This window comes from Impatiens glandulifera, chromosome 7 (genome assembly GCF_907164915.1).
Source record: "Impatiens glandulifera chromosome 7, dImpGla2.1, whole genome shotgun sequence".
Classification (NCBI taxonomy): domain Eukaryota; kingdom Viridiplantae; phylum Streptophyta; class Magnoliopsida; order Ericales; family Balsaminaceae; genus Impatiens; species Impatiens glandulifera.
The window spans coordinates 3,621,920-3,694,008 of record NC_061868.1 but is presented as its reverse complement, the minus strand read 5'-3'; the positions used below and the strand labels follow the sequence as shown (position 1 = coordinate 3,694,008).

Genomic DNA, 72,089 nt, shown 5'->3' with positions numbered 1-72,089 from the left:
AAGTGGAATAAGAGAATTCCAAAGTTGATACATAGGAATCCAAAGTTAATGAGGATTCCAAACCTAAAGCTGAAGGAAATAAAGACAATGATCTCGAAATTTAAGTTGAAACAACAAGGTGAAGAGTCCAGAAATCCTGAAAAATAATTATTTATATAAAATTAAAACGGGTTCATATAAAGAAAAGAAATTAAAATGAGAATATGCAATATTCATTAACCTTTTCAGTTCATCCCTTTCATTGCAAGAGGAAAGGGTAAGGGGAAGAGGAAGGACAAGGGGACGGGGAAGACAACCTGTTGAAATATCAGGTTGGTATGAAAATAAAAATCATGATTGGGATAATTAGGATTTGATACAGTTTGTAATTTTTGTTTCTTATATGTTTGATTGCTACAAGGGTCGTTTTATTGTAATCTTTTAATTATAACTAAGATTTGTCTAGTTTAATTATTGACCTCCTACTTTTTGAGATTTTTATTCTTGACCCTCTCCCTTTCCAAATAAAATCAGGTATAAAAAGATTATTATTATTGATTATTTAATAATAATAATATCTTATATACTAATAATGATTTTAAAAAATCTTTAATATGTCAAAGAAGAACATTCTTTTTACTTTATAATGACTAAATAAATATTTAGAAAATAAATATAGACAATCTACAATAAGTATGAATAAGATCTCAACATATATATATATATATATATATATATATATATATATATATATATATATATATATATATATATATATATATATATATATATATATATATATATATATATATATATATATATATATATATATATATATATATATATATATATATATATATATATATATATATATATAGTCAATTTAATTTTTGAATTTGTAATGTCAATTTTAAATTATGTATATCTAGATCCTATTCATAAAGATGTCCATGATTTTTTTAGTGACATCAACTGATTTAGAATACACATTGATTCTCTAATGGGAATAATATATTAATAAAGATTTCTAATATATAAAAACAAATGATATTTATTGTCTGAAATAGGAATATTTCTACTTTAAAATTTCAAAGAAAGTATTTAGTGTCCAAAATAGGAACATTTTTTTATTTAGAATTTCAAAGAAAATATTTGGTTAACCTTTTTTAGAAATTAAAAATAGAAATATTTAATTATTTAGAAGAAAATATATTTATACTAAATTTGGTCTTAACATATAACATGACATGAATCTAGATCCTAATATATATATACTATTTCACTAAAGAAATAGTTCAATATTAGATAATAACTTTTTTAATGGCTTTTAAGAAACAAGCAAGTAATTGGTTACCAGTTCTCTTCATAGTATTTCAATTCATATATCATGTTTTGAGCCAGGAAACAACTAAAGTATCATGGGACTTGAATCAACAAGGGATTGTAAAAACAATAGAGGTTATTAGTTATGATTTGATTTCAATCATCAATTAATTCAACATATATATATATTTTATTTTTCTCTAACAATTAATCTTAAATTTATTTACAGACGGATAATGGTGAAATAATCGACTGTATTGATATCTATAAACAACCATCGTTGGCCAATTCTCTAATAACAGATTTACAGGTATTTTATATTTCTCCTAACAAATTTAGATGATATGTTTTATAATTAGACTTTTCAAATTAGTTATGTTTAGTTAAACACATTTTGGATTTTTGTTACTATATATGATAGATGGAACCAAGTTACTATCCTTTTGGAAACAATTTCGATTCAAATTTGACAATTGAAATGCTTCAAGATTGGCACAAAGATGGAGAATGTCCGGAATCTACCATCCCCGTAAGAAGAAATAAAAATTCTGACCAGTTTTACCACAAAAAAACTTCGTCCATGTTTCAACGACGAATCTATCAAAGTCTTTTGGGAGAAACATCCCAACATGAGGTATATGTATATATAGAAATAGAACCTAACTTATAGTTTTAATGCAACTTTTTAATTGATTATCACTATCGAATAACACTTAAAATAAATTAAATTTGAGTTATGTATATAAATAACATAATTTTATATGTGTGAAAGAACTTTTAATCGAACAACTTATTTTTAATCGATCTACTTTATTCAATGCATTACAAGTTTCTATTGGCTTTTTTTACTCACTCGTGGTTCTAATATTGTATACATTTGTTATTCTATCTTCTTCCAAGTATTCTGTAGTAACTAACGAAGGATCTTCTTACTACAGAGCTAGTGGAGTGTTTAATTTATGGAATCCTAAGACGGAAGATAACGAGTTTAGCTTGTCCCAAATATGGGTTGTTACAAGTTACGATAAGTTGGATGGATGGTAAGATGTTACTATGTGATTTGTGAGATTTATTAGACCAATAAATGTAGTTTGTGACTCATTTTCCTTTTTCGTATATATTCAAGGTTAATCCAATGAATTATCATGATAAACAAACAAGACTCTTCATATATTGGACGGTAAGTTCCTTATATTTCTATCAACATTATATTAATTTATTTTAATTAATATTTTATATAATATTAGAGATCTTAAGTACTAGAGAAGAAGAGTGATTAAGAAAAAAAACAGTTCACTTTAAATTCAACCTCAAATTTACAATTAATTGTGTAAATTTCTACTATTTTAAATTAGAGGGATGGATACAAAACAACTGGTTGCTATGATCTTAATTGCAAAGGGTTTGTCCAAACAAATGGAAAGTTTTGTTGGGTTTTGCAACAGCAAAACTATGGATCTTCTTAGAAATCAAAACCTGTAGCAAATCAGATTCCAAATCGTCTATGACGATAAACAGATTACCAAGAACTGAAATAGCACAAAGCAATAAACGACAACACAATATACGTGGTTCGGTCAAAATCGACCTACGTCCACGGGAGGGATAAGTTTCACTAAATCAAACAAATGTCAATAGTAAAAACTTACATGCCCTGCTCTCAAATGAAAGAAGTGATTACACTAGGAATGATTGGACTACTCCACAATCAAAAGCTCCCCCAATCTCTCACTCTAGATCAGCCAAAGAATAAGAAGAAGAAGGAAACCAGAAAACCCTAGATCTGTAATTCACTCTCTCTCTATTTGCTCTGTTATGAGAAAATACCCAAAATTAAAGTATTTATACTCTAACCCGTTTTCATAAGAGAAAACCCTGACCCGTTTACCCGGAATTTAAAACTCGTCCGCAATGGCAAGGAACACCAACAATTCTCTCCCTTCCGAGCCATGGGAGAATGTTGCTATAAACATTCATCATCGTGACGCTTCTGTCAGAACCATTCCGGCTTTGGCACAACATATGTCATGCTTTCCTCTTGGCAAGCCCTTTGTCATCATATCTGACCCGTTCTCATCTGTGTTCACTTTCTCCAAGTATAACTCCTTCTTCTCGAGCACTTCACGGATCCAATGGTACCTTCTTTGGATGTGTTTTGAACGTGAATGGAAACTTGGATGCTTGCTCACATGTATAGCACTCTATGAGTCACTAAACACCACAAACTTGTCTTGTGCAATGCCAATTTCTTTCAACAATTCTTTCATCCATCTCATTTCTTTACAACATTCAGTAATGGCAATATATTCAGCTTCTATAGTACACAAAGAAACACATTTCTATAGACGAGACTTCCATGATACAGCTCCTCCTCTAAAAGTAAACAAATACCCAGAAGTTGATCTCATTGTGTCAATATCACCACTCATATCTAAATCAGAAAACCCTTCAACATGTGACTTTCCAGTACCATAACACAAAGCGTATTTGGAGGTCCCTCGAAGATATCTCATTAGCCACTTAACCGCTTCCCAGTGTGTCTTACCAGGATTTGAAAGAAAACGACTAAGTACTCCAACCGCATGAGCTATATCCGGTCTTGTACAGACCATTGCATACATCAGACTGTCTATTGCTGAAGCATATGGAACACTGCACATTTCTTGTCTTTCCTCTTCATCCTTGGGAGACATTGTCTTGTTTATTTTCAAGTGTGTAGCCAATGGACAAGCAACTGGCTTTGTCTTGTCCATACAGAATCGTTTTAGAATCTTCTCAATATATCTCTCTTGAGATAACCATAGCCTTTTCTTCATCCGATCACGAATGACCTGCATTCCAAGAATTTGTCTTGCTTGACCCAAGTCTTTCATCTCAAAAGACTTAGCCAAATCTTTTTTCAACTTGGCAATCTTGAGCTTGTCTCTCCCAACAATCAGCATGTCATCAACATATAGGAGAAGTATAATAAAATCATTAGAAGCAAACTTTTGCACAAAGACACAGTGATCTGTAGACGTCTTCATGTACCCATGGATAGTCATGAACGACTCAAACTTAAGATACCACTGCCTTGGTGCTTGCTTCAAACCGTACAGACTTTTGACAAGTTTGCACACCTTGCTTTCCTCACCTTTCTTATTATAACCTTCAGGTTGCTCCATATAAACATCTTCATCCAAATCACCATAGAGAAATGCAGTCTTGACATCAAGTTGTTCAACCTCAAGATCCATACAAGCAGCGAGACTTAACACCACCCGAATAGAAGTCATCTTCACTACCGGTGAGAAAATCTCATCATAATCGATTCCATGCCTCTGGCCAAAACCTTTGACAACCAGCCTAGCCTTGTATCTTGTCTTGCTATCATCACCTTCTTGCTTGATCTTGTACACCCATTTATTTTGTAATACTTTTCTGTTCTCTGGTCTTTCAACTAGATCATATGTGCCATTTTTCAGCAATGACTTCATCTCTTCATCCATGGCAGCTAGCCATTCTTTCTTATGAGCATCCTCAAGAGCCTCCTTATAGCATATAGGCTCCCCACAATCAGTTAGAAGAACATACTCTGTAGCAGGATACTTAGAACTTGATCTTTTCTCCCTAGTAGACCTCCGAAGTACCTCTGTTTGTTGATTCTGTTGATGTCCATCTTCTTGTTGAACTTCAAAATCAACCTCAACATTATCACCAATATCAGTTTCAGTATTAATATCATTTCCATGGCCTACAGCTTGACCCTGAGGAACATCATCATCACTATCTGAGTCTGAAGCTACATGTGGCCTTGTCTCCTCAACATCATGAGACAACTCAAGACCAGAAAGGTCACGTATGTATGCATCAAGCTTTTCACCATCTTCAAAATTCTCAATAGTCTGATCTTCAAGGAATACCACATCCCGGCTTCTCAAAACTTTCTTATCAACTGGATCATAACACCTGTATCCCCACTTTTCATCACCATACCCCAAAAATATGCATTGTCTGGTTTTTGCATCTAGCTTAGACCTCTCATCTTTTGGAACATGCACAAAAGATCTGCAACCAAAAACACGTAAATAGTCATAATTAACATCTTTACCTGACCAGACGCTTTCTGCACATTTATTATTCAATGGCTTGGAGGGAGAACGGTTGATCACATACACTGCAGTGCTCATGGCTTCAGCCTAGAAATGCTTAGCCAATCTGGCATGGGAGAGCATACTCCTCATCCGTTCCAACATTGTTCTGTTCATCCTCTCTGCCACACCATTTTGTTGTGGAGTCTTGGGCACAGTCTGTTCATGTCGAATATCCTGCTCTTTGCAATAATCATCAAATGAGCCTATGTACTCTCCCCCATTATCTGACCGCACCCTCATCAGTTTTCTTTCTGTCTCTCTTTCAACCAGCTTGTGAAAGACCTCAAACCTTGCTGCAACCTCATCCTTGGACTTTATAGCATAAGCCCAAACCTTCCTAGATGCATCGTCTATGAAGGTTACAAAATAGGAAGCACCGCCTGTAGATTTAATCTTCATAGGACCACAAATATCTGTATGGACCAATTCAAGGACATTCTTTTTCAGTTCAACTTTTGACTTACTGAAGGAGACTCTGTTCTGCTTACCCTTCAAGCAATGCTCACAATTTTCAAGATGAGCATTCTTAAGATTCAGCAACTCATTCCTTTTGATCAAAACATTCAGCTCCTTTTCACTAATGTGACCTAATCTTTTGTGCCACAACTCAGAGGATGACTCCATTAAAAACAGAATATGCCGCATCATAGACAATTTTCAAATTTATCTTGTATAAGGAACAACATTTCTTACCTCGTGCAATAACCAATGAACCCTTTCTTAGCTTCCATGCTCCACCACTGAAAACATTATGGTAGCCTCCATCATCGAGCTTACCTGCTGAAATCAAATTCATTCTCAAATCAGGAACATGTCTTACATCTCTCAATGTCAGGAAGCAGCCCATGTTTGTCTCAATTCTAACATCACCCAGACCAACTATCTTGGACACACCACTGTTACCCATGCGAATCTCACCATAATCACCAGCTTTGTAGGATTGGAAGTAACCTTTGTTTGGAGTTATATGGAATGAGGCACATGTGTCAACAATCCATGCTGTTTCATTTGAAGATGTGCTAAGACAGGAGTCTTGACAGTTAGAAGCATATGTCAGTTCACCATCTGAAGCATAAGCAGATGTATCTGCACTCTGTTCTTTCTTTTCTCTGGGTTTCACTGTACCCTTCGCTTTATCATTTTTAAAGTTCCAGCACTCATTTTTCCAGTGACCCATTTTTCCATAGTAATGGCAAGCACCATCCTTCTTTGGAGCTCTAGACTTGCTTCTAGACTTTCCCCTGCTCAAACCACTTCTATTATCTTTTGATCTTCCTCTATCAGCCACCAACATATTAGACTTAGAGGGTTTATCCCCCTTTCGATTCTCCTCATCAAATAAGGAACTGGTGACAAATGCCATGTTGACTTTACCATTTGGTGCTGAGTTGCTGAGAGTGATAATAAGTGTCTCCCAACTTGCAGGCAAAGATTCAAGGACTAAAAGTGCTTGCACCTCATCATCAAAGTTTATCTTCATACTACTCAGCTGATTCAAAATATTTTGAAATTCAATCAAGTGCTCAACAATTGATTTATTATCAATGTACTTCAGATTCACCAGCCTTCGTACCAGTGCTGCTTTATTCCCTGCTGACCTCCCAGCATAGAGAGCTTCAAGTTTTCTCCACACACCATACGCTGTAGTCTCATTCTCAATATGGTGCACAACATTTACACCAACCCAGGAACGAATAAAGCTGCAGGCCTTTCTATCTATCTTTTTCCAATCAGCCTCTTTTGTAGTCTCAGGTCTAACACCCTCATTTTCAATTACTTCATTCAAATCATCTGAAACTAGCAGATCACTGATCATCAGTTTCCATTGCCTGTAGTTTGTACCATTTAGACTCACCATATCAGGTCTAGATTTCCCCATTATTACTGCCTTAACAACTGACAAAAACACCAGCAAAGAAACTAGTTGATCTCTTCTATGAATTTCGCCAAATAACCAGCAGAGCACTATGCTCCAATGTTAAAACAGATAACCAATTAATACTGCTCTGATACCATTGTTGGGTTTTGCAACAGCAAAACTATGGATCTTCTTAGAAATCAAAACCTGTAGCAAATCAGATTCTAAATCGTCTATGACGATAAACAGATTACCAAGAACTGAAATAGCACAAAGCAATAAACGACAACACAATATACGTGGTTCGGTCAAAATCGACCTACGTCCACGGGAGGGATAAGTTTCACTAAATCAAACAAATGTCAATAGTAGAAATTTACATGCCCTGTTCTCAAATGAAAGAAGTGATTACACTAGGAATGATTGGACTACTCCACAATCAAAAACTTCCCCAATCTCTCACTCTGGATCAGCCAAAGAACAAGAAGAAGAAGGAAACCAGAAAACCCTAGATCTGTAATTCACTCTCTCTCTATTTGCACTGTTATGAGAAAAATACCCAAAATTAAAGTATTTATACTCTAACCCGTTTTCATAAGAGAAAACCCTGACCCGTTTACCCGGAATTTAAAACACGCCCGCAATGGCAAGGAACACCAACAAGTTTTCCTTTGGCATGCCAATGAAAGTTTCCATATATGGCGGACAATCTATGGAGGTATTGATTAACGTATTCAAGGTATGATCGATGATTTCAAACTTTTTTGAATTCGTAAGAATAATATTTTAGCATATGGATCTCATATAAAATGGTTAATTAATTGATGAGAATATGAAAATTATTGTAGGACAAAACAACAAGAGATAAATGGTTGCTTCAATTGCAAGGTTCAATAATTGGCTATTGGCCTATAGATATGTTTACGGATTTAAAGAACAATGTTAATAGTGTCGCATGGGGTGGGGAAATCGAGAATAAAAGAGCAAATGGACATCATACTACCACTCAAATGGGTAGTGGTGAATTCCCAAATAAAGGCTTTAGTAAATCATGTTTCATTCATTCCTTAAAAGTGATTGATAGTGGTTTAGTTACGAGAGATCCAGGATACTTGGTAAAAAAAATATCGAAACCAGAATGCTATGACTTAACACTTATGAAGAACCCTGGATCATCATTTGAAACAAATATCTTTTATGGAGGTCCAGGATTTTCTCCAACATGTCAATGAGTGATGAAAATAAAAATTAATAAATGAAAAGAGTTGAGATAGTTTAATTCTTTTCATTATTTTACTATCATGTCCTAAATCATTATTTATTTTAATTACTATGATGTTATAATTCTCTAAGCTTATAGTTTATCAGATTATTATCCAATTGAGCTAGTTTATGAGTTATTTTTATACTTAAACTTGATCAAGTCCTTTTCTTCATTATTTTATTTTTATTAATATAATTTTTTTTAAACTTTAATAAATAATGGAGAATAACATTGTACCCTATATACTTTTCTAGAAATAAAAAACATTATTCCAGATTTACTTCTTTCGCAATATCTGATATACTACGAAACTGAAACAATATCCTTAACCGGATGAATGTATAATTCTGGGTTTACAAAAATCAGTAGAAGTCGAACCCATTCTTCTCCCAAAATCATGTTGCCAAAAGATTTTTAGTTAATGTTGGGAAAACATGCATTCCTTATGTTTATATTTAATTTTTAATTTATAAAACTATTTCATTAATTTATATTTTTGTGAAAATTATAATGAAAACAATCAAACAAAAGCCTTATAAGTTATAACAAAAACTCTCATAAATTTTGAACTAATAATAAAATCTCACTAAATTTAAAAACAATCCATTGATAAGATCTCAAAGGGAAGCAATGGTATAAACACTCAAAAATTGATTGGGTCGACCTCAACACAGATCTTGAATTTGTTCAATATTATATTATTCCTTCCGATTTTTGAACTTTTACTTCTTTCGATATTGCTTTTAATTTTATATTAGATTTTTTTGCCTAATCTTGTTGTATTTAGCATCACTCTTAGATAAAGGTAAATGATTAGTGATTAGCATACATTAACTTGGATAAAGGTAAATAATTGTCCCAAAAAATAAACACGTATCTTCATTTGCAACAGTAAAACAATAAAAATAATAAATTGGTAATCAATTAATTTATAAGCTTAAGTGACAAAAATCGGTGTCTAAACTATTAAAAAAAACATTTTCGATTCTCATTTGAAACATCTTAAGTTCAAGTGTGATTCATGACTGTACGTTGTTTGTGTCCTAAATAAAACAAAATTATAAAGGTTGTTCGGATATTCATACTTCTATCAGCAGCTAATGAACTAAATTGCAATTAAATTTGTTCAAGTCTTTGATAGAATAAGGTTAGTTCTACTATTCTTAATGTACATATATAATGTTTTAATTCTGTTTGAAATTTTGAACATATTAAGATAAATGTTTATTTTTTAAATTAAAATATATATGATGTTTTCTTGTATTGGAACTTTTTTTTTTTAATGAAAGTATTATAAGTCACTTTATAAGAAAAAAGAGAAGAGGGAGCTAATTTTATATGTTAGAAATAATGAATGAATCATCATTGGGTAACGTATAAGTGGCTTGGGAATATAAATATTTCCACCTTGGTTAATGTCTAAGTCAAACTTGGGAAGTGGAGTAGTGGTTTGAGTAATGTAAAGGTTTCTAGGGTAGTGTAAAGGTTTCTTGTATATTGTATATAAATAGGGCTCTCCCCCTCTCATGTAATCAATATAATAATAAATAATATATTACAACTTTTCTCTACATGGTATCAGAGAGGGTACTTGTGTCATGACTCTCTTTCAGCACTATCTTTACTTTCTCATATTCCTTTTTAGCACTGTTGTGCTGTTTAGTTTGAAATTTCAGAGTATTATCTGTTTTTAACTTTTTGTTAAACGCGTCAATGACTACTTTAGGGAGTAATTTTTTTGATGGGCACTCAAACGGGAAGATGACCTCGATTCTTTTGAATGAAAAGAACTACATCACTTGGGCGCGGTCAACGACTATTTTTCTCAAAGGGAAGCTCAAATTTGGCCATATTTCTGGGACATCAACGCAACCAACCATATCAGAGAAATCCACTGAGGAAGATCAGAAAAGGGTCGAGGAATGGGAAGCCCATGACTATCAAATCATGAGTTGGCTTCTAAATTCCATGGAGCCGAGAATTTTCGAATTTTTCTTGGGCAAAAATTCAGCAAAAGAAATTTGGGATTCAGTTAAGAAAAGATATGAAAATACTCAAAATTATACTCACATATATCAATTGAAATCTGAAATCGAGTCCCTCAAAAAGGGATCGAAGTCGGTTACCGAAATTGTTGGTGAGTTAACCAGAAGACGAGAAGAACTCATGATGTACTTACCTCGGACCAACGATGAGAATACCTTGCAAGATCGACATGAACAAGAAGGGATATACCAGTTTCTTGCCTCCTTCAATTCAAATTGGGACGCCATCTGTGTTTAAATCCTCATGACGTCTACTCTTCCAGATTTCGATGATGTTGTCTCAAGGCTACAATAAGAGGAGACACGGAGAAGCACCATGGGAGGTGAGGGGCAAACAACATGTGAAAATCAAGCATTTTTGGTCACAAATCCCAAAATTTTCAACGAACCAGCAATCTCTTCTGTAAACATTGTAAGAAACAGGGTCATGCTAAGGAGTTTTGCTTCAAACTCTATCCTCATCTTCGTGCGGCAAAGAAGAATGGCGAAGAAAAAGGTAAAAATTTTAATGGGAGAAACCCAAAAGGATTTCTCGCTCAAAACAATGGAGGAGAAAACAATGATCAAATGGGCTGGAATACTAGTCCAACTACTAGACTACACAACTTTAACATATCAGCAGGGTCAAACAATTAAACAGATTTCAATAACCTTTTTGATCGATTTACCAAATTCATGCAAACACAAGAGGCTCGGTCCACATCCAAAGCGGACCCAGGTATTTTTTCAAAATATTTTACATATTTTTGCAAAAATCCTAATTATTGGGTAGTTGATTCAGAAGCCTCAGATCATATGACTAGAAATAAAAATAATTTTTTGGATTTTTCCATTAAAAATTCACAACAAAGTGTTAAAACAACTAATGATTCAAATATGCCTATCTTAGGAACTGGGTCTATTAGAGTATTTTCAAAAAATATTGATAATGTTCTTTATGTTCAACAATTATCTCCTAACTTGATATTTGTTAGCAAAATAACTAAAGATCTTAAATGTCTTGTTATTTTTCTAATGAATGTGTTGTGTATCAGGACAAGTTGACAGGAATGAAGATTGGTGAAGGACAACTTGTCAACGATATTTATATTGTTGATTTTTCTAGATGTGTTCTTTCAATTCATACACTAATTTTGAGCAAGATTTATGGCATCAAAGGCTAGGACATCCTTCTAATAAAGTTGTAAAACATCTTTTTCGAATAGATAATTTTCGTTCAAATTGTGATATTTGTCAATTATCAAAACAAACCAAACTTCTTTTTTCCATCTCTACAAATAAAACCAAATCTCCTCTCGAATTGATACATTCAGATGTATGGGGTCCTGCACCTATCGATTCGTATAATAATTTTAGATATTATGTTAGCTTCATCGACGATTTCTCAAGAATAACTTGAATTTATCTTTTAACTTCAAAGGTGGAAGTGTATGAATTTTTTTTTGAATTTAATTCATTTGTACACCTGCCCAAAATGGAGTTGCTGAACGAAAAAATAGACACCTTCTTTAGGTAACACGAGCTTTACTTTTTCAGTCTAATGTCCCTAAGAGATTTTGGTCTGATGCCTTTATCGCTGCGGTTCACCTTATAAACAGAATTCCTACCTCTGTATTGAATGGAAAATCTCCACTCAATGTCTTAAATAACAAAGAAATCTCTTATGAACATTTGCGTGTTTTCGGTTGCACATGTTTCGTTCACACTAGTCGCACCGATAAACTTAGTACAACTTCCATTAAAACTTTCTTTCTTGGATATTCAACGACTAAGAAAGGGTACAAATGTTATGATTTTGAAACTAATAAAATTTACATATCTAGAAATGTTATATTTAGAGAGCATGAGCCATTTTCAAAGAAAAAATTAATGATTATGATTCTTTTAACGATTTTATCCCTACTCTTAACCCTTTTATAGATGTAACTACAGGAAATGAAGCACTAAGGTCATGCTCATGCTCATGCTCAGGGGGAGATGAGGTACCAAGGACCAAAGATAACGTGGAATCTGATATCATCTCAGGGAAGAATTAGAGAGTTCAACCTATTCAAGAGAAAATCAGGAGTCACATGGTTCGGAAAATCCATCAGAACAAGAAAGACAACCTATTTTAGAAGAAGTTCGTGAAAACCTATCAGGACATGAAGGTGTAAGAAGATCCGTGCGTCCTAGCCGACCACCTGCAAAACTTGATGACTATATTTCTTATAAGGTATCCTACCCTATTCAACAATTTTTATCTTATGAAAAAATTTCTCCAACACATTTTAATTTTTTAACTTGTATAAATAACATTGAGCCTAAAAATTTTCAAGAAGCTGTTTCTAATCCTCTATGGCAACAAGCTATGTGTGAGGAACTAAAAGCACTTGAAAAAATCATACTTGGGATATTGTTGTTTCTCCTATAGGAAAAAGACCTATCGGCTGTAAATGAGTATATAAAATAAAATATGATAGTAATGGTAAAATAGATAGATACAAGGCACGTCTTGTAGAAAAGGGATATACTCAAACATATGGTATAGATTATGAGGAAACATTTTCCCCCGTAGCCAAAATGAACACGGTTAGAATTCTTTTATCGATTGCCACTAATAAAAATTGGAATATTTTTCAAATGGATGTAAAAAATGTTTTTCTCTAGGGTGATTTAGAGGAGGAAGTGTATTTGGATCTTCCTCCAGGTTACAAAGACAACTTGAGTTCTAAACTTATTTGTAAACTTAATAAAGCTATATATGGATTAAAACAATCTCCATGTGCTTGGTATGCTAAATTAAGTAATGCTCTTCTTCAAAATGGATTCACAAAAAGTACGACAGATTCCTCCCTATTTATTAAAAATTTCTCTCTTTTTGTTCTTATATATGTTGATGATATTATAATTACTGGGAACAATGACGGAGAAATAAATAAAGTTAAAAAGTATTTGTAAAAAACTTTTGATATCAAAGACTTAGGTATTCTTAAATATTTTCTTGGAGTAGAGATAGCCCATTCACAAAAAGGGTTATTCTTGTCTCAAAGAAAATATACTTTAGATTTATTAAATGAAACATGGAAGTTGGGATTAAAGCCAACTTATACTCCAATGGACACCACTACTAAACTTAATTCAGAAGATGGTGAGTTGTTAGTGGATATTAGCAGGTATCAAAGGTTAGTTGGCAAACTTATATATTTAACCGTCACTAGACCAGATATTACTTTTTCTATTAGTGTAGTGAGCCAGTTTATGCATGCTCCACGAACAAGTCATCTAAAAACAGTCGAATGAATACTTCGATATCTCAAGGCTACTCCAGGGCAAGGAATCTGACTTAAAAGAAATCAGTGCTTAAACATCATTGGATACTCGGATATAGACTGGGCAGGAAGTTCTGATAGAAAATCAACCACTGGATTCTGTACATTTGTTGGCAGAAATTTAGTCACTTGGCGCAACAAGAAGTAAAACGTGGTTGCAAGATCCAGCACTGAAGCAGAATACCGGGCTATGGCTACTACAGCTAGCGAACTTATTTGGATTAAGCATCTACTCCAAGATATGGGGATATCTCATAGTGAACCGATAAAAATGTATTGCGACAACCAAGCAGCACGACATATCGAATCTAATCCCGTTTTTCATGAACGAACGAAACATATTGAAGTTGACTTTCATTTTATCAGGGAGAAAGTACAATCTAGCCAAATTGAAACACCTTACGTAGTGAGTGTTAGTATTCTTGTCTTGAAATAACAGAAAATATATATATAATGGTGTTACAAATAAATAAAAATAAATAAGATATACAAAGAACGAAATCACCGATTGAGATGTTGATTCGAGGCATGTGCTTAGCACATTTCCCTTAAAACAGTTCCACCGTCTCCTGTTTGTGCTGGAGCTTATCGTAGATGACTGTCTCCCAGGGTACAACGAATCTAGTAGTGATTCAGCACCAGAATCATTACACAATGAACTTGACCAACGTACCTGAACTATCACCGGGATCAAAGCAGAATTGTGTGAAGCCACAATAAAATGATCAATGGAAGGTTTTTCTGAAAAACTAAGAAGTAGCTAGCTTCTTGTGATGTTGCAAATAAAACCAAATTAAAATTCATTTAAGGTGATTGAAGGATAAAAAGCTATGTAATTCCGTAATTGTTATATCTCTCCTTAACAACGTATTATCAATTGAGATATATAAAGATAAATTAGCCAATCAACATAATGACTAATTTTTTAACGTAGGAATAAAATCAATTAATGCAATCAATTGCATTCTCATCAATTGCATGTGAAAGGTTTCAAACGTATGCATTTATCATTGCATTTGATTGAAAATTTCTCATTTGCACATTGATATTAATACCCATTTAACTGACTCATTCAATTAATATTTAATCCAAATATATTATTTATTTTTATGCAATAAAATGCATTATGCAAATAAATTAAACCCCACTTGGATTAATGGAAAATGCTACATTTTGCTATTTTACCAATGTGGACAAATCCACTAACTCGATTTTATTCTTGGGACTCACCCATTCTCAGAATTGTTTTTGAATTCTCATTTCCATTCATATAATGGAAATAATCTACATAGTCTAAATTCCAACAATCCCCCACATGAATGGAAATTGAAAGATTAACCCGGTGAAGGTTCAACAATTGAATTCTACATAGGATAGGTAGGTGTAACCCTTTGAACCTTCCCTTGTGAAAGCATATAACTTTACTAGCTGATTAGTAGACTCGATGTCCTTGAACTATTCTGCCTTTTGTGTAAACGATTACACACTTTCACATAGAATTCTCCCTGATACATGTCAAGCTCTCATGGTTGTGTCCATTTTGGCCATGGAACACGCGCCTGGTTCTGTGAGAGGGTCTAGAATTGAGCCGTGCAATTCCTTCGAAGCGGCCCCACTTCTCCCTCACATAGGTGATCTCTTTGCTCACAAAGAATCATTAAAAGCGATATGCTTATCCTCGTCAAAATATATATTGTTTTATTATAGGATTATTCCTCAACAATAACTTTCCAAGTTAGTACAATTAGGTTGTCCCATTGAACCTAGTTCTTGGGATCTCCAGTCTGCATAGGTTGGGTTTTCCTTCATACCAACTTATAATAGGCTAATGTCTCAAAAGACTTCAAACTATCTCTCTATTCAATAATCTGATTAGTGGATCCACAATGTTAACTTTGACTTACTTAGTCAAATTTGATAACTTCATTAGAGAGTATAGTCTAATGACATTATGTCTAAGACGTGTATGTCTAGACTTGTCACTGGCTCTAAGCTTGTCCAATTTCTAATTACTATCACAATAATTAGAAATTTATGTTGGTACATTCTTAGTTAACCTTGGAACATCTTCTAATAAGAAGCATATCATTCGTACATGCTTATCATTTAATTTTTTTATGAAAATATTGTTTACTTGGCTAACTAGTAGACAAAATGTCTTTGAACTATTCTGCCTTCGTGTAAACGATTATATATTTTACATAAAAATATTTTATTTTTCGACATAAGTCAAAAATATAGATTATAACGTTTAATCTATCCATCATAAGTTTCTTAGAAGATTTCATACGTAGATTGCACTTCTAAGTGTAAACATATTCACTTTAAGATGTAAAGTCTTTCATTTAATAATATCAATATATTATTTGATAACAACATGATATTTCGTTTAGTACAATTCATATCCTTTATGGATTTAATCATTTTTATCGTAATTTTCAACGATAGAAATATCGTACAAAAGACACGTAATGAAATAATTTTCATTGTCTTCATGATATATATAATTGTCACATCCACTTTTTAATAAAAGTATGATCAAATTTTCATATCATTATTATAAAATTTGTTATAAGTCATATCAAGACTTTAAAAATTTTCTTTTTCATTTATTTCATAAAATCCTTTTGAAGACTTTGGTTCTTCAAAGTTTTATGAAAATAATGTCAAAATATGACACGTCTCTTGATTTCAAAATCCTCAAATCTAAAATATCGATTTGAACACCAACTCAGCAAATATAAACAAGGTATTTTCTTGTTATTTTATTTCTTTTTATAAAGTTGCGCAACTTTATCTTTTATAGAGAACATATTTCTCTAACAACAAATAATTTTTTACATTTATCATAATATACACAATTATTTTTGTGTTATAATCAATAAAAAATATTTGCCCCCACATTCGTGTTGGTATCTTTTTTAAATCACACACATTTGTATGATTTAAATCAATGATTTTCTAATCAAGAAATTGTCACATAGTTCTTTTACAGATTTCTTTTGTTATACTTATCATACAATGAATAAGATAACTATATCATAAATATTTAATTGAATAAAATATAATTTCTATACAAGAGATTAGAATGTTTATTCATATATAAATCATTCTTCACATAATCTCTACATAAGAAATTAAAAATATTTAATCAATTAAAATATTTATTTCAACACTTAATTTCTATAAAAGAAATTAGAATATTTAATCAAATAAATATTCACCATATCACATGATTTCTACAAAAGAAATCATAATGTTTCAAGCATCTTTGACCGAAGTCGCTTAAACATTTATTTCCGGTTGCACGTTTGCATCCCGTAATATCGGCACGTTTGCCACATTATTTCTCAAATCAAACACAATTTTTCTTGCAGTTATTAGATTTCAAAAAACATCAAATTAAACAAGTCTTTATGATGAAATTGAACCATGTATATATAATATATAATCGAATAACATAATCAAATGATATGTCATATATATTATAATTACTTCATATATCATTAAACGAATATCTTTATAAAATACATCAATAATTGACAATTTATTTTTAATCAAATATAAATAACTAATTGTTATAAATAATTATTCATGTCATCAATTCGTCCGTTTCTTAATTAATTATATGACTTTAACTTTTCATAAAAGTTTTTGTATACCAAAAGACAAATAGTTTTATGAAAAAAAATAGAATTTTGTATTAAAACAAAATGCATTTATAATTGATCTTTATTCATATATGTATACTAATGGCTATATAAACATATTATGAATGAACACGAATCATCATATTATTAATATGCATGATATATATACAAATAATCACTTAGCAACATAATCAAATAAAATATAATTATAAATATATTTCATATCTTAATTGAAGCACTTACATTGCCATATTTTGAACAATAATCGACGTGAAACGACTATGCATGCTCAAAAATAACTTTGGGTAAATTGTTCTCACCGAGACAATTTTTTTTAAAGACAATTTCGACTAACATAGTCATGTCTTTTTAAATGCATGATTATAATTAGTTCTAACACAAATAACTTATTTAATCTCAAAAAATTTAAATGCCTCAAAATAACAACATCATTTTGGCAAATTAAATTTATATAATTTCTACACAAGAAATTAGAATGGCTCCAGCACTTAAGGAATCGTTAAGTGTGCCAATTCACATTTAATAATTTCTATAGAAGAAATTAAAATTATTTCAACATCCATGATTAAAATCATATATCAGGTATCATTCATCTCACAATTTTTTTTTACACAAGAAATTGCAATGATTTCAACATCAATGACTAGAGTCAATTTAGCAAGTCTGATTTTTACCAAGAAAAATCATTGACTATCCTTCATCTTTGAATGATTCCACCATAAATGACTAGTGTCATTTAAACATCCATGATTAAAATCATATATCAGATATCATTCATCTCACAATTTTTTACATAAGAAATTGCAGTGATTTCAACATCAATGACTAGAGTCAATTTAGCAAGTCTGATTTTTACCAAGAAAAATCATTGACTATCCTTCATCTTTGAATGATTCCACCATAAATGACTAGTGTCATTTCAACATCCATGATTAAAATCATATATCAGATATCATTCATCTCACAATTTTTTACACAAGAAATTGCAGTGATTTCAACATCAATGACTAGAGTCAATTTAGCAAGTCTGATTTTTACCAAGAAAAATCATTGACTATCCTTCATCTTTGAATGATTCCACCATAAATGACTAGTGTCATTTTTTAACACATTCATCTAATAATTTCTATAGAAGAAATTTGAATGGTTTCGTCATAAATGACTAGTGTCATTTTTTAACACATTAGATTTCTACGAAAGAAACCATAAGTGACTAGATTTCTACGAAAGAAATAATTGGCTAAAATGAGATTCGAACTAGGGACCTTTCGCCTTCTTGCGCGTCTGAACTTCGAACCACTGCACCAATGCATCATTTCATTGTTATACCGCTTTTATGACTTTTTGTCTTCTTTCTAGAGATAACTTATACTTCATATTTGACTAGACTCTGTCAACAAATGAATATATGTACATTTAAAACGATAACTTATTACCATAATAAAATGTAATATATAAAACAATGTATAAATAAAGATATTAAATCTTTCTACCATATTCTTATTAATTATATTGCTTAATTAAAAAGAAGGTATATATTATAATTAATTATTTTAAAACTGAAACAATATGTTTCAATTATAATTAATTTTAACACCATAAATTTAATAAAAATTGAAAGCTAACATATTAGTTACTTTCTTATTTTCCTTCATTATTATTAACAATTTTAATAACCAAACAAATCTTCAAAATAAAACTAGAACAAATTAAATTAATTATGTTCTAATTTATTTTATATATAATATTTATATAATGAATATAAATATTAAAGTTCTTTAAGAAAAATTTTATATCAAAATATATTAGCTTATAAAATTAAGCTTTAACAACATAAGAACATATGTGTTAATAATCAACAATATTTATATGCAATAAAGACTTATCTTTATTTGTTGATTCCTTAGATGAATCTTTTTCATTTTTTTTCGAAATGAACATCATCTTTTTCGCAACACCGCGACTCGTATTTCTGAAACATCAAAGACAAAAAAAAAAATCGATGGCACAAGCTCTTAAATAGCTTAGCACAAAGAAACTGTTTTAAGATTGTTAGTATTCTTGTCTTGAAATAACAGAAAATATATATATAATGGTGTTACAAATAAATAAAAATAAATAAGATATACAAAGAACGAAATCACCGATTGAGATGTTGATTCGAGGCATGTGCTTAGCACATTTCCCTTAAAACAGTTCCACCGTCTCCTGTTTGTGCTGGAGCTTATCGTAGATGACTGTCTCCCAGGGTACAACGAATCTAGTAGTGATTCAGCACCAGAATCACTACACAACGAACTTGACCAACGTACCTGAACTATCACCGGGATCAAAGCAGAATTGTGTGAAGCCACAATTAAAATGATCAATGGAAGGTTTTTCTGAAAAACTAAGAAATAGCTAGCTTCTTGTGATGTTGCAAATAAAACCAAATTAAAATTCATTTAAGGTGATTGAAGGATAAAAAGCTATGTAATTCCGTAATTGTTATATCTTTCCTTAACAACGTATTATCAATTGAGATATATAAAGATAAATTAGCCAATCAACATAATGACTAATTTTTTAACGTAGGAATAAAATCAATTAATGCAATCAATTGCATTCTCATCAATTGCATGTGAAATGTTTCAAACGTATGCATTTATCATTGCATTTGATTGAAAATTTCTCATTTGCACATTGATATTAATACCCATTTAACTGACTCATTCAATTAATATTTAATCCAAATATATTATTTATTTTTATGCAATAAAATGTATTATGCAAATAAATTAAACCCCACTTGGATTAATGGAAAATGCTACATTTTGCTATTTTACCAATGTGGACAAATCCACTAACTCGATTTTATTCTTGGACTCACCCATTCTCAGAATTGTTTTTGAATTCTCATTTCCATTCATATAATGGAAATAATCTACATAGTCTAAATTCCAACAGTGAGTAAGAACCAGTTGACCGACATCTTCACGAAGTCTCTGGATAGAACCTCCTTCGACCACATTCTTGACAAGTTAGGAGTTTTCAATCTATTCACTCCTAACTTGAGGGGGAGTGTTGGAAATAATGAATGAGTCATCATTGGGTAACGTATAAGTGGCTTGGGGAATATAAATATTTCCACCTTGGTTAATGTCTAAGTCAAACTTGGGAAGTGGAGTAGTGGTTTGAGTAATGTAAAGATTTCTAGGGTAGTGTAAAAGTTTTTGTATATTGTATATAAATAGGGCTCTCCCCCTCTCATGTAATCAATATAATAATAAATAATATATTACAACTTTTCTCTACATTATATGAGTTTTTTTAAAAATATTATTAATATCGTTATTAAAAATAAATTAAAGCGACAAAAACATAGATAAATACTGGCATCCCTTAGGTGTTGGGAGAGATGATGATTATGTATTCAATTTTATATTATTATTTAAACATTCTAACAAAAAAATTCCAGAAAAAAGAGAAATTAGGTTGGTACTAATCTCTGGCCAGGAAAAATAAAAGGTTTCCCATTCACTATATAAGAGAATATATTGACCGAATAGTTGTTGTAGGCATGGCTAGCCATTTGTATATTCTTTAGCTATATATGGAGAATCCAAATATGCTCCATGAGTTTATAAACTTGAATAGGCTAACTAAGAATTTGACTAGAAGAAGAAGCAATGCCGGTGAGTTCAATGGGGGCAATTCTTCAATAGCTCATATCTATCCATATCGATTGTAGCGATCATAGAAACACAAGTCTCGATCCATGATGGAATCTTGCCAACAAATCCATACTTCACCTCCATTATGGTATTGTCTAATTCTTAAAATAATCATGGTAAATTAATAGGCTACACTCTAGCTTGTTCAAAATCTGGTTATTTAAATAATGAATAGTGATTATTCAAATAAACTTGTTTTCTTTAGGTTATAATGTAACAAGTGATGTTTTTGTATCAGTGAAGTTGTGCTTTATTTTTTGTGATTACATATGTTAGTAGTGATCTTCATTTTATTTTTATTGATTTTTGACTTCTTATGTCATAACTTTAACTTAGTTGTTTTTTTATAGGGTTTTACAATTCAATTTGGTTGCGATTAAATGGATTAACGAATTGAATTTTACCTTTTCAATAGAAAATAATTATAGTAACCTAATCGAATAAAAGACTTATAAGATATTTTGTTATTTTTTATTGTGATTTGAATGGTGGATTTGACATGGGTAATACAAAATTATTTCAAATAACCAAATTAAAATTTAGCAAGCTCAGATCATTTATGTTAATTCACGTCTTATTAAAAACACATCACACATAAAAGATGAACAATATAAAAGAATGGAAGAAAGTGAAAGTATTTCGAGCCGGAGAGTCCCCCAAGTTCTACAGGACGAGTTCAAGAAATACATATAGAAGATATTCATAGAGGATCTACCACATGAAGAACCACTATGTGAAATTCATATAATCAAATATCCATCGAGGAGGAGTGTAGTTGGCAATGTGATCTTATGTTAAAAATAAATATAGATAGGAGACTAATCAAGATAAATAACATACACAATTAATATAAAAAAAACCACATAATTAACACAAAATTTATGTGAAAATTCAAAACGGAAAAACTATAGGTAAAGAAGAAAACTTTTAACATTATTGACAATAGAAAAGTATAACTTAGAGATAGAAGAATAATGAAAAATATTTTGTGTGTATAAAACCTTAATTAAGATCATATATTTATAAGTCACACAACTAGCCTAGTGAACTTAAATATCAAAAAGTTATGATTTTATTTTATTTTATTTTATTTTATTTTAACACGAGCGAGATCCAGACTCCGGTTAAAACTCATTTTGGTCATAATAATCTAACAATCTCCACCTTGACACGGATCTAGTATGTCAAAAGAAAAATTCAATCTTCAAAATTACAGACAACATCATAATAGTCTCCACATTTTCCAAAAGCCCCCAAATGACTTACTCAACAACTAAGACCAACTAAGTTTGAGCAATGCTCAAGTTTAGCAATGAGGAGCGTTTCATCATCATTTTAGCAGGATTATCAACAATACTGATTTTTCTCACATCAATATCACTACAAGCAATAACATTGCGAAAAATATGAAATCGTACATCAATGTGCTTAGTTTTTCATGAAACATCTAACTTTCATAAGAAAATAGCACTTTATTATCACAAAAAATTGTAATCACCTACAGATCCTTATTGAGCTCCCCGAATAAGTCTTTCAGGATTCTAATAGTAGACAATGCAACTGTACTCTATAGAGTAGTTTTCTAACTAATCGCACAACCGTAAATATAGAAAACAAAACATTTAAGCGAACTTTTTCTGTCAAGATTTCCATCATAATTAGAGTCGAAATAACTGACAACTCCATCTCTAGTCCTCCCAAACTGTAGGTGAACATCCGTTGAACCTCTTAAATAACGTAAGATCCATTGAACTACTATTTAATTCTATTTACCTGGATTTGTCAAATATCTGCTAACAACACTTTCACAATATACTCTTTATAACATAGGTATAATTTTCTAGTTTCTCTATCGCTAGCAATCTTTATTCCGAGTATTTTCTTTGCAGCTCCTAAATTCTTCATATCAAGTTTTCTTCCAAGTCTCTTCTTCACCTTCTTTATTTCATTATGTTCTGGCTATCATCGTATCATCAACATATAGGAAAAGATAAACAAACGAGTCATTGTTACCAAATTTAAAGTAGACACAACTATCAAAATCATTTCTGTAGAAGTTATAAGTGATCATGAAAGAGTCAAATCTTTTATACCACAACATTGACGATTATTTTAAACCATAGAGAGAATTTTTAAAATAACACACACAGTTCTTTTGTCCTAAAACTGTAATCTCTAAGGTTGATTCATATAAATATTTTCATCTAGATCCTCAGGTTGAAACACGGTCTTCACATCTAGCAGCTCAAGCTCCAAATGTTGAGGTGTTCATTGCCATTGAGGGCGGGTTTTAAATTCTGGGTAAACGGTTCAGAGTTTTCTGTTATGAAAACGGGTTAGAGTATAAATACTTCTTTTGGTATTTTTCTCATAATACAGTAAGGTTGAGAGAGAGTGAACAGATCTAGGGTTTTTCTACTTCTTCTTGTTCTTTGGCTGATCTAGAGTGAGAGGTTGGGGGAGTTTTTGATTGTGAAGGATTCCAATCATTCCTAGTGTAATCACTTCTTTTATTTGAGAGCAGGAAATGTTTGATTTCTAAGAAGATCCGTAGTTTTACTGTTACAAAACCCAACACCAAATTATACATTATCACGATGCCAAGTAATGCACGTATCGAAGTATGTTTCACAACTGGAGAGAACATGTCAGTCAAATCAATCCCTGTAATTTGATTGTAACCTTTCACAACTAATTTTGTCTTAAACCTTGCATCTTCAATTCTAGGTGTACCTTATTTTCTCTTATACACCCACTTACAACGAATAACATTCTTTCCTATAAGTAATTTATGAGGTTCCACGTACCAATCTTATGAAGAGATCCCATCTATATTTGCATAAAAATCATCCACTTATTAGAATAATCACAAATAACTACATTAGAATATGAATAAAAATCTTCATATGAATCAATATCTTTTACAACACTAAATGAATAAATAACCGAATCAAATTCATGAGTCTTTGAGAAGGTCTAATATTACATTTATGCCTATCAATAACAACAAAATATTATGGTATGACAAGCAGTGGTGAAGTATCAGACAATTCTAGTGTAGTTGGCGATGGTAATATTGTAGTTTCATATTCTGATATGCTCTCAAACTCCACATGTGCGCTAGATTTTTATTGAACCTTATCACCAACCATAAGTGCTAGATTTTTGCTGAATTTTATTGAGAGAAGATGTATATGATGTAGCATGTCACATAGGTATTTCTTCGAAAGTAATATATCGACCATAATTTGTACCCTTTACACTAGATTTATAACCGATGAAAATACACTTCACAGACCAAACCTCCAATTTTTCTTGATCAATATTATAAGCATACGCAGAACAACCAAAAATTCTCAACCCGCAGGAGATAATACTAAAAATAAATAAATAAATAAAAGTAGAAAGACTCAAAGATGATAAATATATCAGAAATGAGACAACTAGATTCCGTCTTTATATATCACATCCGAATAAAATCAAGTATGAAAAGATGATTACTATATTGATTATTTAATAAGAATAAAATCTTAATTATTAATAATGATTTTTAATATTTAAAATGAAAAATCTTTAATATGTCAAATAAGGACATTCTTAAATAAATATTTAGTTAATCTTAATTTTTAGAAAATAAATATAGACGAATACATAGTCAATATACTATAATTATGAATAAGATCTCAACATATAGATACATAATTTATTTTTTGAATTTGTAATGTCAATTTTAAATTATGTATATCTAGATCCTATTCATAAAGATGTTCATGATTTATTTAGTGACATCAATTGATGTAGAATACACATTGATTCTCTAATGGGAATAATATATTAATAAAGATTTCTAATATATAAAAACAAATGATATTTAGTGTCTGAAATAGGAATATTTCTACTTTAAAATTTCAAAGAAAGTATTTAAAGTCCAAAACAGGAACATTTTTTTATTTAGAATTTCAAAGAAAATATTTGGTTAACCTTTTCTAGAAATTAAAAATAGAAATATTTAATTATTTAGAAGAAAATATATTTATAATAAATTTGGTCTTAACATATAACATGACATGAATCTAGATTATAATATATATATATATATATATACTATTTCACTAAAGAATAGTTCAATATTAGATAATAGTTTTGTTAATGGCTTTTAAGAAACAAGCAAGTAATTGGTTACCAGTTCTCTTCATAGTATTTCAATTCATATATCATGTTTTGAGCCAGGAGACAACTAAAGTATCATGGGACTTGAATCAACAAGGGATTGTAAAAACAATAGAGGTTAATTAGTTATGATTTGATGATTTTAATAACCAATTAATTCAACATATATATATTTTATTTTTCTCTAACAATTGATCTTAAATTTATTTACAGACGGATAATGGTGAAATAATCGACTGTATTGATATCTATAAACAACCATCATTGGCCAATTCTCTAATAACAGATTTACAGGTATTTTATATTTCTCCTAACAAATTTAGATAGATATGTTTTATAATCAGACTTTTCAAATTAGTTATGTTTAGTTAAACACATTTTGGATTTTTGTGACTATATATATGATAGATGGAACCAAGTTACAATCCTTTTGGAAACAATTTCAATTCAAATTTGACAATTGAAATGCTTCAAGATTGGCACAAAGATGGAGAATGTCCGGAAGCTACCATCCCCGTAAGAAGAAATAAAAATTCTGACCAGTTTTACCACAAAAAAACTTCATCCATCTTTCAACGACGAATCAATCAAAGTCTTTTGGGAGAAACATCACAACATGAGGTATATGTATATATAGAAATAGAACCTAACTTAACTTATACTTTTAATGCAATTTTTTAATTGATTATCACTATCAAATAATACTTAAAATAAGTTAAATTTGAGTTATGTATATAAATAACCTATTTTTCTATGTGTGAAAGAACTTTTAATCGAACAAATTATTTTTAATCAATCTACTTTATTCAAAGCATTACTTACTATTTATGTTGGTTTTTTTTACTCACACGTGCTTCTAATATTGTATACATTTGTTAATCTTTTTCTTTCAAGTATGCTGTAGTAACTAATGAAGGATCTTCTTACTACGGAGCTAGTGGAGTATTTAATTTATGGAATCCTAAGACCGAAGATAACGAGGTTAGCTTGTCCCAAATATGGGTTGTTACAAGTTACGATAAGGACAATCCTTACAAAAATCTCAATAGTATTGAAGTTGGATGGATGGTAAGAATGTTACTATGTGATATGTGAAGTTTTATTAAACCAATAATTGTAGTTTGTGACTTATCTTTCCTTTTTGGTATATATATTCAAGGTCAATCCAATTAATTATCATGATAAACAAACAAGACTCTTCATATATTGGACGGTAAGTTCATTACTTCTAGAGCTATGTACTATAGAAGAAGAGTGATTAAGAAAAAAAATATTTCACTTCAAATTAAATCTTAAATTTACAATTAATTATTGAATTTTCTATTATTTTAAATTAGAGGGATGGATACAAAGCAACTGGTTGCTATGATCTTAATTGCAAAGGTTTTGTCCAAACAAATGGAAAGTTTTCCTTTGGCATGCCAATGAAAGTTTCCATATATGGTGGACAATCTATGGAGGTATCGATTAACGTATTCAAGGTATGATCCATAATTTCATACATTTTTGAATTAGTAAGAATAATAATTTTAGCATGTGGATCTCATATAAAATGGTTAATTAATTTATGAGAATATGAAATTGATTGTAGGACAAAACAACAAGAGATAAATGGTGGCTTCAAGTGCAAGGTTCAATAATTGGCTATTGGCCTGTAGATATGTTTACGGATTTAAAGAACAGTGCTAATAGTGTCGAATGGGGTGGGGAAATCATGAATCGAAGAACAAATGGACACCATACGACTACTCAAATGGGTAGTGGTGAATTCCCAAATAAAGGCTTTAGTAAATCGTGTTTCATTCATTCTTTAAAAGTGATTGACAGTGGTTTAGTTACGAGAGATCCAGGATACTTGGAAAAAACAATATCGAAACCAGCATGCTATGACTTAACACTTACAAAGAACTCTGGATCATCATTTGAAACACATATCTTCTATGGAGGTCCAGGATTTTCTCCAACATGTCAATGAGTGATGAAAATAAAAATTAAGAAATGAAGAGAGTTCGAGATTGTTTGATTATTTTCATAATTTCAATATGATTGTCCTAATTCATTATTTATTTTACTATGATGTTATAATTCTCTTATAATTATAGTTATCAGATTATCCAATTAAGCTAGTTTATGGGTATTTTTTTTGGAAAACGGTTTAAAAATATTTCATTAAGAAGTCCAAAAGTGGGAGGGTCAATAATCAAAACTAGATGACCTCTAATTTTGATTATAAGATGACATAAAAAAGACCCAATTTTTTTTTAATGGTATCAGTAAAATCACATTAAACACAGACTACAATGAACAAAAATTACAATCTAGCCATCCCAATCTATGTTGTCTCCAAATCCGTCTTTTTGACCATATTAATTTTTTCTGCATCCCCTTCTTCTCTCATTCTTCATGAAGGTAGATTGAATTGAAATAGATGATGATGCATGGTTTGCTCTCATTGTTTAATCTTCCACTATATGAACGCGTACTAACCTAATAAAATGTATTTCTTTTCAGGATTTCAGGACTATTGTCACTACTTTTCTCTGCATCAGTTTTACGTGTTTGAGGATCAACAACCTTAGTTTCTTCTTTGCTTGTATCTTATGTTATATCCTTGCTTTCATCTTATGCCCCTTCCTCTTCATTGTCTTTAGGTTTATCTTTTCAGCATCCAATATTTCATCAATTTCATTTATTTCTCCATTATCTGATTCTACCTTGCTTTCTTCCTCTACATCATTACTTTCTTCCTTCTCTAATTCTTCCTTGATTTCTTCCTTTGTATATTTTCTTGCTAATTCTCTTTAACTTCCCCAATATGCTCTTTGATCCTTAATTCTTCTGTTTCATTTTTTTTTCTTCTTCTTTGGCTTTCAGGATTTTATGCTCTTCCTCAATTGGTTTTGCACATTTAGTGCTAGCATGTTGAAAGTATTGCAGAAAACACACTTGTTTGGCCTCCATATGATATTTATATGACTGTATATTTTCTTTTTCTATCAACTACTGTCATATTCTTTGGTAGCGTACTTCGAGGATGTACTTCAATGCTTATTCTAACAAAGGTAAGTTGTTCTCTTCCTTCTGTAATTAGGTCCATGTATAATGGTTTGCCCAACAAAGAGCTTCTAAATTGTACATGTGTATTAGGATGCTCCAAAGCTTAAACCATATTTGGGCTGTTTCTTTTTGTTTCCTTTACATGTTCAATTCTGTAGACCATCTCTCCAACTTCATACAATTTGATCCAATATAAATATGTTCATGTTTCATAATATCATCCAAGTTTGATCATTTCTTGAACTGTAGAAAATAGAGAACGTGTTTATTTGCAGAAACCTTCTCTAGTCCATTCTGCTCCCATTGTTTCATTAATGATTCCTTGGTGATTGAGAATGATACTCTATTCTTCCCTATATAGTTTCCAATCACTACATTTTGCCATTCTTTAACACATTTTTCCTTCACTTTAGTTGATAGTTTAAATTCAAAAGGAGAATTGAGTATCTCCAATTTTGTTTTAACATCTCCCAAATAGATTTTTCCTTTATAAATATTATCATTTGTTTTATTTCCTACATTATTTTTCCGGACTTCGTTTACTCTCCAGCTTTAATTTCTAATGATAGTATAGGTCTTAGATTTAGGGGACTTTATAAGCTCCCTCATTATTTTAACGGATCGTTTTATAATCTTTTCATACTCTTCCTTCTTTAGTAAATTACAGTCCTTAAGATATTGTACATTCAATTGGACGGTTGTTTGCTGCATTTTTTCTTTGTTGAGCACAATCTCTCATTTCTTTCCGTGTATCAGGAGATTTGTGATTTGATTTTTTAGTCGAAAGAGATTTTTTCTTTCATTGTAACCAACCTTTCAAATTCCTACTTTTCAGAATTTTTATCAGCAATTGATTTTTTACCTTTTTTTCATTTCTTTTTTTCCTTAATAATTTCTTCAACAATCCTATCAAAAATATTTTCAACTTCCACTCTTAAACCTTCCATCATAAATTATTTAACTTTCTTATCCTTATTTCTTTCCATTTTAATGAAGAACGGAAAACAACAACAAAATAAAACAATTATAGAATAGGGTACACCAGAAACCCTAGCTATTATAGAATAGAGTAAACTAGAAACCCTAACCTTCCAACCAAGTTTTACAGATGAATGAATGACCTAGATATTAAAGTTACTGTGTCGTTCGTGCCGATTGTGCCAATTGTGATGATTGTGTCGATCGTGCTAAAAACGACCATAAGCGAATAGCAACCGCAATCACAACAAAAGAACTGCGATCTTGATGTCATGTCGATTGTGCCAATCGTATTGTACATGTCGATCGTGTTGTTCGTGTCTATCATGTTTTTGTTATGAGAGAATTTTCTGCCGGAGTTTTCTCTGTAAAATTGCCAAAAATCTCTAGAGCTTTTCTCTCTCTTCCTTTGTTTATGAATATTATGGGGTATTTTTTACCTAACTTGATCAAGTCCTTTTCTTCATTATCTTATTTTTATAAATATAATTTAAATTTTAAAAACTATAATAATTAATGAAGAATAACATTGTACCCTATATACTTTTTCTTGAAGAAAAAAATTATTCCAGATTTACTACTTTCTAGTATCTCATCGATGTCCCGATAGATCTGATATAATAAAAAAACTGAACATCGATCCTAAACCGGATGAATGTACAATTTTCAATTTTGGGTTTACAAAAATCGGTAGAACTAAAACCCATTCTTCTCCCAAAATCAAATCATGTTGCCAAAAGATTTTTGGTTAATGCTGGGAAAACATGCATTCCTTATGTTTATATTTATTTTTTAATTATAAACTATTTCATTAATTTATATTTTGTGAATATTATAATGAAATCAATCAAACAAAAGCCTTATAAGTTATGAATGGAATTGTCATAAATTTTGAACTAATAATAAAATATCAAAAAATTTAAAAACAATCCATTGATAAGATCTCAAAGGAAGCAATGACAACAAAATCTACTTTTGGTGACACATAATTGCCAACGCTTAATGCGTTCGCAAAAGTCGGAAGAATTTTTTTTTTTTTTGCCAACCTTTGAGTGTGTTTATGACAATCTTGATTATTTTATTTATATTTAAAAAATCTTTAAACAATAATTAGATAGCATTTTGTTTTAATATTTGGTTTCTTTGTTCTATATTTTACTTATTTTGTTAATTTTAATTTTTTTTAACCACTAAAATTAAATTGTATATTTATTTTTATCTCAAAGTTCACATTTGTTTATATTTTGAGTTAATTAAATATAATTTTATTATTAATATCAAATTAATTAAATTAAATTAATATCATATGAAATACAATAAATAATTTCCTTAAATAAATAATATAATAAATTAACTATTAAATAATTCAAAATAAATGTATTTATAATTAATCGAATAAATTGAATTTTAAAAACAAATTATAATTTAATTTGAATATTTTCTATTTGAGTTCTTAAACCCGTCTTTATTCATTATCTATATATAAAGTTAGGTTAAATAGAATTGGGAAGCTTTCTTAGTCTCTATGGTGGTCGTTCTCCTCAATCGCACCATCTTCAGCATTGAATCCTATGGTTCTCAAGCTTCCTTACCTTAATTTGGTATTTTAATCTAGCTAGGGGAGATTAGAGAGAGAAGAGGAAGAAATCAAGAACTTTGATGCCAAGTTTGCCAAAGTTGACCAGGGCACTCTCTTTGACCTTATTTTGGTTGGTTTGATCTTCCTTCAATCCTCGATTCACTTATTCTTATTACTTGGATTGTTCTTTTCTGTTGTTGTTTGACTTATATAGGACCGATTTAAGTTTCTCTTGAAATACCTTACAGTGGCCATGGTTTTCGAATGAATTTGATAATTGGATGTGTTAAATTTCTCTTCTGTAAATGATTGCAGGCAGCAAATTATCTAAACATAAAGAGCCTTCTGAATTTAACCTGTCTAACAGTGGTTGATATGATAAAGGGGAAGACACCTGAGGAGATTCATAAGACATTTAACATAAAGAATGATTTCACCCCGGGAAAGAAGAGGAGGTCCAGAGGGCATTCGAGTAAAGTATACATCATTATTATGGAACCAACTTGTTATGTTTGTTGTTGTTGGATTGCTTTCCCCTACTAGTGAATCTTCTTATGTTGGATTATCTTACAACTGTGTTTACCCTTCATCTTTTAAGTCTATTTTAACTTTGAATGTTGCTACTAAGAGGGTTCTTACTCCTCCTCTTAATTACTTTGAAGATAAACTGGCATGGAACTAGTTGTGTTGTTTGTTATCTCTTCTATTGTTGATTGTTATTGCAAAGAATATTGAATGTTGTAGAAAAATGAAGAATGGGAATAAATTGATATATTTTGTGATTGATTTGGAATATTGTGAAGTGTTAATGTCTTTTGGAAAGACAAATTTGTTGTTTAGAATGAGGCCTAATTTGGTATTTCCACAATTTTTTTACTATTTATCAGCCTTGGCAGCTAAAATAGGGTAACTTATGATTTGAGAGATCTCAGTTTTGAAGGATTAAGGTGTGTACTTGTTTATCGTCCAAGAGCCATAGAGGTAAGAATTATTAGCTTTGTTTATTGATGATGCTTTTGATAGTGTTTGACCTTGAATTTGATTTCTATAAATCAAGTCTCTACTTCAATTTGGTTTCTGTGTCTAGGATTTTTACTAGGGCTGATTTTCCATTGCAGATCCTGCACATATAATCCCATATGTTTCCATTATAACACATGTCATTCTTAGTAGATCTTAAATTTAACATACCTGGAAGTGCAGGTAATTCTCCTGTCATTAATATTGACATTGGTTAGCCATTATTCTGCAATAAGCATTTGATAACAACTTGATGAATGATTATGATGAAAATTTAATTTAGAAGGAAGAACATTAATTGTGTTATTATTAATTCAAGGGAGCCATTCCTTTTGATGAGTTATCCCTACTTAATGTGTTGTCTGTCTATTTCCCTAACATTCTATTGAGGGTTATTTTTAACCTACTTTCTTCAAAGGAAAGACAGAGTTTGAAAACACTCATACCTAAACCCTAAATATGAAGCTTTACTTACCTATAAGACACATCTTCATCCTAACCACAGTTTCAAAAGAAGATAAGGAAATGATCTTCTTATTCTTGTTAGTTTAGACTTTAGAGGAGCATTTTGCTTCATATAGGCAGTTAAAAAATAAGAGAAGGAAATGGTCTTCTTCTTGTTAGTTTAGATTAACATTTTTCTTCCTGCTATCAGTTTCCCTAGCCTTACCAAATGCATTTTTAATGGCAATTTTCTGCATCTTTATCTTAGTTTTTATTTTTGTTCAGATTTAGTTTCTATTATGTAATTTTTATATTTCTCTTTTCTGGCTTTGAAACTGGTTTTAGGAAGTATATTTTTGTAGATTCAAGCTCGAATTTTGAATAATACTATGTCATTATAACCTTCAAGATGTTAACCTAAATTCTCTAAAACAAACTTGATGTTTCATATAAGACCTCCATATCAGAATTCTCTTTTATTAGTATTATTGAATTTGTCATCTACAACCCCATGGTTCTAAGGCACTATTTGGTATGGTAGAATTTTTAAAGATGAATCGTTCATATTTTTTTTCTCCTGAGATTCAAATTAAGTTTGTTTGTTTTGCTGTAAATGATTATGTTTTAGTGGATAAATATTGCATTGAGAAGTACAAGTTTTTACGGGGTGATGCGGTGATTTTCAGGTGATTGATATTGTTTCCTATTTCTTTTTCCATAATTGACTATCGAGTTTTTGGCTTGGGCCTGCCCAGAATATCTATTTATCATAGGCAAGCAACAATACTGGGATCAAATTCTTCTGCTTTTGTAATATAAATTATCATCTGACCTATGCATTTTTTAAAATTCTTTTTCTTAGCAATAGAATTCCCTAGTTGTGAGTGACACTAACTAAAAATCATCTATAGCTCTCCAACTGATCATATACGAAAAATCTTCAAGAGAATAATTGCATTGCGACTTGGTAGGAAATCCTCGTGCCTATGATGCTTATGATGCTGTGTGAGTTCCTGAAGGACATTGTTGGGTGCTTGGAGAAAAATTCTGCTTCTAACTTGGACTCCATAGCATATGGCCCTGTAAGTTTCTTTTTGTATCCTCTTGATTTGGAAATTGACATGTTTCTTGATCTTATTGGGTACATTTTTTTCATTTACCCTAAATTCATGGGTCATTACTGCAACTAGATGGATGAATAGTTAGAACAAAGTTAGTTGGTTATTTCTTTGTAGTTGTAATGGGAGAATCTGTTCATTTTTTCCATCATCATAATATTATGCAATTAACTTTTATTAATGATATTTTTCTACCTTTTTTATGTCTTTTTTGTTTTTATTATTGCAATATTCATCATTGGCAGGCCCAGCTCGAAGGGGTAGGCAGCCTAGGCCACGACCTAGGGCCTAGGACCAAAAAGGAGCCCATTTTTTTATATATATGCTAGGTATTAGTAAGGATTTTTAGTTTCTTATTCTTTAATTTTTTTTATTATGTTAGATTTTTTGGTCCATGGCTCTATAACCCAAATAGAGAAACAAACTAACACTATCAGAACAAAAAATTGAAAACTCTACTATCTGTCTCACTGTCTGTCTCTCTCAGTCTTTGTATCCTACATCGACAACGAAACTCACAACGAAACCGACAACAAAATAATTTCGATGGTGGCTCTGTTTCGTTGGGTTGAGCCTTGAGGTAAGGTTTAACCATTAAAAGTGAAAATTCAACATCAGAGTTTGATTGTTATTTATTTTTATGCTTTGTTTTGAGATTGTGTATTTGTGTGGTTAAGCTGTAAAGATATTTGAAAATAGTTTACTTGTTTGATGGCGCCGAAAAAATATTTATCTGGATATGAAAAACGAAAAATGAAAGAATTACTAATTACATATTATTAATTTACTTTTTTTTCAATCAAAATTTATTGAAGATCAATGGTGAAACACAAGTGAAGTTTATGCGTAGGGCCCAATTTCGTACTTTCGCCTAAGGCCTAAAAAATCTCAGGAACGACACTGATCATTGGTAATACATTGTTAGAACTCTAAATATATTATTAGATTCTTCTTATCTTCTTGTATTATATGTTTCTTCTTATATGGTAGATCGACTTATTTGACAGTTTTATACAATTTTGTTTGAGTTATAGTAATGTAAAAGGAAATTAATTATTTGTATTTGTTTTTTTTTCTTTTGATGGTATTGATGGCTGACTGAAGTATTAATCCTCGAGTTGTCAACTACAGGAAGAAGAAATGTGGAAACAACAAACATGTTTTTTTTTCAAATTTTGACTATATTTAATTCACATCAATATATATTTTTTATTTCTTATCTTAAAAAGAATATTCTTTTACCAATTGCAGTGAAGGCTCAAGAAGAAGTTCAAGTAGATGAAAATCATCCATTTTTAGTATTCTATTTCAGATTTGTTGTTCAAAATTAATTTGTTTGTTTGAGATTTTTTAAATCTTGACTATGATAGGATTGTTTGAGAGAATTTTGTTGAGAGAATTTATATTTATTTTGTTATAATTAAAAATGAAAATAATTAGTATGAAATAATTTTTCTTAATTTTTATTTAATTTGAAAAAAAATATATTCAGATGAAATTGTCAAAAAAAATTAAAATTATAATATAAAGAATTGTTAAAAATTAAATAGACTTTTGACAACGCTTAAATGAATATTATTGACATTTAAATAAGAGTTGCTAAAATTTACGCCCACCTTGTTTTTGGCGACATAAAAATAAGGGCCGGTGATCTTTTTGGAGACGCTTTTAAGGGTTGAAAGAAGTCTTTTTAAGCGTCGCCGAAAGTCTTTTTTTGTTGTAGTGTCTCTCAAAATTCGATTGGGTTGACCTCAACACGGATCTTGAATTTGTTCAATATTATATATTAATTATTGCTTCTGAATTTCGACCTTTTACTTCTTTGGATATTTCTTTTAATTGTTATTAGATTTTATTATCCTAATCTTTTTGTATTTAGCATCACTCTTCGATAAAGGTAAATGATTGTCCCAAAAAATAAACACAAAACAATAAAGATAATACATTGTTAATTAATGAATTTATAAACTTAAGTGACAAAATTCGCTATCTAAAATATTAAAAATCCTGTGTTCGATTCTTATTTAAAGTATCTTAAGTTTATGTGTAAATCATGACTCTAGGGTTGGAGTCTCATGTTAGTTTCCTAAATTAAAACAAAATTATAAAGGTTGTTCCGATATTCATATTTCTATCAGCAGCTAACTCTAAATTGCAATTAAAGTAGATGAGACTTTGATAGAATTAGGTTAGTTCTACTATTCTTAAAGTACATATTAAGTATAATGTTTTAATTTTGTTTGAAATTTTGAATATGTTGAGATAAATGTTTGTTGATTAAATTAAAATATTTACTATGTTTAGTTGGAAACATTTTTAGTTAAAGTATTAATAAGAAAAAAAAAGTTAGTTTTATATAAGTTTTATTAATATCGTTATTAAAAATAGATAAGACCACATTTTAACGACGGAAGAATAGATAAATATTGGCATTCCTTATTTAATTGTGACAATAATCTAACCGTCGCTAATTATCAGCACTATCGTGCCGGTTAACAATTTTTTCTCGAATTATTTAATAGGATAATTTTTTTTAAAATTATAAAAATATTTAACATCTTTCACTAGTATTATCGAGAATAATTTAAAACGTGACAAAATATGAATATAAGTCATTTATAAAGTCTTTTTGTACACAGTTTTTTTCTCACTTTATCTATCTAAAATTTTGTCTTTTAAGGTAAATCCTTAATAATAGTATATTTATAGGGTAAACATTCAGGTAATAAAACATAAATAACTTTTGGTTAGATTCAAGCTGAAACACAAATACAAACACAATAAACTCTAATTAACTATTATAGAGTTTCTTATAAGTGTGGGCCTCATAACTCAACAATAACAACCTAAATTTTCCTTTAGCATAATCTATCATTAAGGAATTGTTCAAGAAACTAGAACAAAATAGAAACTAAAACAACATAGCATCATCTATCTTACTCTATAAGCAATGGTTTCTGCAATTTCTACAACAATATCTCTAGTATTCCCAAATAGGTTCACCTAATCTGTTTCATCAATGACTAAATATTTAGCAATCTAGAAGAACATAAAAGAGAATACCCAAATGGAATACAACGAATCAACAGGGAATTGACGAGCACGAACCAGTACCGAGCTATGTTGCGGCGAGGTTGCGACGGGGTTGCGGAAAATAGCATGCGACTTGTTGAATTATGGAGCCTACACTTATAATAAACTCTACAATTGTTTATTAGAGTTTATTGAGTTTGTATTTAGTTTTGGGCTTAGGCATGACCAATAGTTATTTATGTTTTATTACCTGAATGTTTACCCTATAAATATGTTATTATTAAGGGTTAATAAAAAAAGACATAATTCGAGAGAGATAAAGTTTGAGGGAAAAAACTCTGTATTCCTTCTTCTTCTTCATAGTGAAATCTGGTGGCGACTGAAGTAGACGTAGCTCAATTTGAGTGAACAACTATAAATCTGTGTCTTTTGTGTTCTTATTTCTTGAGTTTTTATAGATCGTTTCAAGTAGGTCGGATTTGGGAGATACAAATCCTAACAACTAGTATAAGAGCATCTAGGCTAGATTTGAGCATTGGAAACGATGACAAGCAAGAATAGTATAGTACATGGGATTGGAAGATTCGATGGGATAAATTATGCCTTCTAGAGGATACAGATTGAAGATTATATCTATGGAAAGAAGCTTCATATTCCTTTGAGTGAGAAACTAGAGAAGATGGATAAAGTTAAATGGAAACTCATTGATAGACAGGTTTTGAGAGTTGTCCGATTGACGCTAGCCAATACGGTTGCTCACAATGTAGAAAAGGAGAAGACCACTATGAGTCTGATTAAAGTTGTTTCTAATGTGTATGAGAAAGCATATGCTAACAATAAGGTACACTTAATAAAAAACTCTTTTACTTAAGAATGATTGATGGTACTTCTGTCACTACTCATTTGAATGAATTCAATACAATTTGAATCAATTGCTATATGTCGTGATTGATTTTGGGGGACGAAGTTAGGGTTTCTTAAATATCAGTTATGTAGAAACTGCATTTTTGGAAAACAGAAACGGGTAAGTTTCTTAAAGATTGAGAAGAAGATCAATAAAGAAATGTTAGAGTTTGTACACACTGATGTGTAGGGGATATGCAGATGTTTCTTCTATTGGAGGATCACACTACTACGTGACATTTATAGATGATTCGACGAGAAGTGTATGGGTATATTTTATGATGAACAAATCTAATGTATTTGTGGTTTCAAAAAATAGAAGGCATTGGATGAAAATGAAACAAATCAGAAGGTTAAATACTTGAGATTCGACAACGGAGGCGAGTACATCAGTTTAGATTTCAAAGAATATTGTGATGTAAATGAGATCAATATGGTGAAGACTATTTCTTGAACGCCGAATGGAGTAGCTCAATAGATGAATCGAATAGTGAACGACTCACCTTCGGCTGCTTTTGACATATAAGTGGAAGACATCACCGGTGAGGTTCCAGTAAAAACAATTCCAAGAGGTTTTTCTTCATTTTCTATGATGAGACGAATTGAATTTAGAGAGCCAGTTCCAGATCTTAAACCCGTTGAAGTTGTAGGGTCTGGGAAAGATATTGCTGATCAAACTCCCGACTCCCCTCTTGATGTCACTCCTGAAGCTCAGACCACTATTAATCTAATAATCGAAGTGGTTGAAGCAGATGCAAAGCTTAAGGTCGATTTATTCAACACTATGGTTAGCACAAGACTTTGCACAATCTTCAGTGATGTGCTCCCAGACATTGAAGATAATGAGAAGTGATCTGAATTGCTGAATTTAGAAAAGGTAATCTTTTTCATAAGTAAAACTAATAATGTTTCTGAAGCCCTCAAGTGAAGAGTGTTTGTGGAAGCCTTTGCAAGAGGTCATGCTATGTTTCCTTACTAAAAAAACTGTAGAAGAAACTATGATCTGTTTGTTGATACTACAAGAACGGATGTAGATGTTGTTAATCATCTAAGCGGCATGATGGAGGAGTATTGCTCCATCTCTCTTAAATATGTGGATGGTGCTGAATCTTCTAGCTCAAGTGAATCTAGAATTCCTTCTCCTCGAATTGATTTGATTTATTATGATGAGGATGAGCCTATGAATTTTGTTGAAGATATGCTTACTCCTAAAAACAAGGTCCGCTTCATCTACCGTTCTAAGAAGATGTTTAAAGGAGAAGAAGAAAGGTCAAAGAGGTATCTAGTTGAGCAGAAGAGAACCTCATCCAATTAACGACGTTTCCAAATGTTCCACATGTATGAAGTAAGGGGACCATGTGCTAAAGAGCAGTTTCCTATTCCTAGGAAGGATTGGGAGCTTATTGAGGCAAGGTTGTGGATAGAGGAGCCCTTATCTGGTGAGAGAGTCTCAACTAATGTTTCCTCCTTTCAGTCTGAAGAAAGTGAGAACGAAGATGGGGAAGATCAAGCTATTTCGAAACCATCGTCTAGAGTTGACAAGGCTGCCTCCTATTCTCATCAAGTTAAAAATACTCCACTGACCCGTATTGAATCAATTATTCCAAAGTTGGCGGCTATCGAGAAAGAGGCTGAAGTTCAAAAATCCAAAGAGCCAACCCCTTCCCATTCTCTCTCAGGTAAGTCTACAAAATCTAAAGAAGTTTTGGAGTGTATCCGTAACCTCGGGAATGAAATTCTTGAAGAACCAGTAGGTCTTTAAGCTATAATCTTTGTACTCCAACCTCCTCAACAAAATGCTCAACCAGAATCGTCTATTCAGGTTAGCTCTCATCACACTCCTATTCGGTCCGCCCCTACTGGCTCCCATCTTTCCACTCATTCTCATTTCGAGGAAGAGTCTCCTTAAGCAGTGGACATTCACCAAATTGTCATGGAGGCTATGGCTCTGTGGCAAGAAGGCTTCCAATCCTTCAGCACAAGATTGGATCGAATAGAGAATAGAGAACCTGCAAGCATCCGCATCAAAGGGCATACTAAACTTGTTGAAGCTCATAAGTCCACAAACGGAAACGTCCTGGGGAACACTCAAGAGCTATATAGGATGCGACACCGGCTTAATAAGGTGGAACCTTTCTTCAAAAAGACATTCAATCTTCATGGTGAAACCAAGTCTTCAATTGATATCTTTGCGTCCCAAGTGACGGAGATAGTCAATTCTTTCAATGTTGTCGATGCGGAAAGAGTGAAAGAAGTAGAGGCGGTTGTACGAAAATTTCAGGATGAATAAAATGTAGGCGATTATGTTGCTAAAGAACCTGTCGATGTTGATGATTCCGGAAATTTGACTCTGCAAGAGATGGAAAACCAGGAAAATCTTGTCACTCGTAGCTCTCACTCCAGACGAAGGACAACTCAAAATCAAAATCCTTTCAGGTATCCTTTTTTCCTGCTTCCCGAGGCGGCGCTCTCGAGCTTCAAGAGCAAGGGGCCGTAGGAGAAATTCTGGCGGTTGAACTAGTGGCAACATTGTGACCAAAGTCATGGAGGACATCTAAGAAAGACAAAACAGATACGCAAGGGAGAGACACTAAACTTATCTACTTACTATTCTTTTTACTATGAACCTTTTGGAAATACTTTTGTTGAATTGTTTTCTATTGATTTAATGCATTTCTTGAATTGATTTTCAAATAGGGAAAATTGATTGATGCACGTTTAAGAAATGATCAATTGTTGATTTTGATTATTTTAGGATAAAACAATCAAAAGGGAGAAATTGCTAGATATAAATTTACTAGCTTTGATAATTTATTCTAAACAATAAAAGTGGGAGAAATTATTAGATTAAAGTTGTTAATTAACTTAGGATAATTAGTCAACGATTGTAAAATTAACAGGTTTTGAATATTTATTTTAAATAATCAAAAACAGAGAAATTGTTAAGTTAAAGTCTTTAATAAATTTTAGTGTATAAATAAAATTGAATTGTGTCATTGATTTTGTAGGATCAAAGTGAAGAAATCCGAAATAGAAAGTTGTTCGATAGTTGATCAAATTCAGTATTTGTTTAACTTCGGTATTCTGTAAAGGAGCGCATCCAGTATTATATCGATATCGATTTTATATCGAGATCGATATTATATTCAACTTCAGTATTCTGCAAAGAAGCGCGTCCAATATTATATCGAGATCCGTTTTATATCGAGATCGGTATTATATTCAACTTCAGTATTCTGCAAAGGAGCGCGTCCGATATTATATCGAGATTGGTATTATATTCAACTTCGGTATTATGTGAAGAGCGTCCGTTTTATATTATTTTAGTTTTATATAAGCTTCCGGTATTTTACTAGTTCGGTATTATATCAGAACACTTCTGATTTTATACTAGTTGGGTATTATATAAGCTTCCAGTATTTTACCAGTTCGGTTTTATATTAGAACGCTTCCAGTTTTATACAAGTTTGGTATTATATAAGCTTCCGGTATTTTTACCAGTTCGGTATTATATCAGAACGCTTCCGGTTTTATATGATTTTAGCGTTATGAAACATTTTCTGTACTTGATCAAATTTGGTATTTGATCAAGCATTCGGTATTGGCAGTCGGTCACCACAGCTGAGCTTATCCTATAGAATATTTCCATGTGCCAAAGAAAAATTCAAATTATATGTGATGTACATTTCCAGTACACCACAATCCCATTAATGATATTCGGCGCACTACCTCCATCCGGTACATCCACGATCAAAAGCGTATTTTCTCTGATGTACTATTCTAGTGCTCACCCAACCGAATTAGGACAGGTGTCCTCTACATCAAATGTGTCCGTTGCCTTTTGCCTATTTAAGGAGAAGTTGGAGGACAATTTGAAGCTGCTTGTTTAACTATTTTTATCACTAGTTCGAAAATTGCATCTACGAGTCTTAAGCTTTTCTAAATCAATCTATCAAAGCACAAAAAGCTCTCAAGTTCTAATAATCTCTCAAGTTTGCGAGATTGTTAAATTTGTATTACATACTATTCATTCTGTATGAGTTTTGAGCATTGTAAGTTGATAGAATTTGTTTCTATCAACAGAGTGTTGTGTGCTAGGAGGTCGGAAACAGGCACTGTTCTAAGTCCTAGTTGTCCGACTAGGTTTGTGTACGTGTTGTAATCAAAACAAATCTTCTAGTGAAATCCTTCTCGGGGTTGAGAAGAAAGGGTGACGTAGGAGAGTCTTACTCCGAACATCCATAAAAACTCTTGTGTCTTGTGTTCCTTTTCATTCAACACTTTCCATTCCATTTATTTGCTGCTTCAAATCTAAACAAATAGTTCCGCATTTGAACTATGTTCAAGAGTTTGTGACGACTTGCGAAGAATAGAAACGAATATTAATTTTTAACAAAGTTAATATCAAACGATTTTTTTTGCGGTTAACAATAATTGATCAACCCCCCGCTATCGTTGATTCCTTTCCTAACAAATGGTTAATCTCGTTATGTTTCAAGTGTGTTTTGTGACAATGTCAACACACATTTTTTGTATTGTTTTTATCGTTATTGTTATATGATTATCATTTATATAATATTTCATAAACTTAACCAAATATATATTATGAAAATTAGATATAATAGATAGTCTAAGATAATTTAAGAAATAAAAGCTAATCATTAATATTCATACCTAAAAGTAAATACTAGAATTAGGAGTATGCCATTCTAACATTCCAAAATATCAATGTCTTCATTATTAATGAAATATTTAAAAGAATAACACTATCCCAACTCTTTTCACCTTTCATTTATTAACTTTTATTTTCATTACATAAACTCTTCATCATAAACGTTGTAACATTGACATGTTGGAGAAAATCCTGAACCTCCATAGAAGATATGTGTTTCAAATGTTGTTTCCTTGTCCTTAGTAAGTGTTAAGTCGTAACATGCTGGTTTTGATATTGTTTTTACCAAGTATCCTGGATTTCTTGGAATTAAATCATCATCAAGTATCCTAGTTTGTAAAATTGATTCTGGTGAAAGGTTTAAAGGTTCTGCTCTAAATGTGGAAAACAGGGAGAGATGTAATGATAAAAATTTCAATCGAGGTAAGAGCAGATATATGTCGAGGAGTAGGAGGAGTTCTTCCAAGTCTAGAAGAAAATTTGAGTGCTGGAATTGTGGTAAACATGGTCATTTGAAGAGGAACTGCAAAGCACCGAAGAGAAACAATGATGATAAAAATAATACAGTCAACGTTGTTACAGAAACTATCACTAATGTGTTACTTCTATCTGTTGATATCCCGATAGATTAATGGGTTTTGGACACGGAAGCATCTTTCCACACCACTACCCACAAAGAATTACTGGAAAATTATGTGGCTGTAAACTATTGGAAAGTTTATCTCATAGATGGTGAGTCATTGGATATTGTTGGCATGGGGGACATCAAATTGAATATGGCAAATGGTTCTATTTGGAAGATTAATAAGGTGAGACACATTTCATGTTTAATGCGTAATTTGATTTATGTTACACAACTTGACGAAGAAGGTCACAATTTCATTTGTGGAAATGGTGCGTGGAAGGTGACTAAAGGAGCAATAGTTGTTGCTCGATGTCGCAAAACCGAATCATTATACACGACTTCAATTTGTAGAGAAACTATTATTGTTTTAGTTGATGACTTGAAGAACAGTAAGATGTGGCATTGTAGGTTAGACCATATGAGCGAAAAGAGATGAAAATTCTTTTGAAGATTGGACAAATTCCAGAACTGAAGTCTGTTGAACATCAGTAATATGGAAACTGCATTTTTAGAAAACAGAAATGGGTGAGTTTCTTAAAGATTGAGAAGAAGATCAAGAGAGAAAGGTTAGAGTTGGTACACACTAATGTGTGGGGACATGCGCATGTTTCTTCTATTGGCGGATCACACTACTACATGACGTTTATAGATGATTCGACGAGAAATGTATGAGTATATTTTATGATGAACAAATCTAATGTATTTGTGGTTTCAAAATAGAAGGCTTTGGATGAAAATGAAACAAATCATAAAGTTAAATGCTTAAGATCCAACAACGGAGGCGAGTACATCAGTTTAGATTTCAAATAATATTGTGATGTAAATGAGATCAATATGGTGAAGATTGTTTCCCGAATGCCTCAAGAGAATGGAGTAGCTGAACAGATGAATCGAATATTGAACGACTCACCTTCGGTTGCTTTCGACGTAGAAGTGGAAGACATCACGGATGAGGTTCTAATAAAAACAATTCCAAGTGGTTTTTCTTCATTTTCTCTGATGAGAAGAATCATAGGAATCGAATTCAAAGATCCGATCCCAGATCCTAAACCCGCTGAAGTTGTAGGGGTTAGGAAAGGTATTGTCGATCGAATGCCCGACTCCCCTCTTGATGTCACTCTTGAAGCTCAGACCACTATTAATCTAATAATCGAGGATGTTGAAGCTGCTGCAAAGCTTAAGGTCGATTTATTCAACACTTGGGTTAGCACAAGACTTTGCACAAGCTTCAGTGAACTGCTCCCAGACGTTGTAGATAATGAGAAGTGATCAGAATTGCTGAATTTGGAAAATGTAATCTTTTCCATAACTAAAATTAAGAATGTTTATGAAGCCCTCAAGATAAGAGTGTTTGTGGAAGCCTTTGCAAAAGGTCATGCTATGTTTCCTTACTAAAAAACTGCATAAGAAACTATGATCCGTTTATTGATACTACACGAACGGATGCAGATGTTGTTAATCATCTAAGCGGCATGATGGAGGAGTATTGCTCCATCTCTCTTAAATAGTGAATTTGGAATTCCTTCTCCTCGAATTGATCTGATTTATTATGATGAGGATGAGTCTATGGATTTTATTGAAGATATGCTAACTCCTCAAAACAAGGTCTGTTTCATCTATCGTTCTGAGAAGATGTTTGAAGGAAAAGAAGAAAGGTCAAAGAGGTATCTAGCTGAACAAAAGAGAACCTCATCCGATTAACGATGTTTCTAAATGTTCCACATGTATGAAGTAAGGGGACCTTGTGTTAAAGAACAGTTTCCTATTCCTAGGAAGGACTGAGATCTTTTTGAGGCAAGGTTGCGGATAGAGGAGCCCTTATCTAGTGAGAGAGTCTCAACTAATGTTTCCTCCTTTGAGTCTGAGGGAAGTCAGAACGAAGACAGGGAAGATCAAGCTATTTCGAAACCATCGTCCGTAGTTGACAAGAGTGCCTCCTATTCTCATCAAGTTGAAAATACTCCACCGACCGGTATTGAATCAATTATTCCAGAGCAGGCGGTTATCGAGAAAGAGGTTGAAGTTCAGAAATCCAAAGAGCCAACCCCTGCAAAATCTCTCTCGGGTAAGTCTGCAAAATCTAAAGAAGTTTTGGAGTGTATGTGTAACCTCGGGAATGAAATTCTTGAAGAACCGGTAGGTCATCAAGCTATAATTTGTGTACTCCAACCTCCTCAACAGAATGCTCAACCAGAATCGTCTATTCAGGTTAGCTCTCATCACACTCCTATTCGGTCCGCCCCTACTAGCTCCCATCTTTCCACTCATTCTCATTTCGAGAAAGAGTCTCCTCAAGTAGTGGACATTCACCAAATTGTCATGGCGGTTATGGCTCCATGGCAAGAAGCCTTCCAATCCTTAAGCACAAAATTGGATCGAATAGAGAACTTACAAGCATCCTCCTTTAAAGCGCATACTGAACTTTTTGAAGCTCATAAGTCCACAGACAGAAACATCCTGGGGAACACTCAAGAGCTATATAAGATGCGACAACATCTTAACAAGGTGGAACCTTTCTTCAAAAAGACATTCAATCTCCATGGCGAAACCAAATCTTCAATTGATATATTTGCATCCCAAGTGATGGAGTAGCCAATTCCTTCAATATTATCGATGCGGAAAGACTGAAAGAAGTAGAGGCGATTGTACGAGGATTTCAGGATGAAGAAAATGTAACCAATGATATTGCTAAAAAACCTGTCGATGCTGATATTCTGGAAATTTGACTCTACAAGAGATGGAAAACCAGGAAAATCTTGTCACTCGTAGCTCTCACTCCAGACGAAGGACAACTCAAAATCAAAATCCTTTTAGGTATCCTTCTTCTCCTAAACCTCCTACTTCCCGAGGCGGTGACTCTCGAGCTCCAAGAGCAAGGGGTCGTGGAAGAAATTCTGGCGGTCGAACTAGTGGCAACATTGTGACCTAAGTCATGGAGGACATCAAAGAAAGACAAAACAGATACGCAAGGGAGGGACACTAAACTTATCTACTTACTATTATTTTTACTATGAACCTTTTGTAAATACTTTTGTTGAATTATTTTCTATTGATCAATGCATTTGTTGAATTGGTTTTTAAACAGGGAAAATTGATTGATGCACGTTTAAGAAATGATCAATTGCCGATTTTGATTATTTTAGGATAAAACAATCAAAAAAGGAGAAATTGCTAGATTTAAATTTACTAGCTTTGATAATTTATTCTAAACAATCAAAGAGGGAGAAATTGTTAGATTACAGTTGTTAATTAACTTAGGATAATTAGCCAACGATTGTAAAATTACCAGGTTTTGAATATTTATTTTTAATCAAAAAGGGAGAAATTGTTAAGTTAAAGTCTTTAATCAATTTTCAGTGTATAAATAAACTTGAATTGTGTCATTCATTTGTAGGATCAAAGTGAAGAAAACCGAAACAGAAAGTTTTCTGATAGTTGATCAAATTCAGTATTTGATCAACTTCAGTATTCTGTAAAGGAGCGCGTCCAGTATTATATTGAGATCGGTATTATATTCAACTTTGGTATTCTGCAAAGAAGCACGTCCGGTATTATATCGAGATCAGTTTTATATCGAGATCGGTATTATATTTAACTTCGGTATTCTATGAAGGAGCGCGTCCGGTATTATATCGAGGTCGGTATTACATTCAACTTCGGTATTATGTGAAGATGCGCGTCCGGTTTTATATTATTTCGGTTTTATATAAGCTTCCTGTATTTTACCAATTCGGTATTATGTCAGAACGCTTCCAATTTTATACCAATTTGGTATTATATAAGCTTCTAGTATTTTATCACTTCGGTATTATATTAGAACGCTTCCGGTTTTATACCAGTTTGGTATTATATAAGTTTCTGGTATTTTACCAGTTCGGTATTATATCAGAACGCTTCCGGTTTTATATAACTTTAATGATATGAAACATTTCCTATAAATGATAAATTCGGTATTTGATCAAGCATTCGGTATTGGTTGTCGGTCACCGCAGCTGAGCTTATCCTATAGAAGATTTCCATGTGCCAAAGAAATTCAAATTCTATGTGATGTACATTTCTAGTACACCACAATCCCATTAATGATATTCAGCGCACTATCTCCATCTGGTACATCAACGATTAAAAGCGCATATTCTCTAATGTACTATTCTAGCGCTCATCCAACCGAATTAGGACAGATGTCCTCTGCAGCAAATGTGTCTGTTGCCTTTTGTCTATTTAAAGAGAAGCTGGAGGACAATTTGTAGCTCCTTTTGTCTAGCGCTCACTAGTTTGAAAATTGCATCTACGAGTCTTAGGTTATATACATATATATTTTTAGAATTTTTAAACTCTCGTAACAACATACTTCGGAGTTATTTGGATTAAATCAAATAACATTCAGAGATCAATATATTGAAATTACATTTATTTTATATTTATAATATTTTTGAAATAATCCAAATGATGTTCAAATAACCCTAAGAATTTGGTTTGAATTGTTCTATTCTAATACTAAATGAATTAAATGCAATTTATGCAACTATTCAAATTTTAATATCTATAAAAACTCAAATTTAACTTATTGTTCCCTTCTAAAAGTGTAAGTTAAAGTTGCAATCACTTTATTCAATACCCGAGTCCGGTTATATATAAACAAACCTCATGTCCGTCATCATGGTCAAAACTTTGATTGAATTGGTTCTGCATAATGCGAGAAAACTTCTTTGGGTAGAAATTGTCTGTGCTTTTATTTCTTCTTACGGGGATTGTGCCTTCGGGACATTCTTCATTTTTGTGCCAATCTTGAAATGTTTCTAATGTTAAATTTGAATCCAATTTGTTTCCAAAAGGATAGTGACTAGGTTCCATCTATCATAGTCACACAATATTTGATTCAAAATTTCTTAAAATAAACCAAATTAATTTCCAATGACTAATCACAAAATCTAAATATATAACAAACATAAATTACCTGTAAATCTTTGATTAGAGGATGGTCAAATGCTCTTTGTTTATAGATATCAACACAATCAATTATTTACCATTATCGGTCTGCAAATAAATTTTTAATTAATCATCAGAAAAATTAAGATAAGAAATATGTTGAATTGATTATGCAAATTAAGTCAAATCATGACTTCACCTTAATTGTTATTATAGTCCCTTTTGGCTTGAAAACCAATGATCCTTTGTTTGAGTTGTGACTAGAAACATGATATATGAGTTGAAGTGCAACCAATAGAACTGATAACACTAACACTGACCACTTACTTTCATTTTTCTTAAAAGCCATTAGAAAAAGTATCCTCTAAAGAACTAATTCTTTGTTAAGACCATGTTTATTTTTATAATAGTAAAAAACTAGCATACCATCCCATCATCATAACTATCACTTCTATTTAATGTGTTTTAAGTGTGAATCAAACACTTAATATTTAATCTCTTAAATATAAATTTTTCTATTTGAACTACTTTAATGGGATTATTAATACCACCTTTATTACTTATATTTTTCTAAAAATTCTTTATTTGATATAAAAAGAAACGTTAACTAATATTTTGTTTGAAATTTTAAAATAAAATTTTTATCCTATTTCAGACACTATAAATATTTCCTTTTTCATATATCAGAATTCTGTATTAATATATAGAATATTAATTGATGTCACTAAATAAATTATGGACAACTTCATCTTCATGCATAAGTTCCTAATTTTGTTTTTACAAAATTAAAGAAACAACTATATTACTTTAGAATTTGTATGAAAATATTTAGTTAATTTTTATTTTTTGGAAAGTAAAAAATAGACAAATATTTAGTCAATTTACAACAAATAATAATTTGATCTCAATATATACATTTATTTATTTGAAAAATTAATGTCAATATGTTTACCTTATGTGTGTATATAAAATTACAATTTAAATTCACCATTTACAACATCAAAATTTCAAACTTGGTATCCTCTATAACAAAAATTATAAATAGCATTTAAATCTATTATATGAATTATTTTGGAAAAAATTCAAACATTATATCTGGGTTAATAAGAGCTCATGCAATCTTTTATATTATATGAATCCTAAACTAGATTACCATTTATTTTTTAGTCAAAGAAATGTAATTTTATCTGGATTATATTTATTAAATAAGTTAATTTTTTTTAAAATGGTTTAGGCATATTACGAAGTAACATGAGAAAATCAAATAAAAAATAAAAAAAAGTCATAGAGAGTACAAATAATAAAAGAATACAAACACGTTATTTCAACATCTTATCGAGCTTGTTGTTGGTAGATCCTCGATAAAAACGATTAAGTTCCGACTAACCCACCGATTTTCTGAAACAAATCTTAGAAATCGTCATAATAATATAATTAAGAATTATCCGAATCCAATGACTACAATCATTGAAGGTTCAACGATTTCTTTTCAACTATATAACCCACAAGAAAATAATCGGGATGATTATCCAAATATGCAAAACTCTTACATCAGTCGCCTAAATTCAAACATCCCAACAAAAACTCAAAGACTCAGGCATCACATAGTAAATCTCATACATACTCAATAAAAGACTTCAGATACCAACCACCCTGAAATGAACAAATACGTTAGTCGATTATTACACCTCCTTATGACATATACGACAACGACTTACAATAATATAATATTTTTTCATGCACATATCATCCGTAAGAACTTCAGATAGCGCTTCATCCATAGAACGAGATCTTAAATAAAATATTTGACTCTCAAACTTTCTCCTTACAAAAAACATATGGAATTATTTAGCGAATAAATTTTAATAATGCCCCCACATAAAAATCATTCATGTCTGGAAGACGCATAACATTAATTTTCATATAGGGACACTTGTACTAGAGAAAACACTACTGACTACGGCATTCCTTGCAGAAATTCTTCAACATAGAAAAACTTTTCCTCCCAATGCTACAATCCAGTAAATAATTAGACATTTTGGTGAACTAACCAAACCAATTTGACATAAAAATAAGTTAGAAAATTTACATATAAATTTACAAATTATTCTTTTATTTCTACCGCTACACTCTTGGGAAGAAAGAATAAAAACATTATATGTATAGGCATATATGACAACACACTCTTGATGAGGCTTAGCGATCCCTTTCGAGATTCTTTTGCTTTCCATATAGATAACTTACATTTGATTTTAGAGACAATCGAGATTGAAAATAAATTAGATCATACCTTAGCACCCAATATTATACCAAGAGGCTGGTAAAATCCGAAATAATGGTCAACCTCATTATTCTCCTATACGAAACAAAATCTGAGAAAAAAAATGTATGACTTATTAAGATTATCTGAAGATAGGAACAAGCACCGAATAAACATAAAATATATCGACGATGCTTAAAATTTATGTAAGTGTCCCTAATCATGTGATATGAAAATATTTAGTTAATGAAGGAGCTCGATACACTGATGAGGAACTTTATCTGGGGCAGTAGCGGAAGAGGAGGAAAAAAAGTCAAATGGACCGCTCTCTGCAAACCGAAGGACGAGGGAGGCATCGGCTTGAAGAACTGTATCGAGTGGAACAAGTCTCTAACCTTAAGGCATCTGTGGGCTTTAGAGCGCAATTAGGAGTCACTATGGATCAAATGGGTGCATACGAGGTTTATGAAATACGAAACCAGCATCCGGACCTGCAAAATTCATGAAGGTATGAGCTGGTCTCTAAAAAAGATTCTTAAACTAAGAAGCGATATTATAGATCTTTATGACATCCGTCTAAGGGACGGGAAAGGCACTCTATTCTGGAACGACCCCTGGTTCGAAAACCAGCCTATCATCCACAAGAAGGAGTTTCAAAATACCCGCATCAAAAGGGACTGCACAGAAGCGAAAATCAGAGACATTAAAGACGGAAATTGGGACTCACTCTTGAGAAGAAATCAAGAAGGACAGAGGATACTTGATCATATAAGTAACATACAACTACACGACATACCGTATATTCATGAATGGAAAGTTGAGGACAATGGGAAGCTTGTATCGAAGAAAATATAGGAGGTAACCCGGGAAAAAGCACAGAAAGTAGAATGAACTCCTCTTGTATGGTCAACGAAGATTATCCCTAGACACCAGTTCATCCTACGCTCGCCTTCTGGGAAAGACTCAACACTCGTGATTGTATCAGCAAGTATATGAGCATCCCGGACACGAACTGTCTTCTATGTAGAGGAAATTAAGAAACCATAGATCACTTATTCGGGAGCTGCTGTATTGCTTCAGAGCTTTAAGACAGATTCTATAAAAGCCTGGAACTGATCAGTTTCCCGAGCGAATGGAATGAAATCAAAGATGCAGCACTACTCAAAGCCAATGGAAATAGATTTGCAACAAGTGTGTTCAAGTGCGGCTTTGGAGTAGTGGTGTATAACATTTGGCAAGAACGGAATGCAATGGTATATGACAAAACCCGCAGGAGCGTTGAAGAGTTATGGAAAGATATTATATCGGATTGCAGCGCCCTCGCGGGAACGTGGACAAGAATTCCAAGCACGGAGCAGAACTGGAATATCTGTAGGAACTGGAATTTACCGTTTTTTAAACTCACTAGAATTGAAAGTATTGTAATCAGATAATTCATTTACGTTTTTTGCTTTTTAGCTTTTACTCAGAATGTTACGACTTCAAAATTATTCTAGGCCTGTCTAGAATGATCTCTTAAACTCGTGGTTTTTTTCTCATTTTTGGAATTTTTTAATGAAATAATGTTAAGTCGTTTTTCCCAAAAAAAAAAATATTTGGTTAACCTTTTCTAGAAATTAAAAGTAGAAATATTTAATTATTTAGAAGAAAATATATTTATAATAAATTTGGTCTTAACATATAACATGACATGAATCTAGATCATAATATATATATATATACTATTTCACTAAAGAATAGTTCAATATTAGATAATAACTTTTTTAATGGCTTTTAAGAAACAAGCAAGTAATTGGTTACCAGTTCTCTTCATAGTATTTCAATTCATATATCATGTTTTGAGCCAGGAGACAACTAAAGTATCATGGGACTTGAATCAACAAGGGATTGTAAAAACAATAGAGGTTATTAGTTATGATTTGATTTCAATCATCAATTAATTCAACATATATATATATATATATATATATATATATATATATATATATATATATATATATTATTTTTCTCTAACAATTAATCTTAAATTTATTTACAGACGGATAATGGTGAAATAATCGACTGTATTGATATCTATAAACAACCATCATTGGCCAATTCTCTAATAACAGATTTACAGGTATTTTATATTTCTCCTAACAAATTTAGATGATATGTTTTATAATTAGACTTTTCAAATTAGTTATGTTTAGTTAAACACATTTTGGATTTTTGTGACTATATATATGATAGATGGAACCAAGTTACAATCCTTTTGGAAAAAATTTCAATTCAAATTTGACAATTGAAATGCTTCAAGATTGGCACAAAGATGGAGAATGTCCGGAAGCTACCATCCCCGTAAGAAGAAATAAAAATTCTGACCAGTTTTACCACAAAAAAACTTCGTCCATCTTTCAACTACGAATCAATCAAAGTCTTTTGAAAAAAACGTCCCAACATGAGGTATATGTATATATAGAAATAGAACCTAACTTAACTTATACTTTTAATGCAATTTTTAATTGATTATCACTATCAAATAACACTTAAAATAAGTTAAATTCGAGTTATGTTTATAAATAACCTAATTTTGTATGTGTGAAACAACTTTTAATCGAACAAATTATTTTTAATCAATCTACTTTATTTAAAGCATTACTTGCTATTTATATTGGGTTTTTTTACTCACATGCTTCTAATATTGTATACATTTGTTATTCTTTCTCTTCCAAGTATGCTGTAGTAACTAATGAAGGATCTTCTTACCACGGAGCTAGTGGAGTATTTAATTTATGGAATCCTAAGACCGAAGATAACGAGGTTAGCTTGTCCCAAATATGGGTTGTTACAAGTTACGATAAGGACAATCCTTACAACAATCTCAATAGTATTGAAGTTGGATGGATGGTAAGAATGTTACTAAGTGATATGTGAAGTTTTATTACACCAATAAATGTAGTTTGTGACTTATCTTTCCTTTTTGGTATATATATTCAAGGTCAATCCAATTAATTATCATGATAAACAAACAAGACTCTTCATATATTGGACGGTAAGTCCATTACTTCTAGAGCTAAGTACTATAGAAGAAGAGTGATTAAGAAAAAAATATTTCACTTCAAATTAAATCTCAAATTTACAATTAATTATTGATCAATTTTCTATTATTTTAAATTAGAGGGATGGATACAAAACAACTGGTTGCTATGATCTTAATTGCAAAGGTTTTGTCCAAACAAATGGAAAGTTTTCCTTTGGCATGCCAATGAGAGTTTCCATATATGGTGGACAATCTATGGAGGTATCGATTAACGTATTCAAGGTATGATCCATGATTTCATACATTTTGGAATTCGTAAGAATAATATTTTTAGCATGTGGATCTCATATAAAATGGTTAATTAATGAGAATTTGAAAATTATTGTAGGACAAAACAACAAGAGATAAATGGTGGCTTCAAGTGGAAGGTTCAATAGTTGGCTATTGGCCTGTAGATATGTTTACGGATTTAAAAAACAGTGCTAATAGTGTCGAATGGGGTGGGGAAATCATGAATCGAAGAACAAATGGACACCATACGACTACTCAAATGGGTAGTGGTGAATTCCCAAATAAAGGCTTTAGTAAATCATGTTTCATTCATTCTTTAAAAGTGATTGACAGTGGTTTAGTTACGAGAGATCCAGGATACTTGGAAAAAACAATATCGAAACCAGCATGCTATGACTTAACACTTACAAAGAACTCTGGATCATCATTTAAAACACATATCTTCTATGGAGGTCCAGGATTTTCTCCAACTTGTCAATGAGTGATGAAAAAAAAATGAAGAAATGAAGAGAGTTCTAGATTGTTTGATTATTTTCATAATTTCACTATGATTGTCTTAATTTATTATTTATTTTACTATGATATTATAATTCTCTAATAATTACAATTATCAGATTATTCAATTGAGCTATTCAATTGAGCTAGTTTAGTTTATGGGTATTTTCTTTTGGTAAACGGTTTAACAATATTTTATTAAGAAGCCCAAAAGTGGTAGGGTCAATAATCAAAACTAGACGACCTCTAGTTTTGATTATAAGATAACATACAAAAGACCCAAAAGTTTTTTAATGGTAGAAGTCAAATCACATTACAAAACACATACTACAATAAACAAAGACTACAATCAAGCCATCCCAATCTATGTTATCTCTAAATCCACCTTTTTGACCATATTGATTTCTTCTACATCCCCTTCTTCTCTCGTTCTTCATGAAGGTAGATTGAATTGAAACAGATGATGATGCATGTTTGCTCTCATTGTTTAATCTCCCATTATATGAATGCGTACTAACATAATAAAATGTATTATTTTTCAGGATTTCTGGGCTTTTGTCACTACTTTTCTATGAATCAGTTTTATGTGTTTGAGGATCAACAACCTTAGTTTCCTCTTTTCTTCTCTTTTATGTTATATCATTGCTTTCATCTTATGCCTTTTCCTATTCATTGTCTTTAGGTTTATCTTTTCAGCATCCAATGTTTCATCAATTTCATTTATTTCTTCATTATCTGATTCTACCTTGCTTTCTTTCTCTACATCATTACTTTCTTCCTTCTCTAATTCTTCCTTGAATTATTCATTTGTATATTTTTCTAGCTAATTGTCTTTAACTTCTCCAATATGCTCTTTGATCCTTGATTCTTCCGTTTCATTTTTTATATTTTCTTCTTCTTTGACTTTCAGGATTTTATGCACTTCCTCAATTGTCTTTGCACATTTATTGCTAGCATGTTGAAAAGTATTGCAGAAAACACACTGTTTGTCCTCCATTCATATGAGATTTCTATGACTGTAGATTTTCCTTTTCTTTCAACTACTTTCATATTCTTTGGCAGCGTACTTTGAGGATGTATTTCAATACTTATTCTAACAAAGGTAAGTTATTCTCTTCCTTCTGTAATTAGGTCCATGTATAATGGTTTGCCCAATAAACTTGCAAAGTGACTTAGAACTTCTACATTGTACATGTGTATTAGGATGCTCCAAAGCTTAAACCATATTTGGGTTGTTTCTTTTGGTTTGCTTTACAGATTCAATTCTTTAGACCATCTCTCCAGTTTCATACAGTTTGTTCCCGTGTTTTCCTACTACATTTTTTAAAAAAAATTATCAGCAATTGATTTCTTACCTTTGTTGCATTTCTATCTTTCCTTAATAATTTCTTCAGCAATCTTATTAAAAAAAATTTAACTGTCACTCTTAAACCTTCTATCACAAATTATTTAATTTCCTTATCCTTATTTTTTTTCTTTCTTTCCATTTTAATGAAGAACAAAAAACAACAACAAAACATAACAATTATAGAATAAGGTATACCAGAAACTGTAGCTATTACAGAACAGGGTAAACTGTAAATCCTAACCTTCCAACCAAAGTTTTGCAGATGAATGAATGACCTAGCTATTAGAGTTACCATGTCGTTTGTGCCGATTGTGATGATTGTACCAATCATGTCGAAAATGACCATAAGCGACTAGCAACCGCAATCACAACAAAAAGAATCGCGACCTTGATGTCTTGTCGATCGTGCCAATCGTATTGTACGTGTCTATCGTGTTGTTCGTGTCTATCATGTTTTCGTTAGGAGAGAATTTGCTGCCGGATTTTTCTCCATAAAATTGCCAAAAGTCTCCAGAGCTTTCCTCTCTCTACCTTTGTTTATGAATATTATGAGGTATTTTTTACTTAACTTGATCAAGTCCTTTTCTTCATTATCTTATTTTTATTAATATAATTTAAATTTTAAAAACTATAATAATTAATGAAGAATAACATTGTACCCTGTATAGTTTTTCTTGAAGAAAAAAAAAATATTCCAGATTTACTGCTTTCTGGTATCTCATCGATTTCCCGATAGATCTGATATAATGAAAAAACTGAACATCGATCCTAAACCGGATGAATGTACAATTTTCAATTTTGGGATTACCTAAATCGGTAGAAGTAAAACCCATTCTTCTCCCAAAATCATGTTGTCAAAAGATTTTTGGTTAATGTTGGGAAAACATGCATTCCTTATGTTTATATTTATTTTTTTGGGAAAAAACGACTTAGCGTCATTTCATTCAAAATCCCAAAAATGGGGAAAAAAAACCATGAGTTTAAGATGATCATTCTAGACAGGCCAAGAATTATTTTGAAGTCGTAACATTCTGTGTAAAAGCTAAAAAGTTAAAACGTAAATGAATTATCTAATTACAATGCTTTCAATTCTAGTGAGTTTAAAAAACGGTAAATTCCAGTTCCTACAAATATTCCAGTTCTGCTCCGTGCTTGAAATTCTTGTTCACTTTCCCGCGAGGGCGCTGCAATCCGATACAATATATTTCCATAACTCTTCAACGCTTCTTCAGGTTCTGTCATATACCCTTGCATTCCGCTCTTGCCAAATGTTATACACCACTACTCCAAAGCCGCACTTGAACACGCTTAATGCAAATTTATTTCCCTTGGTTTTGAGTAGTGTTGCATCTTTGATTTCATTCCATTCGCTCGGGAAACTGATCAGCTCCAGGATTTTATAAAATCTGTCCCAAAGCTCTCAAGCAATACAACAACTCCCGAATATGGGATCTATGGTTTCTTCATTTCCTCTACATAGAAGACAGTTCGTGTCCGAGATGCTCATATACTTGCTGATAGATCACGAGTGTTGAGTCTTTCCCAGAAGGCGAGCCATATGATGAACTAGTGTCTAGGGATAATCTTCGTTGACCATACAAGAGGAGCCCATTCTACTTTCTGTGCTTTTTCTCGGGTTACCTCCCATATTTTCTTCAATACCAGCTTCCCATTGTCCTCAACTTTTCATTCATTAATATTCGGTATGTCGTGTAGTTGTATGTTACTTATATTATCAAGTATCCTATGTTCTTCTGGATTTCTTCTCAGGAGTGAGTCCCAATTTCTGTCTTTAATGTCTATGATTTTCGCTTCTGTGTAGTCCTTTTGATGCGGGTATTTTGAAACTCCTTCTTGTGGATGATAGGCTGGTTTTCGAACCAGGGGTCGTGCCAGAATAGAGTGCATTTCCCGTCCCCTAGCCGGATGTCATAAAGATCTACAATATCGCTTCTTAATTTAAGAATCTTTTTTAGAGACCAACTCATACCTTCATGAATTTTGCAGGTCCAGATGCTGGTTTCGTATTTCATAAACCTCGTATGCACCCATTTTATTCATAGTGACTCATGATTGCGCTCTAAAGCCCACAGATGCTTGAAAGTGAGAGCCTTGTTCCACTCGATACAGTTCTTCAAACCGATGCCTCCCTCGTCCTTCGGTTTACAGAGAGCGGTCCATTTGACTTTTTTTCCTCCTCTTCCGCTACTGCCCAAGATAAAGTTCCTCATCAGTGTACCGAGCTCCTTCATTACCTTCTTCGGAATGACCATTTGCTGCGCCCAGTAGCCAACTATGCCATCACCACTGTTTTGATAAGTTCGATCCTCCCTGCATAAGAAAATTTTTTCGCTGCCCAACCTGATATTATATTTATTTTTTAATTATAAACTATTTCATTCATTTATATTTTGTGAATATTATAATGAAATCAATTAAACAAAAGCCTTAATTATAAGTTATGAATGGAATTGTCATAAATTTTGAACTAATAATAAAATCTCACAAAATTTAAAAACAATCCATTGATAAGATCTCAAAGGGAAGCAATGGTCTATAATCTCTCAAAATTCGATTGGGTCGACTTTAACTCGAATATTGAATTTGTTCGATATTTCTATTTCTATCAGCAGCTAACTCTAAATTGAAATTAAAGTAGATAAGACTTTGATAGAATTAGTTTAGTTCTACTATTCTTAAAGTACATATAAGTATAATGTTTTAATTTTGTTTGAAATTTCGAATATGTTGAGATAAATGTTTGTTTTTTAAAGTAAAATATTTACTATGTTTTCTTATGTTGGAAACTTTTTTAGTTAAAGTATTAATAAGAAAATAATGTTAGTTTTATATAAGTTTTATTAATATCGTTATTAAAAATAGATAAGCTCACATTTTAACGACGGAAAAATAGATAAATATTGGCATTCTTTATTTAATTGTGACAATAATCTAACCGTCGCTAATTATCAGCATTATCGTGCCGATTAACAATTTTTTCTCGAATTATTTAACAGGATAATTTTTTTTTAAAACTATAAAAATATTTAACATGTTTCACTAGTATTATCGAGATTAATTTGAAACGTGACAAAATATCACTAGTAAAAATAGGTCTTTTACCGAAACTATAATCTGTCAGTGAAAGCCCTATATCTGTCGGTAAAAGCCTTTCCCCGACAGCTCGTCATACTATCGGCATCGGTCGGCATTGCTCTTGTCGGTAAAGGTGTCGAGACCTAAGCCGACAACTTTCATATCTTTCGGCATATCCTTTTCCGAAAGATATGATTAGATCTATCGGTATTAATTTTAAAATTAACATTTCAACATTGATCATATTTCTTCTAATTAGGATGACAATAGCTTGGATATATAAAAACCCAATAGGCTATTTAATCTATATTCAGGTAAATAACGAAATATTTATTGAAATCTTTCGGAAAACTTTACTGTCTTTACCGAAAGATGTAGTGAGATCTTTCAAATTTACTTTACAGCCTTTACCACCGAAAGATCTAGTTAGATCTTTTGGATTTGATATACTACCTCTACCGAAAGATCTAGTGAGTGAGATCTTTCGGCTTTGCTTTACTACCTTTACTGACAGATATATGCATATATGTCGGTATTTCCTCTTTACATATTTTTAATGTTTTTTTTGTTTTTTTACATAACCTTAACCTGTTAACTATCAGTCAAACAAAAGAAATACAATAATTAAAAAAATTCATTACATTTTCCAAAATTCTAAATCAATACGTATTACAAACACGTGTACTAATCCAAAAACATAATTCAACATGTACTTGTTCCAAACATGTACTTGTTCCAAACACGATAAACTAATCCAAAAACTACATAATAAACGTACTAACTCGGCGGTGGTGGTTGATTCTGTAACCTTGCTAATATTTCTGCAATATATTGTTGAGTTCTCTCGTTATTAACTTGAACTAGCTCTTCGAGTTCATTGACCCGCGCCCGGAGTTGTTCGTTCTCCTCTCTTAACGATGACCCTCCACGTTGAGAATTGCTGCTCCTCCGCCTATCACCGTGAAAGCGCGGTGGCCAAATATTTGACCCCATACCCATCACCATCCCGTGTCGTTGGGGTCCGAAGACTCTCTCGGTCACCTCAAAGTCGAAGATATCGGGTGTGTCACTAATTACTTGTTCCATCTCCGCCTGCACATTTTTAAATTTCATTATATAAACTATTGTTCTATTAAATTTTCAATTAAACTTTAACTTACGATTTTCTCTTGTGACAGTTGGTCCGGTGTTAGGGTCGGGTTGTCTTTGGTGACTCTCGAAGTTTGAGTCTTTCTGAACCTCTCTATAATAGTCGGTGGACGTCCTAGTTCATCCTCCTGTTCAAATAAATTTTTCATCATTATTAATTATATAGTTACATTATTTATAGTAAGTTTAATTGTATAGAATAATGTACATACCAGTTCTTGTTCCACTTGTGAAAATGGTTTACTACCCATATGGTGGGGAAACCTCACTTGTCTTTTTGGTTTCCAATATTGATTAAGCTTGTTTTCTATATTTAAAATAAAATTATAGTTAGAACTGTCGTCGGTAGATATATATTTTTATTATGAAATTGTACCTACCTTGAAATTTTCCGTGAAATAGTGGTTTTTGCAGAGGAACTCCCAATCTGCGGTATCATAGCATGGTGGTGGATGCGCAAGTATAACTGTCTCATCTCCGTTATGAATCTGCACGTAATCTCGACTCAAATTGGAGCGCCACCTGTCCTATATTTGTTTGGCGTGTGCTATCTCGGTCTGTCTGTATGTGTCTAGAAGGATATATGTTCTCTCGAATAGATCCTAAAAAAAAAAAACAACAAAGGTTAAACTTCAATTGATAGTTAATTAAATACAAATTCAATTTCTCACTGTCATGGCACGCCATAGTAAATCTAGTTGATCGGTACTCAAGGCCTTCCATTTTAGCTGGCGATGCGAGATGAGTGCAGGGTCCCGCACCATCGACCCCACATGTCTAGACCACATACGCCTAGCATCACCATCTGGCCTCCCATGTATATCTCCGAATCTAAGTGAAACCCTCGATCCTTGGGGCTTTCTCGAAAACTCAATATTTTTGTTACGACCTCGTCTCCGCGTGGAGGAAGAACCTGTTGTAGCAAATTAATAATATATGGTCAATATGAATATAAACAATAAATATTAATTAGTGAAAAAATTATTGGTACCAGTAGTGTCCAGAGTGGACTGGTCATGTTCATCCGCACGCTCATCCTCAAATTGCTCATGCTCAGTTTCCGAATCCTAAATTATTATGTATCAATTACAGGTTAGATCTTCTTTGTATCTGTCCTAAAGTTGTAATTCAAATCAATTATATAAACCTTAAATTATATATATCAATCACAAGTATCTACAATAACTTCAATGTCATATACCTTTAATTCACCAAATTGCATATTAATTTTACCAAATTTCAGCTAATTGAACTAATATCATACTAATTTCACAAATTTCATCCATATTTCACAGTAACTTCATACTAATTGAACTAATAATCCTAGTTACAATATCACAATACATACTAATTAATTTATACTAATTTCATGTTCTATCTCAAAATGAAAACCAGTCCACAAGGATTTTAGCCAAAAACTTCATACTAATATTAAAAAAAATCACAAAAAATGCATACTAATTTCTCAAATTTTCGCTCATTCAACTAATAATCATAATTACAATATCACATAAACTTTCAAACTCAAATTCATTCATAAAAGTGATATAAATATACAAATTTCAAACTCAAATTTATTCATAAAATTGACCTAAATATACATAAACTAATAATCATAATTTCAAACTTTCAGCCAATTTAACCAATAACCTTAAATCAACAAACAACCCCAAATTTCATTCAAATTTCATCCTTATAAATCAACAATCGAAAAAATAGCTAAACTAAATATATCAAAAGAAAAAGAAAGAGAAATGAATGTAACTTACCTGCAGGTCAAAGAAGATGAAGAAAGGCGGTGGAGAAAGCTTGGATTTGGTGAAAGACAGATCTGCGGAATCATCGGCGTCTTCTACCTTCGGTCGATTGCTGCTGCAGAGAAGAGAACGGCGAGATGCGGCTTCGACGAAGATAACGTCTTTGGAGAAGAGAACGGCAAGAGGGAGGCTTCGGCAGAGCAAAGCGGAGAAGAGAGAGAGCACAAGGGAGGGTTTCTGCCCAAAATCGCGATATAAAGAGAAATAACGAAATATATAGTAAATCTTTCGGTATTACCTATTTAATGATGGGCAACAGTTTTCATAAATATTTTGGTATTTGGCATTAAATAACCAAAAAACCTAACTTCTGGGAATTGGGCAAACCCGAAAGATTTATACAAATCTTTCGGTTTTGTCCTTCAAAATCGAAAGATTTATCCTAAATCTTACGGTATTTGACCTTCTAAATTTTATTATTTTCACTAGATTTAACCATGATTATATTTTATCCTTCAAACTTAAACACAATCCTATACTAATAAATTAAACACAAACCCCTACAAATACAAATATAAAACATAATCGTTTATTCTAAGTTTATAATCAAACACAATCCTTATATACATTTTATATACGCAAACACAAACCTATACTTGTAACTAATTCAATCACAATCTCTGTACTTATAATATTGGCTCACAATTAATATGTTTGGACAATTAAACAAGATTAATGTATTTAGAAAAAACCAAAATATCAATTGGAAAAGGGTGAAGAAATTTGTGAAGTGTGACCAAAGCCGAAAGATTTACTTTATATCTTTCAGTATTTTATAGCAAAACCGAAAGATATACCTAAATCTTTCGGGTTTGGCCTTAAATAACCAAAAAACCTAACTTCTGGGGAATTTGGCAAACCCAAAAGATTTATCCTAAATCTTTCGGTATTTGACCTTCTAAATTTTATTATTTTCACTAGATTTAATCATGATTATATTTTATCCTTCAAACTTAAACACAATCCTATACTTATAAATTAAACACAAACCTCTACAAATAAAAATATAAAACATAATCACTTATTCTAAATTTATTATCAAACACAAACCTTATATACATTTTATATACTCAAACACAAACCTATACTTGTAACTAATTCAATCACAATCCCTCTACTTGTAATATTGGCTCACAATTGGTATGTTTGGACAATAAAACAAGATTCATTTATTTAGAAACTAAAAAACCAATTAGAAAAGGGTAAAGAAATTTGTGAAGAGTGACCAAAGCCGAAAGATTTACTCTAAATTTGTGAATTAATTGCTATATGTCGGGATTGATTTTGGGGACGAAGTTAGTGCCCTGATTTTGTTAGCATCTCTACCAAATAGTTGAGAACCTATGAGGGCAGAAATTAGTAATTCAGTTGAAAGTGCTAAACTGAAATTTATTGAAGTTAGAGATCGTATTCTTGCTGAAGAGGTTTGTAAAATTGATTCTGGTGAAACGTTTAAAGGTTCTGCTCTGAATGTGGAAAACAAGGAGAGAGGTAATGATAAAAATTTCAACCGAAGTAAGAGCAGATATATTTCGAGGAGTAGGAGGAGTCCGTCCAAGTCTAGGAGAACATTTGAATGCTGGAATTGTGGTAAACAAGGTCATTTGAAGAGGTCTGCAAAACACCGAAGAGAAAAAGTGATGATAAAAATAATGCAGTCAATGTTGTTACAGAAACTATCACTGATGTGTTACTTCTATCTGTTGATATCCCGATAGATTAATGGGTTTTGGACACGGAAGCATCTTTCCACACCACTACCCACAAAGAATTAATGGAAAATTATGTGGCTATAAACTATTGGAAAGTTTATCTCACAGATGGTGAGTCACTGGATATTGGCATGGGGGACATCAAATTGAATATGGCAAATGGTTCTGTTTGGAAGATTAATAAGGTGAGACACATTTCATGTTTAATGCGTAATCTGATTTATGTTACACAACTTGACGAAGAAGGTCACAATTTCATTTGTGGAAATGGTGCGTGGAAGGTGACTAAAGGAGCAATAGTTGTTGCTCGATGTCACAAAACCGAATCATTATACACTACTTCAACTTGTAGACCACTATTAATCTAATAATCGAGGATGTTGAAGCTGCTGCAAAGCTTAAGGTCGATTTATTCAACACTTGGGTTAGCACAAGACTTTGCACAAGCTTCAGTGAACTGCTCCCAGACGTTGCAGATAATGAGAAGTGATTAGAATTGCTGGATTTGGAAAATGTAATCTTTTCCATAACTAAAACTAAGAATGTTTCTGAAGCCCTCAAGCGAAGAGTGTTTGTGGAAGCCTTTTCAAGAGGTCATAATATGTTTCCTTACTAAAAAAACTGCAGAAGAAACTATGATCCGTTTGTTGATACTACAAGAACGGATGCATCTGTTTTTAATCATCTAAGCGACATGATGGAGGAGTATTGCTCCATCTCTCTTACATAGTGAATCTGGAATTCCTTCTCCTCGAACTGATCTGATTTATTATGATGAGGATGATCTATATATTTTATTGAAGATACTCTTACTCCTCAAAACAAGGTCTGTTTCCTCTATCGTTCTGAGCAGATGTTTGACGGAGAAGAAGAAAGGTCAAAGATGTATCTAGCTGAGCAAAAGAGAACCTCATCCGATTAACGACGTTTCCAAATGTTCCACATGTATGAAGTAAGGGGACCATGTGTTAAAGAACAGTTTCCTATTCCTAGGAAGGACTGGGATCTTTTTGAGACAAGGTTGCGGATAGAGGAGCCCTTATCTAGTGAGAGAGTCTCAACTAATGTTTCCTCCTTTGAGTCTGAAGGAAGTGAGAACGAAGACAGGGAAGATCAAGCTATTTCGAAACCATCGTCCATAGTTGTCAAGGGTTCCTCATATTCTCATCAAGTTAAAAACACTCCACTGACCGGTATTGAATCAATTATTCCAGAGCAGGCGGTTATCGAGAAAGAGGTTGAAGTTCAGAAATCCAAAGAGCCAACCCTTGCAAAATCTCTCTCGGGTAAGTCTGCAAAATCTAAAGAAGTTTTGGAGTGTATGTGTAACTTCGGGAATGAAATTCTTGAAGAACTGGTAGGTCGTCAAGCTATAATCTGTGTACTCCAATCTCCTCAACAGAATGCTCAACCAGAATCGTCTATTCAGGTTAGCTCTCATCACACTCCTATTCGGTCCGCCCCTACTAGCTCCCATCTTTCCACTCATTCTCATTTCGAGGAAGAGTCTCCTCAAGTAGTGGACATTCACCAAATTGTCATGGCGGTTATGGCTCTGTGGCAAGAAACCTTCCAAACCTTCAGCACAAAATTGGATCGAATAGAGAACTTACAAGCATCATCCTTTAAAGTGCATACTGAACTTTTTGAAGCTCATAAGTCCACAGACGGAAACATCTTGGGGAACACTCAAGAGCTATATAGGATGCGACAACATCTTAACAAGGTGGAACCTTTCTTCAAAAAGACATTCAATCTCCATAGCGAAACCAAATCTTCAATTGATATATTTGCATCCCAAGTGATGGAGTTTCCAATTCCGTCAATGTTATCGATGCGGAAAGATTGAAAGAAGTAGAGGCGATTGTACGTAGACTTCAGGAAGAAGAAAATGTAGCCAATGATGTTGCTAAAGAACCTGTCGATGCTGATGATTCTGGAAATTTGACTCTACAAGAGATGACAAACCAGAAAAATCTTGTCACTCGTAGCTCTCACTCCAGACGAATGACAACTCAAAATCAAAATCCTTTTAGGTATCCTTCTTCTCCTGAACCTCCTGCTTCTCGAGGCGGCGACTCTCGAGCTCCAAGAGCAAGGGGTCATGGAAGAAATTCTGGCGGTCGAACTAGTGGCAACATTGTGACCAAAGTCATAGAGGACATCAAAGAAAGACAAAACAGATACGCAAGGGAGGGACACTAAACTTATCTACTTACTATTCTTTTTACTATGAACCTGTTAGAAATACTTTTGTTGAATTATTTTCTATTGATCAATGCATTTGTTAAATTGGTTTTTAAACAGGGAAAATTGATTGATGCACATTTAAGAAACGATCAATTGCTGATTTTGATTATTTTAGGATAAAACAATCAAAAGGAAGAAATTGCTAGATTTAAATTTACTAGCTTTGATAATTTATTCTAAACAATCAAAGAGGGAGAAATTGTTAGATTACAGTTGTTAATTAACTTAGGATAATTAGCCAACGATTATAAAATTACCAGGTTTTGAATATCTATTTTTAATCAAAAAGGGAGAAATTGTTAAGTTAAAGTCTTTAATCAATTTTCAGTGTATAAATAAAACTGAATTGTGTCATTAATTTGTAGGATCAAAGTGAAGAAAACCGAAACAGAAAGATTTTCGATAGTTGATCAAATTCAGTATTTGATCAACTTCAGTATTCTGTAAAGGAGCGCGTCCAGTATTATATCGAGATCGGTATTATATTCAACTTCGGTATTCTGCAAAGAAGCACGTCCAGTATTATATCGAGATCAATTTTATATCGAGATCGGTATTATATTCAACTTCGGTATTCTATAAAGGAGCGCATCCGGTATTATATCAAGATCGGTATTATATTCAACTTCGGTATTATGTGAAGATGCGCGTCCAGTTTTATATTATTTCGGTTTTATATACGCTTCCTATATTTTACCAGTTCGGTATTATATAAGAACGCTTCCAATTTTATACCAATTCGGTATTATATAAGCTTCCGGTATTTTACCAGTTCGGTATTATATTAGAACGCTTCCGGTTTTATACCAGTTTGGTATTATATAAGTTTTTGGTATTTTACCAGTTCGGTATTATATCAGAACGCTTCCGGTTTTATATAACTTTAGCGATATGAAACATTTCCTATAAATGATAAATTTGGTATTTGATCAAGCATTCGGTATTGGCGGTCGGTCACCGCAGCTGAGATTATCCTATAGAAGATTTCCATGTGCCAAAGAAATTAAAATTCTATGTGATGTACATTTCTAGTACACCACAATCCCATTAATGATATTCAGCACACTACCTCCATCCGGTACATCCACGATTAAAAGCGCAAATTCTCTAATGTACTATTCTAGCGCTCACCCAACCGAATTAGGACAGATGTCCTCTATTGCAAATGTGTCTGTTGCCTTTTGTCTATTTAAAGAGAAGCTGGAGGACAATTTGTAGCTGCTCGTTTAACTATTTTTAGCACTAGTTTGAAAATTGCATCTACGAGTCTTAAGCTTTTCTAAATCAATCTTTTAAAGCGCAAAAAGCTCCCAAGTTCTAAGAATCTCTCAAGTTTGTGAGATTGTTAAATTTGTATAACATATTGTTTATTCTGTGTGAGTTTTCAACATTGTAAGTTGATAGAATCTGTTTTTATCAACAGAGTGTTGTGTGCTAGGAGTTCACAAACAGGCAGTGTTCTAAGTCCTGGTTGTCCGACTGGGTTTGTGTACGCGTTGTAATCAAAACAAATCTTCTAGTGAAATCCTTCTCGAGGTTGAGAAAAAGGGGTGACGCATGAGAGTTTTACTCCGAACATCCAAACAAACTCTTGTGTCTTGTGTTCCTTTTCATTCAGCACTTTTCATTCCATTTATTTGCTGCTTCAAGTCTAAACAAACAGTTTTCCCAAAAAAAAAGTCTAAACAAACAGTTTTGCACTTGAACTCTGTTCAAGAGTTTGTGACGACTTGCAAAGAATAGAAACAAATATTAACTTCTAACAAAGTTAATATCAAACGAATGTTTTTGCGGTTAACAATACTCGATCAACCCTCGCTATTGTTAACTCCTTTCCTAACAAATAGTTAATCTCGTTATGTTTCAAGTGTGTTTTGTGACAATGTCAACACACATTTTTTGTATTGTTTTTATCGTTATTGTTATATGATTATCCTTTATATCATATTTCATAAACTTAACTAAATATATATTATGAAAATTAGATATAATAGATAGTCTAATCTAATTTAAGAAATAAAAACTAATCATTAATATTCATAACTAAAAGTAAATACTAGAATTAGGAGTATGCCATTCTAACATTCCAAAATATCAAGGTCTTCATTATTAATGAAATATTTAAAAGAATAACACCATCCCAACTCTTTTCACCTTTCATTTATTAACTTTTATTTTCATTACATAAACTCTTCATCATAAACGTTGTATCATTGACATGTTGGAGAAAATCCCGAACCTCCATAGAAGATATGTGTTTCAAATGTTGTTCCCTGGTCCTTAGTAAGTGTTAAGTCGTAACATGCTGGTTTTGATATTGTTTTTACCAAGTATCCTGGATTTCTTGGAATTAAACCATCATCAAGAACTTTTAAGGAATGAATGAAACATGATTTACTAAAGCCTTTATTTGGGAATTCGCCACTACCCATTTGAGTAGTCGTATGGTGGCCATTTGTTTTTTGATTCACGATCTCCCCGCCCCATTGGACCATATTAGCATTGTTCTTTAAATCTGTAAAGATAACCGTAGGCCAATACCCTAATATGCTACCTTGCACTTGAAGCCACCATTTATCTCCGGTTTTGTCCTTCAATAATTTTCATATTTTCATTAACTAATAACAATCTTTATACGACAACCAAGATACAAATTTGAAGAAGTGTGAAATCATCAATCATACCTTGAATATGTTAATCGATATCTGCATAGTTTCTCCACCAATTTTGGAAACCCGTGTTATTGGCATACCTAATGAATAGGTCCTACTTGTTTGGACGAAACCGTTGCAGTTAAGATCATAGCAACCTTTTTTTGTATACCCATCACTCTAATTTAAAACAATAGAAAATTCAGCAATTGTAAATTTGAGCTTGAATTTCAATTAAGTGAACTATTATTTTCACACTCCTTCTAGTACTTGAAATCTTTAATATTATGAAAATATTAATTCTAATAAATTAATATAATGCTGATAGAGGTAAGTAATTAACTTACCGTCCAATATATGAAGAGTCTTGTTTGTTTATCTTTGTAATTAATTGGATTGACCTTGAATATATAAGGAAAATTAAGGAAAGATAAGTCAAAAACTACATTTATTGGTTTAATAAAACATTACAAATCATAAACACATATATATAATATATTCTTACCGCCCATCCAACTTCAATGCTGTTGATATTGTTGTAAAAATCTCCCTTATCATAACTTGAAACAACCCACATTTGGGACAAGCTAAACTCCTTATCTTCTGTCTTAGGGTTCCATACATTAAATATTCCACTTGCTCCATAATAAGAAGATCCATGATCGGTTACTACAGCATACTTGGAAAAGGGAAAATGATAAAGGTAAACATTATTAAAACTGGCGTTGAGACAAAAATAAAGCCAATCCAATTCAAACTGGCCGGACTCAACCTTAATGCAAATTTTAATAGTTCAATTAAAAAAAATTGTTGGATCATTAGTTACCCGAACAAAATTAGGTTATATACATATATATTTTTAGAATTTTTAAACTCTAGTAACAACATTTTTCCGAGTTATTTGGATTAAATCAAATAACATTCAGAGATCAATATATTGAAATTACATTTATTTTATATTTATAATATTTTTGAAATAATCCAAATGATGTTCAAATAACCCTAAGAATTTGGTTTGAATTGTTCTATTCTAATACTAAATGAATTAAATGCAATTTATGCAACTATTCAAATTTTAATATCTATACAAACTCAAATTTAACTTATTGTGCCCTTCTAAAAGTGTAAGTTCAAGTTGCAATCCCTTTATTCAATACCCGAGTCCGGCTATATATATACATACCTCATGTCCGTCATCATGGTCAACACTTTGATTGAATTGGTGCTGCATAATGCGAGAAAACTTCTTTGGGTAGAAATTGTCTGTGCTTTTATTTCTTCTTACGGGGATTGTGCCTTCGGGACATTCTTCATTTTTGTGCCAATCTTGAAATGTTTCTAATGTTAAATTTGAATCCAATTTGTTTCCATAAGGATAGTGACTAGGTTCCATCTATCATAGTCACACAATATTTGATTCAAAATTTCTTTAAATAAACCAAATTAATTTCAAATGACTAATTACAAAATCTAAAAATATGACAAACATAAATTACCTGTAAATCATTGATTAGAGGATGGTCAAATGCTCTTTGTTTATATATATCAACACAATCAATTATTTCACCATCATCGGTCTGCAAATAAATTTTCAATTAATTATCAGAAAAATTAAGATAAGAAATATGTTGAATTCATTATGCAAATTAAGTCAAATCATGACTTGACCTTAATTGTTATTATAGTCCCTTTTGGCTTCAAAACCAATGATCCTTTGGTTGAGTTGTGACTAGAAACATGATATATGAGTTGAAATGCAACGAACAGAACTGATAACACTGACCACTTACTTTCATTTTTCTTAAAAGCCATTAGAAAAAGTATCCTCTAAAGAACTAATTCTTTGAGTGAAAGGTTATATAAAGATATATATATATATATATGTTTGATAAGACAAGTTTATTTTTATAATCGTAAAAAGCTAGCATAACATCCCACCATCATAACTATCACTTCTATTTATTGTGTTTTAAGTGTGAATCAAACACTTGATATTTAATCTCTTAAATGTCAATTTTTCTATTTGAACTACTTTAATGGGTTAATACCACATTTGTTACTTATATTTTTCTAAAAATTCTGTATTTGATGATATAAAAAAAAAGTTAACTAATATTTTGTTTGAAATTTTAAAATAAAAATTTTATCCTATTTCAGACACTATAAATATTTTCTTTTTCATATATCAGAATTCTGTATTAATATATAGAATATTAATTGATGTCACTAAATAAATTATGGACAACTTCATCTTCATGCATAAGTTCCTAATTATTTTTTTTACAAAATTAAATAAACAACTTTTTTACTTTAGAATTTCTATGAAAATATTTAGTTAATTTTTGTTTTTTGGAAAGTAAAAAACAGACAAATATTTAGTCAATTTACAACAAATAATAATTTGATCTCAATATATACATTTATTTATTTGAAAAATTAATGTCAATATGTTTACCTTATGTGTGTATATAAAATTGCAAATTAAATTTACCACTTACAACATCAAAATTTCAAACTTGGTATCCTCTATGACAAAAATTATAAATAGCATTTAAATCTATTATATGAATTATTTTGGAAAAAAAATCAAACATTATATCTGGGTTAATAAGAGCTCATGCTATCTTTTATATTATATGAATCCTAAACTAGATTACCATTTATTTTTTAGTCAAAGAAATGTAATTTTATCTGGATTATATTTATTAAATAAGTTAATGTTTTTAAAATGGTTTAGGCATATTACAAAGTAACATGAGAAAATCAAATATAAAATAAAATCAAGTCATAGAGAGTACAAATAATAAAAGAATACAAACACGTTATTTCAACATGTTATCGAGCTTGTTGTGGGTAGATCCTCGATAAAAACGATTAAGTTCCGACCTACCCCACCGATTTTCTGAAACAAATCTTAGAAATCGTCATAATATATAATTAAAAATTATACGCATTCAATGACTACAATAATTGAAGGTTCAACGATTTCTTTTCAACTATATAATCCACAAGAAAATAATCGGGATGATTATCCAAATATGCAAACCTCTCATATCAGTCGCCTAAATCCAAACATCCCAATAAATACTCAAAGACTCGGGCATCACATAGTAAATCTCGGACATACTCAATAAAAGACTTCAGATACCAACCACCCCGAAATGAAAAAATATGTTAGTCGATGATTACACCTCCTTATGACACATACGAATTACAATAATACAATATTTTTTCATGCACATATCATCCGTAAGAATTTCAAATAGCGCTTCATCCATAGAACGAGATTTTAAATAAAATATTTGACTCTCAAACTTTCTCCTAACAAAAAATATATGGAATTATTTAGCGAATAAACTGTAACAATGCCCCCACATAAAAATCATTCATGTCTAGCTAGACGCATAACATTATTTTTCATATAGGGACACTTGTTTGTGGCCTACCAGAAACAAAACTATGTTATGGAATAGGTCTCTCTATTTATTTTATTTATTTTCTCCTTGTATATCTAATTTGACTAGAGAAACCACTACTAACTACGGCATTCCTTGCAGAAATTCTTCTACATAGAAAAACTTTTCCTCCCAATGCTACAATCCAGTAAATAATTAGACATTTTGGTGAACTAACCAAACCAATTTGAAAAAACGATAAGTTAGAAGATTTACATATAAATTTACAAATTATTCTTTTATTTCTATCGCCACACTCTTGGGAAGAATGAATAAAAACATCATATGTGTAGGCATATATGACAACTCACTCTTGATGAGGCTTAGCCGGTCACTTTCGAGATTATTTTGTTTTCCAAATAGATAACTTACATTTGATTTTAGAGACAATCGAGACTGAAAATAAATTGGATCATACCTTAGCATCCAATGTTATACCAAGAGGTTGGTAAACGAAAGAGAACCAATTCTGAAATCCGAAACAATTGTCAACCTCATTATTCTCCTATACGAAACAAAATCTGAGAAAAAGATGTATGACTTATTAAGATTATCTGAAGATAGGAACAAGTACCGAATAAACATAAAATATCTCGACGATACTTCAAATTTATGTAAGTGGCCCTAATCATGTAAAGTGTGTCATTGAAGAAAAATATATGTGATATGACAAAAGTGTAGACACTCATTTTTCACTCCCCAATTTTTATACTTTATAAAT

General features: G+C 31.8%; 3 protein-coding genes and 1 long non-coding RNA gene across 4 annotated transcripts in view; 3 read left to right on the top strand and 1 right to left on the bottom strand.

Annotated features, from left to right (window-relative positions):
• Positions 1-1,299: 1,299 nt before the first annotated feature.
• LOC124944974 lies at positions 1,300-2,441 on the top strand. The gene is made up of 5 exons (XM_047485328.1): positions 1,300-1,437; positions 1,532-1,612; positions 1,724-1,831; positions 2,203-2,342; positions 2,429-2,441. The coding sequence occupies exons 1-5, from the start codon at positions 1,300-1,302 to the stop codon at positions 2,439-2,441; spliced, it is 480 nt and encodes a 159-aa protein (XP_047341284.1).
• Positions 2,442-31,035: 28,594 nt separating this feature from the next.
• Positions 31,036-31,867, top strand: LOC124910528. Its single transcript, XR_007096427.1, has 2 exons — positions 31,036-31,211; positions 31,397-31,867. It is a non-coding gene; the product is annotated as an uncharacterized LOC124910528 (long non-coding RNA).
• Positions 31,868-45,633: 13,766 nt separating this feature from the next.
• Positions 45,634-53,876, top strand: LOC124944971. Its single transcript, XM_047485322.1, has 5 exons — positions 45,634-45,816; positions 52,121-52,201; positions 52,798-52,971; positions 53,243-53,386; positions 53,493-53,876. Exons 1-5 carry the CDS (start codon positions 45,634-45,636, stop codon positions 53,874-53,876), a joined length of 966 nt encoding a protein of 321 aa, XP_047341278.1.
• Positions 53,877-67,472: 13,596 nt separating this feature from the next.
• Positions 67,473-72,089, bottom strand: part of LOC124944966 — a 12,694-nt gene continuing 8,077 nt past the window's right edge. Inside the window, exons 3-9 of the mRNA XM_047485317.1 lie at positions 71,787-71,873; positions 69,410-69,490; positions 69,097-69,306; positions 68,419-68,592; positions 68,261-68,314; positions 67,947-68,093; positions 67,473-67,853 (exon numbers count right to left, since the gene is read on the bottom strand). Of these exons, the coding sequence (XP_047341273.1) occupies positions 67,473-67,853; positions 67,947-68,093; positions 68,261-68,314; positions 68,419-68,592; positions 69,097-69,306; positions 69,410-69,490; positions 71,787-71,873 (1,134 nt within the window). The remainder of the gene's footprint in view (positions 67,854-67,946; positions 68,094-68,260; positions 68,315-68,418; positions 68,593-69,096; positions 69,307-69,409; positions 69,491-71,786; positions 71,874-72,089) is intronic.

Excerpts from the sequence above, each read along its gene's own strand:
- LOC124944974 (XM_047485328.1), top strand. The coding sequence starts at position 1,300 with ATGGCTTTTAAGAAACAAGCAAGTAATTGGTTACCAGTTCTCTTCATA. Across the intron at positions 1,613-1,723 it reads CTCTAATAACAGATTTACAG|ATGGAACCAAGTTACTATCC; the intron begins GTATTTTATATT and ends TATATATGATAG. Across the intron at positions 1,832-2,202 it reads GTCCGGAATCTACCATCCCC|TATTCTGTAGTAACTAACGA; the intron begins GTAAGAAGAAAT and ends TCTTCTTCCAAG.
- LOC124944971 (XM_047485322.1), top strand. The coding sequence starts at position 45,634 with ATGGAAAACCAGGAAAATCTTGTCACTCGTAGCTCTCACTCCAGACGA. Across the intron at positions 45,817-52,120 it reads GTCGAACTAGTGGCAACATT|ACGGATAATGGTGAAATAAT; the intron begins GTGACCTAAGTC and ends ATTTATTTACAG. Across the intron at positions 53,387-53,492 it reads TATCGATTAACGTATTCAAG|GACAAAACAACAAGAGATAA; the intron begins GTATGATCCATG and ends AAATTATTGTAG.